The following is a 72,089-nucleotide window of genomic DNA, read 5'->3' as shown; positions in this document are numbered from 1 at the left end:
TATTTTGTATTCCCATCCTCTGTTTTCATGTATGTATCAAGAATAGAGACTAGATGGGTATAGGATAGGGATATTTTGATATCAAATGTAGAAGTTTTAATCATGTTTATGGAGACCTAAAGCAGCGAACAATGTAAATATCTTTTGTATAAGGATTGGAGCACCCTAAGTGCTCCAATATATATAGATATATATACTTTGCTGATAAAAAAAAAAAAAAAAAAACAGCTCAGTTTGCCTAATCACTGTGTACAATTTTAGAGGATGTCACTACGATGACCTCTAGTAATTAGTCATAAATATTGGTAAGATTATTTTTTCTTTTGCTGAGTATATAACATAATTTAGGCCTATAGTTTACACTCCGATTAAATCATATATTTAAACCTATTCATACCAGTTATACAGATTATTTTATACGAATTGTGACTTTTCTGTCTTCTGGATTAGTTGCTGAGAAACTAACCAAATGTATAATCTAAGCACATATTTTAGTTGAACAAATACTGATCCAACTGTCAATTCTAATCCATTAAAAAATCATTGAGTTTAATATGAAACTAAGCAAGGCAAACTATCAAACCCATCCTCACTGCTACACTAAAAAATAAAAAAAGGTTGGAAGAAAATAAAGAAGGAAAGGAAGCATCACCTGATATGGGTACCTGTGATTGACTCAATGGAAGAGCTTCTCCATTGGCAACAAGAATTTGCCATTCAACAAGATCCTGACCAACAATCATTTCTGTGACAGGATGCTCAACCTGTATCAAATTCCCCATCTTACACTTCTTGTAAGAGTTGATTCTAAGATGAAGTGAAATAAAAAAAATTGATACAAGCACCTGAAGACGTGTATTCATCTCCATGAAGTAAAACTCGTCAGAGATTGTATCAACTATAAACTCCACAGTCCCAGCACTGTAATAATTAACTGCCTTTAGCCATAAAAAAAATATGAAATCAGTGGATAATATAAAATAGACAAGAAAAATTGCCAATGAAATTCTAAATCAATCTGGTCATGAATACAAGTTATCTAAAGATTTTCATACTCAGCATAAATCAATGAACCAATTACTTCAAATCCTTGAACACTTGATGAAGCTATTGCATATGCCTGAGAAAGTACAATTTAACATTTTGAAATGAAAGGACTTTATCTTTGCTGCAGAAACAGCAGCTTGACCTAAATGTGCATTAAAGTCAGTACAAATTTGTGCAATGGATGAATGTTGTATATTTATACTATTAAGTGAATAAATTATTAATAACCATCAAACTCATCCAAAAAGCCTTGCCAATGCGTTTGTACTACAACAACACACCTTAGACCTCCAAATATAATTTTCACTTTCATTACAACATAATATGTTGCTTCCTTTACCTAGACATTTGCCACGGTGTTTATATTAACATGCTTTTGTGAGTTTAAAACGAAAGTAAAAGTATGCTTAAAGTCTTACTAAGACTGAAGCAAAAAGTAAAAGCTAACATATTAATTTTCTTTGAATACAAGTTGAGATTCTTGCATCCTTTTGGGATTTAAAATTATAAATGAAATATTAGGCTCGATGAAGAGATCTGGACCACAATAGCTGGTTTTTGCCCTGGAGGTTTGAAATCCCATCATGGGTTTCTTGGACTTCACAAGCTTGCCCGAGGTATGAAACGAGAGTGACAGGCTTTGTGCGTTTGTCTTGGCATGGATTATCCTTCCCAGGGGAAGCAACCATGTTCAGCTGCTTATGGAACAGAACATTGAGAAAGATGGATCTGAGGCGGAAGAGGAAGCAGAGGAGGATAAAGATTCTGAATGATCTAACTATTGACTGCTAACAGACATTTGTTTCTCATTTGGGTTGTTAATCATTCCTGCTGAACTCTATTTACTATATTTGCTATGTTTAGGAACTTTTGGTTGATTGTATATTTGGTCCATTTAGAAACTCTTATCTGATTGTATATTTGACAGAATGCATTTCCTGTCTGCTATGTTTTCTGTCCTATTTTATTTTCTTTTTGCTAATACCCAAAGGGAGAGAAAGTTCAATGCAGAATGCAGGAACATGGAGGTTGGCCATCATAAAAAAAGGGGTAGATTGTTGATAGGGGGAGCTAAACACTTTTTATGATGCTCCAAATCTGGTTAATTTTTTTTTTATGATGTTTAAATGTTCTTGTTAAAATTAACTAATTGCTAAAATCTATTTAAATGAATGTGCTATATAACCAGGACATTAACTGATTGATTAATCTGTTAAATATGCAAATCAAGAAGCTTGCTCTCTGTTTTAATTGCTTAAGTTATTTATCTAATCAATTAAAACTGTCTATGTTGTTAAATCTGTTGAAAATGCAAATCAGGAAGCTAAACTCTCTGAGTTATTTACCTAAACAATTAAAACTGTCAGTGTTTTTGCTATATATATGGGTTTGGTTCCTTTTCCAAGTACAAAATACATTACAAGAGCATTTAGTTATTGAGAAAGAACATCCTTCGAGCATTCTTGGAGAGCAAGAACATCAATTCAGTGAAATCAAGACCACAAGCTTGAATGAGTAGAAAGAGCTAAGGAGTGATTGTTTCCAGTTTTCTCTATAAAATCTGCACTAGAGGTATATCTATTTCTTTTATTTTTCTGTAATTTCTGATTACTACTATATCCTTTACTGTGTAGACAAGGTTTTTAGGGTGAGTGTGTGTAGCTTCACCATTAGAAACTGTTCTTGGTTGGTTAGAGATACAGAATGCATAGAAGATCTTGTAATTTTGTAACCTCAACTTTCTATAGTGGATTTCCTTTCAACTCAATTTGTTTTGAAGAATACTGGTCTTTAAGAGTTGAACCAGTATAAGATTTTGTGTCTTATTCCATTTTCTTTACTTGTTATCTTTTAAATCTTTAAAAAGTCAGAAAGTTCATTTCAAACCGATTTAAAACACCATAATTTTTCAAGAAGGGTAAAATCAGTTTTAAACCAATTCACCCTCTTAGTTGAGATATCTTGGTCTTACAATTCTAAGAGATAATAAATGATGATTGAATAAATATAAAACAATTCAAGGAAAATTTATGGAGTATGTACTACTCTGTTTTCTTTATTTATTTAGTTGGTATAATTTAAATTGAATAAATAATAAACCAAGATTATACTAAATTAATAATTATTTAAATGATATTTCAAGAATTTCTTCATCCAAAATGAGTTAGAATTAAGATCTAAGTCAAATGATTGAAAGATCATAATAGTGATCAAGAAATAAGTCAAATGATTGCAAGATCACAATACAATGATCAAATGATTGCAAGACCTAAATAAAATGTTTGCAAGATGACTAATATAAAGAAGTAAAGAAAAAATAAAAAAAAGAATAGTTTTCATTAATTGTTCATGATTTTGGTATTGTGGAAATTGTGTTTAATGTACTTTAAAGGTTATTATGTGTATAACTGTATTTAAAGTGATATATGCAAAGTATACTAAATTGAAAAGGTTATAATCTTAAATTTAGGGACACTTTACCAATTTTTATATGCAAATTTATTGACTAAAGATGCAAGACAAGACTATGATCATTTAATTTACTTACAAAAGTGTAAAAAAAATTTAATAAAAGCTGAATTTGAAAATGAATATCTAATTTTAAACTTGAATAAACCAAATTATAAACTTTCAAATTTTATTTTAGAAAATATGAATTTAAAATAGAATAACACAATCCAATTATTTATATTTAGATCTATAAAATCCAAGTTAGTTTTTCACAAAAATATAGAGTTGGATTTAATTTCATTCCATTTTTTTAAAATTTGGAATGGATTTGAATTTAATTCAATTCCAATTATTAGATAAGATTTTTCAAAATAAAATTCATACATCTCTTAACTAAATACTAAACACGAAAGTTGAAATTGCACAACATTCCGTGTTTCTATAAACCTGCTTGCATAATAATTTTAAAGAAATGTCATGATTTATTTATGTGAATATGACTTAATATCTCCCCTTTCACCTTTAAAATTGAAAGAAGTAATAAATTTATTACTTAAGAATAAATATGTAAATATGACAAGTTGCAACTTAATCTATTAAATATTTTTCCTAACAACTATTTTGATAATTTTAAATTTTCAAGTTATTTATTCAAAGTAGTACTAAAATTAAATTTGAAAACAATAATTCATATTTTAGTTCAAATTAATTTGTTATTAAAATTACACATAAAATAGAAAATATATTATAATGTAGGGACGTAACAAATCGCATTAAAAACTTAACATGATCGTAACAAAAGTGTCAATATAATTCCAAAACAAAACTACAAATTACAAACAAAACATATAACTTAAACAAAACAAAAACGTTAATACACTTCTAAAACACATAACATATAACCATCCAAAAATGTCAATATAATATTATCCTAAATAGAGACCAAATACAATAATTTATTGAAGAAAATACTCTAATACAAAAGCAAATTAAGAAATTTTAAAGTAGTTATGATGCAATTATCCTCTCCAGATACCCCAAGTCTAATTTGATGAAGTTTCCCATCCTAAATTCATCATCTACCCATAATCCTTTCCCCCCACGAAAACTTTTTTTTTTTCACAATAAAAGCAACTAACAACTATACACTTATATCCTAGATGACTAGTACGAAAATAGTATTAAAAATGATGTTTTTTAATAAAGTTTTTAATTATCTTTAAAAATACAATAAGAAAAATTAAGTTTTATTTTTCAAATTTTTATCAAAATTATTTCTTACACTATATACACCATCAATTGAAATATATTATCAATAAATTAAAATAATAATAATAATATATAAAATAAATTATAAAAACAATTTATTAATAATATAATAAAGATAACCCAAATCCTTTTTAATTTAAATTAATGAAAACACATGTTCTCGTGAGAACACATGCCTACATCTGTGTTCATTTTTTTATCATAATAAAAAACAATAAAATTATTTTTGTTAGTATTATAATTATAAAATTAAGTTAAATAATTTTATAACTTTACTATAAAAAGCTTTTATCTACTTTGTAGATAGTTTTATTATTAAAAAATAATTAATTTTAAAAAATATCAAATAAAAAAAACAGTTAAAGTTAAATATATGATCACTTAAATGGTAAAATTAATAAAATAATTTTAATTTAAAAAAATTATTCAAAAAGGTAAAATTGAAAAATAAATATGAACACAACAAAATAAGAATCCCTATATATAGAAATAGATAAAAAAAAAAACACATACACACATACAAAATAAAACGCCCTTGAGTACACACGAGTTCTAAACTAGTAAAATAGAAAAGAGAAATTGTCAATGAAATTCTAATAAATCTCATCGTGAGTAAAAGTTATCTAAAGATTTTCATACTCAGCAGACATCAATCAACCAATTATTTCAAATCCTTGAACACTTTGAAACTATTGAAAGTGGCTGAGAAAGTACAGTTTAGCATTTTGAAATAAAAGGGCTTTACCTTTGCTGCAGAAACAGCAGCTTGACCTAAGTGTGCGCGAAAGTCGGCAGAAATGTTTGGCTGCAAATTTTGTTATCACAACTTCTTAAATACAGCAAAATTTAAAAAGGAAACTAAATATCAAAGACATGAAATGGAAGCCATACTGCTGGAGCTTCTTCTATTATTTTTTGGTGTCTTCTCTGAACACTGCAATCTCGCTCATTCAAATGCAGAACATTCCCATGCTTATCCCCAAATATCTACATTAACAGAAAGTAGTCTGAAATAAAATCCAAGCAGTGAGACATCACATTTTCTATTGATGCCAGTACTTTAATGCCATTGTTCCAGTAAAATTCTGAAATAGGTAAAAACATAGTTTCAGGACTAAAGACTATCCATCACTAGGAACTTTTAATTTTCAGAAGAAATGTAAGGAACCAATGGAGCTTCAAGGAGAAACATGACAGTAGAGTGATAAAAAAATGAGCATAATACTTGGACTTCTATATGTCTTGGCCGTGTAATATACTTCTCCAGCAATATGGTGTTGACACCAAAAGAAGCTGCTGCTTCCCGTTGTGCTGCTAGGAATGATTCAACAAACTCCTCTGGAGAGTGCACAATTCTCATACCCTACAATATTCACATGCCCAAATTCAACCGAGTGAAACTGTAAGCACTCAGCAATAGATAATCTCAGAAATATCTCTCTATCATTTACTTTCCCCATAAAAGAAATCCAGAATTGTCAGAATAAACACTCAGATCTGAAACAAGTAGAAACAAACCTAAATGAGTTACCACACATCATAATTATGATCCGCATTAAATAATCACCTATCAATGAAAAGGAGATGACCAAGATCCAAACAAAAATTTAGAACCACAGCAACTTAAAACCATCACAAGGAATTTGTGACCAGAACCACATGGAATGCAAAAAACCAACACCGTTCAGACTAAATTCTGGAGGTAACAACACATCTTTCACAGTTCTATTAATAAAGATCCAACTAAGAGAGTACTTCTATGATTGACTAGAGAATAAAGAAAAGTAGCAAACCCCAGCAACTAGATTAAGGATAAGGAAACGGAATAACTTGTGAATGTCGAGATCGGAAGCACCTTTCCTCCACCACCATGGGTTGGCTTAATTAGGACTGGGTATCCAATCTTATCAGCTTCTAACTTCATTCTCTCAATATCTTGATCATCTCCGTGATATCCAGGCACAAGAGGCACCCCTGCAGTTCCCATTATTCTCTTCGATGCACTGCCATCACCAATGCAAAAAAATAAATAAACAGAATAAAATAATTAAAAAAGGATGAACAGAAAACGCACTCAACCCATCATGATGAAATTTAACTCTAGGGTACCTCTTGTCTCCCATGTCGCGAATTGCAGATGCAGGAGGCCCAATAAACGTGAGACCACTGTCCTCACAAAGCTTAGCGAAGACAGCACTCTCGGACAAGAATCCATACCCAGGGTGAATAGCCTAATCACCGAAACTAGACGTGTCATCCTTGGATTAGGGCAATTAGCCAAAGAGGAAAAGCGAAGGAAGTGAAGAGTTGACCTGTGCGCCGGAGCGAATGGCGGCGTCGACGATGGTGGTTCCGTTCAAGTAACTGAGGCGCGCCGGTGGCGGTCCGATTCGGATGGCCTCGTCGGCGGAGGCCACGTGTAGCGAGTCCCTATCGGCGTCGCTATACACGGCGACGGTTTGAATGCCAAGCCTCCGTGCGGTGCGCATGATCCTGCAAGCTATTTCGCCGCGGTTAGCTACTAGAATCTTCTCGATGCGATTGTTGTTGCTGTCAGCGTTGGAGAATGCTCGTGCGCACACGTGCCAGTGGGAGAGCGTGGTGCGGGTGATTATAATCTTTCTGCGGATTAATGCCAGAGAAGCCATGGTGGTTGGTCCGTAGGTGTGGCGAATGTAGAGAGTGGGTAGTTATAATACGAATGTGTGCCATGATCGAACACTGGTGAGGGTATTTTTGTCCAAATTGAAGTTCCGAACAGATAAGTGTGTTGCGCTGTAATGGAGTGGGACGAGGATCGGATATGGATGAAAAAGACGTCCGTCAGATCAGCAATATAAAAGTATGTTAGGATTAATTCAAATTTGTTTTATTAGGTAATGAATTCCTATTTTTATGGAACTTTATCCTTTAATTTGTAATGATAGTGGTATAGGTAATTTTTTGTGGGTGTTCAATTTTTTTTTCTAAAGTTATATAATTAATAGTTTCCAATTTAATAAGATCGATAATTTTTTTCTCTCAAATTATTATTTTTGTGTAGCTTTTCATTGCGGAACTTATTATAATATATAGATTAAATTATAACATTTGAGAGAACAAAAAATTTGATAATCATTATGATAGTTGAATGATGGTAATAGAGATTTTTCTTAACTCAGAAATATTGGAACATGATAAAAAATAAAATTTGTATTACAGCATAGATGACATTTACTAATTGAAAGCTAAAAGATTATCTATTTCAAGTATTAGATTGTTTAATTATATAGACCGTAATTAATAAATACATGTTAAAGAATTTTTGACGTGAAATAGAAATGTCAAAGATAATTCGTGTCAAATGAATTTATTTGCCAACATTGCAAAATGAATATGTAGTTCTTCACATGAAGAAAAGAAAATATGTTAATCAAGATAACACTCAAGATAGTGGAGAAGATTTTGAGTTCAATGACTCCCAACTTCAATTATGTTGTGTGTTTTATAGAAGAATCTAAAAATACAAATACATTACGAGTTGTAGTTGGCAAAGAATATGTATTGAAGGACACTCATAGAGACCAACTTGCATAATGAAGATAGAGAATTTCAAAGGTAGAGATTGAGGAAGAGGTAGACAAAATCTCAACAAAACAAAGGTAGAATGTTATTTTGGCCATGAGCTTGGCCATTTTGAACCAAAATGTACAATTAAGCAAAAAGGAGAGGATAACTATGTGAAAAGTCAAGAAGAGATTAATTTTGCAGTGAGTCAAGAACTAATGTCATGTGTTAAAGAAAATGAACTTCATAAAATAAATATGTGGTTTCTTGACTCAAGATGTAACAATTATATGTTACCAATGAGGAGCATTGGTATCTTGAAGAACTAATGTCATGTGTTAAAGAAAATGAACTTCATAAAATAAATATGTGGTTTCTTGACTTAAGATGTAACAATTATATGTTACCAATGAGGAGCATTGGTATCTTGAAGCTACTGTGAAATTTTGATGATGATAAAAGCTGAAGAATTGAAGACTCTAAATGCATCTTTGTTAAACGCATTTTGTAGAAACAAATGTATAGGATAAAATGTAATGATGTAAAAACTCTTAGAAGTTTTCGTATTTAGTGAGTCATTGCACAAATAATCGATTATCAAGAGGAATAATCGATTATCACGAGCCAATTTAGAAGAGAGTTGTTTGCGCAAATAATCGATTATTACACAGAATAATCGATTATCACTGTTTCATTTAATACTGTCCAAGTCTCTGGAATAATCGATTATTGCTCAGGATAATCGATTATCACATTTTGAAAACCCCATAACGGACACAAATAATCGATTATCACATATGATAATCGATTATCAGTGGCAGTTGGGAGATGTCTTTTCAGTTTTTGTCCCTGCACGAAACTAGGCTTATAAATAGAGGTCTTCACAGCTCTTAGAAAAAACTTTTCAATTGAGAGTATTAGAGCTTTGTGCCTAAGGGAAGCTCTCTATGAGTGAAAAGGATCTATGCCATTTTGAGAATACAGTTTGTCTGAGGAAGTTCTCAAAGTGATAGAGTGCTCTTGTCTGGTCTTGTGAATAGGAGAAGCTCACGCTTTGTGTGTCAAAGGTCGGAGTAGTTCTCTTCAAGTTGGCAGAGTTGTTGCTTCCGGTTCGTGCGTCGAAGGAAGCTCTTCCGGTTCGTTTGTCGAAGGAAGTTACTTGTTGCACTCTTCTGGTTCGTTTGTCGAAAGAAGGTGTTTTCTATTCTTTGCTCATTTCATTATCTTGTAATCTGTACAACTATATTTTTAGTGAAAAAGGTTAATCACTATTTATAGTGATTAATGACTGGACGTATTGTGACCGTAACACGCTTTCCGAATATTTTATTCCGCTGCGCGACTCTATAACGGTACCGATTGTTCCGACATTATATGTGTGACAAACGGATGTATTTTCTCAATTTTGATGACTAGTTTACAAATTCAATAAAGTTAGACATCAACTTTAATATAGTGGTCAATAAGAAAGAAAATATTATATTAGAGATAGATGGATTTATCAACATCATTACAGAAGTGTTTTATGAGTCTCAAGTAAAGAGCAATCTACTCAGTCTTGGACAATTGTAAGAGAAAGGATTCAGTATTATGTTTCAACACCAGCAATGTAAAGTATATCATCTTGAAACAGGCTTGATTATGAAAGAAAATATGTTTGTCAATCAAATATTTATTTTACATGTTGTATTCCTTCCCCAGACCCACTAGTTTCAATGCAATCATAGAAGATGCATGACAACTTTGGCATTGTTAGTTTAGGAACTTGAGCTTTAAAGGTTTGTAAACATTGCAACTAAAGCAAATGGTGGATGACTTATCATTTTTGAAATTTCCCTTAAAATTATGTAAGAATTATCTTGTAGGAAGCTACAAAGGAATCTATTTCCAATGAAAAGCACTTGGAGAACTTCAAAAATCTTGCAGCTTGTTCACTTTGGCATTTGTGGCCAATTAAGCCTACCTCCAACAACTTGTAGGACATTTGCAACTTGTTTTTGCTCTCCTTTTGTTCATATTGTTGTCATAAATAAATACATGTATGTTTGACATTCTATGTAATTTGAAATATTGTTGAAACCTCCTAACCTATTTGCACACAGAGGCAAGCAACATTATTGACATGTTGGTATTACAATTGTTGTAATCTTAATTAAGACCTAATTATTTCTAAATAATGTGCATACACACTTATTATTGTGCATATTTGTAGGCTGAAATTATAAAAAAAAGGTTTGTAAGGAGGAAATTAGTAAAAACTCAAACTTATATCATGCACTATTTTAAAAATCTTCAAAAATCAATGACAATATAAGGTATGTGAACACCCTTTACAACTTATTTTTATTGGTGCAATTATTATATAGCCTAAAAAAATTGCTAATGCTTCTATGGAAGCGTATAAATTTAAAATTATAAAAGAAATAATAACCAGAAATTATTCTATTTATTCGTTGATTGATATATATAAATTATATTTTTATTATTGTCTTAAGAAAATGTTTATTCAAACTAGTTTATTGAGTAATAATTATGATTTTTTTATTAGATATCATTTATGTCATAGACTATGTTAAAAGTAGAATGTAATTAAAAAATGTTGTTTTTTATATGATACATCTAAGATACATAATTTTTTTTAATAAATACATATTGTTTTTACTCTCAAATTAGTCTACTTGGTGTTGTCTTTTAAGAAGATATAGATCAAAGTATCATGAAGAAAAGTTCTTGTGCTTAACTAGATTTCCACCTTTTTAATTTTCTTTCATAAAAATGGCTGACAGTCCAATTTCTTTTGTATTCACCCCTTTTACTTTAGTTTTTGGGGTGTTACTCCCTCCACCACCACAACTTGCTTCCTCCACCCCCACATTCCTCTTTTACCCTTTTATTTATTTTTTTATTTCTATTTTACCCTTATTAAAATTTTAGGGTTATTTTTAGAAGAATGTTGCTAAATGTATCAAGCAATCCACATGGATGGATCTTTATGTGACCTTGATAGAAAGTGTTACTAAGGACAGGAAAAAGGTCCACACTGCAGCTTAGGAGGAGGTTTGCCAACCCAAATCTTCAGTAGGATTGGGAATTAAACTTTCACATGAAAATGAATACTTCCTTTCTTATGAAAGACAAGATGGGATATTTGTGTGAAATAGGAGTTACCCAGGGTGAATATTATTAGAAGTAAATATTTTTTCTGGAGATTCATCTTTGCTTCCGGTTAGAGAAAAGAATAATGCTTGGAATTTGCAAATGTTGGTTATTTTGAGATTAACAATACTTTGAGGTTCGTGATTGGTAAAAACATCTAGTTTGGATAGACCTGTGACTGTCAAACGAGGGAATGCTGGTAAATGATAAACATTACAATTCTGGTATGATTAGTTTCAATGCTGGTATGATTAGTTTCAATGTAAATTGTGCTGATTAGAAGGGATGTGATACCTGAATTTCATTTGTTATATCCTCCAATTAGTAGATTAAAAACTAGAGGCCAACGGATGTCGGGTATCCGTTTGGATTTGAAACGGATGTCGACATCCGTCGACGGATATCGACATCTGTTTCAGATCCAAACGGATACCCGACATTCGTTTTTTGCCTGATTATTTTTTTCCTTCCTCCCAACACACGCACACAGCAAAAAAAAACGCAAAGCACACAGAACACACAACATAGCGAAATATCATCGGGAGAATGCACCACCACATCTCACCGCCGCACTGCCGCACTGTCGCGCCGTGTATCGCCCTTACTGCCGAACTGCTGAAGGAGGAAGAAAACGAATATGAAGGGAAAATGGAAGATGAAAAACGGATGTGATGGAGTTTAAGTGAGAATCTGAGAGGGTGCGGAGGTGGGTGAGAAGGAGTAGAAAGATAGATTTTAGGGTCAAAGTAAATAATTAGGATTAAAAAGTAAAAAGGTTATTTTTGTAATTATAAAAGGTTAGTTTTGTAATTCAAAAAATATGTAATAAAATTGGGGAGGTGGAGGGAGAAAATGTGGTGGTGGAGGGAGTAACACCCTAGTTTTTGACCATCTTTTCTAAAGTTAGGCCCAATAGCCCAGTGTTTAAAATTTTCAAACTACCGTTTTGCTTTCCACTAGCCTTAAAATTTACCACTCAGAATATGCAGTGTGATTAGCCAAGGTTCACAGAAACAGTTTTCATTACTCTTCATAACTGTCTGGTAACCACCATTCGGATTTTTAAATATACAACCTCATTCACAAACAAAAAACGTTATTTGTTTATTTCTCTTAGTTCATGCACTTCCTATGTACTAACCCCCCAACCCCATGCATTTTGTTTCTTTTTGCTTCCTACACCTACACATTTCACTACACACACCTTGCATTTTGATCGGGTTATAATTTTAATTCTTCGCGGCGCTTTCACTGAACATACACTCCACTTATTTTGGGCTAGACACTGTTTTGCTTGCACCTGCGTTTTCCCATTATATACTCTCATTATTTTTTATTCCAACTTTATCCACTTTCATATTTAATTCTCACATCTTATACATGCAACCTTGTTTTCCTTTTTTCATATTTTAATAAGTGTTAGGTTTTACTTTTACTTCCACTCTACTTTTTGCATTTCACTTTTCTAAAAATAATAAAATTATTTAAATTGAAATAAAGTTTAATAAATAGTTCTTTTTAAAATATGATAAAAGTAAAAATTAACAAAATCAAATATAGTTTTCTTGGTTTTCTGTTTTGGGTATCTTTCCAACTTCTCACGTTGCACAACACCCATTTTCAAAATATTTAAAAACGTAAATGACTTTTTGGTATTTATTCGCCCTTTCGCGTTACATAACACTCATCTTCAAAAAATGTAAAATATGTAATAGAAAACTTTCAAAAGTTAACGAAATCAAATCAATATTTCAATATATTTTAACAAACAACGTAGCCCTTATATTTCAACTCAAACAATAACTGCGATTAAATACAATATTCTATCCAATTTTCTAGGAAACAAGAAAAAAAACATGTTTTATTTTCATTCCTGTTATTGTAATATTCACTGTTTTTTATATTTAACTATTTTATTTTCTAGAAAAAAAGAAGAAAGAAGAACATTTTAAGTTTATTTCTTTTATTTTTTTTTCTCACATAATTTATAGAACTAATTTACTTTTTCGTCTCGCTTTTTTCAGTCTCTTTCTTTCCTTTGAAGTGATTTATAAACCAAACATATACTAAAGTATACGCATCGTTCGTTTATTTAATTATTTGTTACATTAAAATACAAATAACTAAAAAGATAAAGCGAATGACATTTGAATTTCCTTTATTTAGACTAGTGAATTTTTTTCTTCATAAAAAATAATAATAAAATTATTATTATTATAATTATAAAAGTAAATATAGATAATTTTTACAATTTTATTGTAAATAATTTTTTAATTTAAAAAATGCTTAAATTAAAAAAGTCAAATAAATTATATTAATTTTTTAAAAAAAAATTACTTTAGAGAATAAAATTGGCAAAATAATTATTTTAATTTAAAAAATAATTATTTAACGGATAAAAATAAAAAATAAATGTATACATGAAGGACATGAAGAATTCCCTTGTAATAGTATAGACCAAATTATATTCTCAGTCCCTCCATTTGTTTATTCAACAAAATACATATTGAAATTCATTGTATTATGAAATCGACACCCTATTTTATTTAAGGACTTTCTGCTAACTTAAAGTTATTGCATGAAGTATATATGTAATGTATTTTTGAAATATAAATTTTTATGTTAACAGAAACGCTTTGTTATAAAGAATTGTAACTATAATAGTAGAGAAGTTAAAATTTAGTGGAGAGTCATATTACTTAATTATTCAAACATCATTTAAAAAAAGTTATGAATATGAAAGCGACTTCATATGAAGTATTGATCATGGAAAACTCGGACCATATTTTTAATACATATTTCTTTCTAATAATATTATTTGATCCACAAATTTTCAACTTAAAGTTATGTTTTTGAAACTTAAATCTCAACTTCGCACGTACCAACCTGATTAATCAACGGTATATATGGTAACAAAAAGAAACATTCTTAAAAAGATAAGATGAGTATCTGGAAGTGGTGCAAAGAAGAAGAAAAGAAGAAAACATTGTTGAATTTTGAAACAAGAGTTGGGTTGGGGTGACCCACATGCATATGATCATGCTTTAACTTAACGACATGATGAAAATCACAGGATTTTATGATTAGCTTTCGGCTTTGGTGTATACTTGGTTTGATGTTGACCATGCCATGGGGTCATCACATCATCCATTAATATTCTTATGTAACCCTATATGGACAAAACACACTCTGTGCAATGCTCTGGCATGACATGCCCATTGCACCGTCCATGTATCTCATTCCTAATAATAATAATAATAATAATAATAATGAATCACCAATTTAAATAGCTATCCAACTTTCTATCTATCATCTTCCTACCACTCAAGCATTAAAACAAAACCCGAATGTTGTTTCGAAAATATGTGCTACGTCGTCATCATCGTGTTACGAATAATGTAATAACACATTATTGATGTGTTTCTCTGGGAAAATATGGGTAACTGCGGTGTCGTTTTGTGGATGGAGTGAAATGCAAATTAGAATAACTGGTTAGAGGTTTCACGAGAGTGATGGATTTCTAACCTTTTTCTCTTACCCATCATCATGAATACGATCTTTTGTTTTTACTTTTCTCTTCAATCCCCAAAACCAGTCATCACAATCACAACGCTTCAACTTGTTTTCTGCTCGATAAAGTCAACACCAAAGAAAATAAATTACTTCAATTCTACGCCATTTACCAAAGCCTTTATTTTATACCAGAACTGCAATTGTGTTCATTTATTAGTTATGTTTGTAACACCAGATTAAAATAGCGTAAATATTATATTGATCTTATGTATAAAAAGTGAAACGGTGGTAATTTTATAAATAGTGTTAGATCTTAAACTAAAAACTAATATAAAAAAGTAGCATAATGACAAAGTTTTAATAAATTATAAGTTTTTTTTTATATCAGTTAGACCTAAAATTGGTATACAAAGTGAACCTAAACATGAGATTATGGGTATATCCAATTTTTCAGAGAGAACAAACTCAGATACAAATTGCAATCTTAAATTCTTTCCTTCCTCCTCAATCCCTCTTCATCCCCCACACACACATGAAACCCATCATATTTCATTTCAACACCCAACAATCAGGAAGACAAAGTGTCTCTAGTGATTGGACGAAGAGTATGAGAATGACGTTGAAGAGTTTCTACAATTTTCTTAATAAAATGGAAAAAATGTGAATAAAAAATATTTTTACCATGTGTTAATTATCTGAATGGGAGTGGCTACATATTGAGTTGATAAATGAACATCTTTTTTATGATGATTTTCTAAAGAGTTATTCAGTACAAACTTGGCATGGTGAATTTGTATACCTTTCAATCGTATCAAAATTTTAAAAGTCCAATCTACATTGTGAGGATTGCATGGAAGATGTGATTCATAATATTGGAGAAGATAATTTCCATCAAGCACACATGTATGATTCATTGAAAGATCATTCAAAAAAAGATTTATATCCCTATTGTACAAGTTTCACACGTTTGTAAGCAATATTAAGATAATTTAATGTCAAGGCACAAAATGGGTGGACCAATATAAGTTTTAATGAATTACTCGAATTGTTTCCTAAAATGCTTCCATAAGTTAATACATTATTGACTCATCACTATGAGGCGAAGAAGATATTATGTCTTATGGGTATTAAATACTAAAATACATGCATGTCCAAATGATTGTATATTGTACATAAAAGAGTTTGAAACATTGACTAAGTGTCCAAGATGTGAGGTATTACGATACAAAGTGAAAGATTATGATAGTGATGAAGATAATATGAAGAAGGGTCCTCTTACAAAATTGTTATGGTATCTTCCTCAATTTAATCATTTATTTCTCAATGTTAATGATGCAAAAAACCTTATATCGCATGCAAATGGAAGAGAGAGTGATGGATTGTTATGATAGATAGTTGATTCACCCCGATGGAAGAAAATTGATACTTTATATCCACAGTTTAGGAGTGGTCCAAGAAATTTGAGACTTTATCTTGAATTGATGGATGAATCCTTATGGTAGTTTAAGTAGGAAGCATAGTTCGTTTCTTGTTTTGCTCATCATTTAACACTTTTCATATTGGTTGTCTATGAAGAAAGAATGTATGATGTTATCTATGATGATATAAGGACCAAGATAATTAAGAAATGATATTGATGTTTATTTAGGAACATTTGTCTGATCGCCTAAACACTTAATTAAGGAAATTTCAATAAAGAAGCATATATGTTTTTCTTGATTACATTGATACACAAGGTTTAACATAAACTTCATATTTAAGTTTGTTAGTCGATTTTGCAGGACCTTAGGAAGAGACAAAACTCCCTCAATTGCATCTAATTTTAGCCATGAGCCTCAACCCCAACCTCACCAATATGTTAATCCAATTAGGAAAATGTTTAAGGTTTCACACGATTTGTTTCAAGCATCTTGTGTCATTGGGATACAACAATATTTGGAATCAATAATAATATATCATTGTATATAAACATATAAGATGTCTTTGAAATCATTTACAATAGTCAGATGTTGAACATTGCAATAATTCAACTTTGAATGATGTGAGTACAATATTATTTATTTAACTTATGTTTTCTGAAAATTAACATAAACTTTAAGTTATTAATGCACGTATCTAAATGAATTAATTGCCTACATGGGAATCCTGATATTTGTGATTTCTTTGAGCATAAAAGTATGCAAAAGTGAGAGGGAATAAAAGAATGGAATATCAAACTTACATTCAAGTGTGGATTCATGAATCCAAAAATGTTTTACACGGCCCTTTATTTTCATGCATAATTTGAATTCTCTTACTCTAGCTATTACATAACTAATTTCATACCACTAATTAAATTTGTTATTTAATAGGTCTTATTGACAATAGCTTATTATTTGTCCTATAAACCATATTGTCATGTCATTTTGTTCATTGTAGAAGAAGCTAGAGTTGAAAAGTTTAGTACAGAGATATGCATTAATTAGATAACTAATATGTTATTTATATCATGATTATGTTATAAATGACTAATGACTTCTCTTTTTAGTGAAAATATCTTAGATAGTAAATCAACTTCATTTTGGTACCTTTACGTTGAAGTTATCCAATGGCGGAGCTTACAAGACTACTTAGAGGACTAATGTTTTTATTTTTAATATATATATATATATATATATATATATATATATATTATAATATAAACATTTCTTTTTAATTTTAGTATATTTTATATAGTTGATATCTCCAAAATTTTTAAATATATATCTTGGAATCCCTAAATACTTTTGTGAAGATGTACCACACTAGATTTATTTTAAGGGATTTAATTTGCATTGAAGCTTATATATAGTAACTTTTCTTAGTTTGTCAAATATGAATAGCATAAGTTTTATATATTAGTGTAATAGACAATAAGGAAACTTTGAGTATATGATACTATATTATGCTTTTGACGTGGACCATAACATGTTAATCTTGTTGATTAATGGGAATAGATAATAAACTGCTTAAACTAATAATATGAAAAGGTTCAAATTTAACTTTCTTTCATATTTAACTTTCTTATGTTATAATATAAAAAAAGAAACTAATATATATTTCGTACTACAAGTTTCTTACAATGATGAATCATTGAGAACAACTATTTTGAAGAATTCACAATGAATGGGCAAGATATTATTTACGACGTAAAAATAATTTTATTTAGTCATTTAAAGAATTTTTTTTCTAGTTTGTAACAATTGTTTATGTTTATCTCCCAATACTAAATTAATTATGATGGAAACCAATGTGATACTTTTTGAATTAGATTGATTGTTAATCAATATTAAATCTGTTTAACTTATAATATCGTTTGGATCAACATCAATTTTGAAACCAATATAATATATTCTAAATAAAATAACTTATATAATATGTCATTTCTTAGTTTTGAAATATATATATATATATATATATATATATATATATATATATATATATATAATTTTGTTAGTTTTGTAATAATTATTAAATTACTGTTACTGCATGATGTTAAAATCTTTAAATAGTTAGTGCAGAATCTAGAATAGGATTAATTTCTTATTCCAAAAATTATTTTCATTGGATGGATGTCATCTTTAATGCTAAAGAATAAATTAATTCATACCTATCCAGACAGCACGCATAGATCAGCAGTAGCACGTGGGTAAAGAATAATAGTTTTTTAGAGGGAAGTGAAGAACATGTGAGTTATTTATATTTTTTCGTGTCTTCTTTTTATATGAACATAAATAAATTTGCATATATTAAATTCAGATATTGTGTTTGCCCCTTTTATACTATAATGATCATATTAACAGATCAAATTGATTTGTTTTCTTCAATACCAAGGACTAATTTATCAGATTAATGTTTATCTTATTTAAGAGTTTGTCTTTTATGGACATTTCATTTAATTTCTTTTAGGTCATCATTTAATTTATTTTAAAATTTGAAAATTTTGGAAAAGTAGACTAAACTAAATGAAATTATTTTACTTTAATTAATTTAAAATTATGAATAGTTTCTCTCATAACAAGGGATTGACATGCCACTGTGTGTGTATTTTATTTGTCTAACTCGTTAAATAATTAGAGCAACACGTGTCCTAAACAGGTTCTGTGGTCAAGAACGAGGCATAACTGCTGTATTATAATATCTAGTGGAAAACCAACTCATGTTTATGCTAGTCCATTTTTTATGATAATAAAAAATTAATTATTATACTATTACTAAATGAAAAATATTACTAAAGTTACTATTAAGAATGTATATATAAAAATGTCATTGTACTTTCATAATTAAATAATTAACACCAACATTTGTAATCTTAATTGTCGATAGTCTTTTTTATAGTTTACGATATAAAATAAAGCTTGCAAAAACAAATAATAGAAAAGTTAAACAGAGAAATTTACATTATTAATTATTACGAACTAGTGATTTTATATTTCACAGAAAAATAAAAAGATAATTATGTCTATAAAATTAAAAATAATATAAAGATGTAAAAACATTATAAAAGTCAATTCACATTGTAATTATTAGTGAAAATACACGTGTGTCATTTTTTTTTGTATAAAAAATGTATTAAAATATAAAATAAATTTTATTAAAATTAATTATAAAAACTACATAATTTTTATGATTTTTTATTACAAGTAATTATTAAAATGATAAAATTAGAAAAAAAAATTATTATGAATAAATATTTGAATTTAAAAAGATATTTATTAAAAGGTAGAATTAGAAAAGAAACTTTAGACACCGAAAAAGATGAATTCTATTAAAAAAAGTAATTATTAAAATGGTAATATTAAAAAATAAATTTTTTATCATGAATAATTATTTGAATTTAAAAAGATGGTTATTAAACGATAAAACTAGAAAAGAAATTGTGGACACCAAATAATGAATTCTCTTTATATAATTATAGCTTAAATAAACGCCCCGGCAACTCACAGAGAGTATCGACTCATGGAGTTCTTATGAGTCAGGCTACCGAAAAGCAAATGCATTTTGGTGATATGAGTAGTCAAATCAATTCCTTTAAGCTATCCTTCAACTGTATAGTCCCATACCTATACAGTCTCCAGATCCCTCTCATTCCGGTGTATGTTCGATTCGTCCATGTACCCCTTCCACCTGAAGCTGCCAGGAGCCGCTCCTTGTCCGTGCCCCCTGCACCATGCCTCTTGCACCGGCGTCACTCCCCGCCCTCGTCTCCGTGCCCGGGTGTCACATGCCCACCAGCTTCCGCTCTGGTTCGTCCTCGAACCACACCGTACTGGGAGAGGCTAGGCTCTGATACCATCTGTAACGCCCCGGCAACTCACAGGGACCATCGACTGCCCCCAGAAGGTCACCCATCCCAGAATTACTCCAAGCTAAGCACGCTTAACTATGGAGTTCTTATGAGTCAGGCTACCGAAAAGCAAATGCATTTTGGTGATATGAGTAGCCAAATCAATCCCTTTAAGATATCCTTCAACTGTATAGTCCCATACCTACACAGTCTCCAGATCCCTCTCATTCCGGTGTATGTCCGATTCGTCCATGTACCCCTTCCACCCGAAGCTGCCAGGAGTCGCTCCTTGTCTGTGCCCCCTGCACCATGCTTCTTGCACCGGCGTCACTCCCCGCCCTCGTCTCCGTGCCCGGGTGTCACAGTTGTTGTATATATGTATCTGTATTTTTTAGATATTTGTATTATAATATAAGTTAATAATATATATAAATTGATTAAGTTAATATATAAGAGAAATGATAGTAATAAAAAAACACATCAATGTTAATTAACATTAAACTACAAATATAACAGAAAAAAAGAAAAAAAGGTGAAAGTTTTATAATAAAAAGGGGAAGGTTGGGATGAAATTTGAGACAAGTCATTTTGAGTTGAAGGTCGATACAAATTAGTCTAGATCAAAGGTTAAAATGTGTTGGTCTAAAGATTGACTAAAGTTGAAACAAACCAAAATTCATTGAAGGTCGAAACACACATATCTTGATTAAAGATCAAGATAAGCCAAAAATCGAAATCAGTTAAGATAGCCCAAAGATCGAAATAACTAGTCTGAGTCAAAGTCTAAACAAGTCAGCATCAAAGATTCATACAAGTTAATATGAAATAACAGTCGAGATAGAGCAACCTAATAAAAAAAATCGAACTAAATTAACTTATGCCGAAAGTTAAAATTAATAAAATCAAACATCAATATAAATCAAATTGAATAAAAAAATAAAAATAGACCAACTGTTAATATAAGTCTAAATTAAGGCTGGGCATAATTAACTTAATTACAGTAAACTATAGATAATCTATACTATTTTGTACTATAAAAACTGAACTGTTTTTATAAAAACTGAATTATATTGTTTTTTAGTGCAGTTTAGAAAAACTAAACTTTTTTTATTAAGAGTATAGTTAACTGTTTTAAACTCTGAACTGTATTTTAGACTTGATTTGAAACTTTTACTTGCTTCGCTTTATTTTTCAACAACATAAAAAAATAAGAAACAAAAAAACATGTTCAAATTATCTTTTAGATTATATATATATATATATATATATATATATATATATATATATATATATATATATATAATATGAACAAATAAATAAATAACTGTTTTTAGAGTTTTTTATAAAGTTAACTATAATAATTATTATAATAAAATAATATTATTAAATTTATACTAAAATTCATTAAATATTTTAAAAGAACTAAATTTTGTTAAATTGTAATTATGAATCAATAATTATTTTGTAAATTAATAAAACTAAATATATTTGTAAAATAAAAAGATAAAAATGTGTGTATGAGAAAATAATTATAAAATATAATACAATTATATATATATTCTTCTATCAGGTGCAAGCAATAACTAGTATTTTCTCTATATTACAAATATTCAATATTATTAATATATAAGCAAGATCGGTATATGTACATAAAAATTTGTTAGATTTCAAAATAATACAACCCATAAAATAATTGCAATGAATACACAGGTTTGTGTTTCAACATGTTCTCAGTGTATATAAATAACAATATATTGATTTAGTACAGTTATTAGTTAACTATATAAATTCAATTTTTAAAAATTGAACTATAAAACAGTTCAGTTCAATTATTATCTTAAATAGTTCAGTTTCTTTTAGTTTAGTATAATATAGTTAGTTATAGTTTAGTACAATTTAGTTTGATTTGCCCCGCACTATTCTAAATAAGAAAAAATCGAAATAGATCAAACTGAATTGAAGATCAGCATGGTAAGTTCAAACTAAAATTCAATATAAAAGAACTCGAACTACCAGCCCAAAAGTCGTGCGCTTGATTTTTGACAAACAACTCTGATTCCAAATTTAGAAAACTTATAAAGTTTAGATATTCAAAAGGATGATTTATTATTTGACCTCGTAGTAATTACTATTCTTTTCTTCAATAACAACAATTACTTTATTATTTCCTGATTATTGAGTTTTGAATTATTAAAATACTAAAGTTTATTGGTCATTGTAATTTAAAAATTAATGAAGTTTCGTGAATAGAGCCATTCATTGAAAATATCTAGACAATCAATAAGTGAACGTAAATTGTCTTTTATTTTCACCAACTAGTACAACAAAAAGGTAATTGTATTAAATTGGTAGGTTAAAACGAGAGTGCTAGGCCACTCGCAGTATACTCTTTATATATTTGAATTAGTTAAATTATAAAATTACGAGTTAGATTTACTAAATATAAAAATGAGATTTGTATGCTTTTATTTTTTACAAATGTGAAGTGATTAAAATAATGTAAATGAGAAGATGTGTTTGAAAAAAAATGTGATAATGAGGAAAGCAAAGTCATATTTTGCTAACGCTCTCAATGGAATAGTTATACAGCAGTAGTCAATAATACGAGGTGTCTCATCTTCCACTATTTTTCCAGCGACAAGAACGGGACGTACTTGATTATAAACGGAATTTGTTTGGGCGGTGGCGTTTTCGTGAGTGAATGACATCACATTGGATTGCACCAATCCCTTAAACAAAACGACGCCGTGTCACATCATCCCACACACCTCTTTCTTCCCATCCTCGTCAACTATGTTCAATTCCACGCCCTCAAGCATGCGCCCTTCCTTTTCTTCACATTCATTTACTATCTTTAATTAATATACTCTGTTATTTTCTTCTTTCTATCTATTTATTTTTATTTTAGTTAAAGTTTTATTGATGCTGTAATTGGAAAAGAAAATAGTTTATTTAGAATAAAACTTAGATGAAGTTATGTCGCCAGGGCTTTAATATAGTTTATCAGTTAAAATAAAATTTTTACTTTTGATAATTGGCTAATAATTTTTGTTAAAGATCAATAGAAATTATGAAAACAATGTTTCAAGTTGGATTGATGAGCATCATTAACATTTTACTGATGTTCAATTTGTTACGTTTGAGATTGTTGTGAAGAAGACATGTTTATTGGAGCTACTTATTTAATGTGTCATCTCAATTAATTATGATAATTTGGTTAAGAAAACTTTAATACTATGAGCGTCTTTTTAAGACATACCAATAAAATTAAGGATAAAATTATTAATATTAATAAGAAGAAAACACACGTGTAGCACTTGAATAAGGAGTGTTAGTGACAGAGAATTGTATATGTTTTTAAACATAATAAAAAAGATAAACAAGTCTCTCTTGAGCAAAAATAGAAAAAAGAAGAAAAATAATGTGCATATAATAAGTACAAAGAATTCATTATTTATTGGAATATATTATCATTTAGATCTATCAAGTTGATCACGTCGATCATTAAACTGACCAGGACCATCAGGCCAATTATCAAGCTAACCATGGCGATCAGGTCGACCACCAGGGAGATCATATTGACCACCAGATCGACCAATAGGTCGATCAAGCTGACCACCAGATCGTCCACCAGGGCGATCACACCTACCATCATGGTCAGATTATCAGCGATAATGACGCATTAATCTCCTAAGGTATATTAATGTGTAATTAGGCTGTCATTAGACCAATAAAATGTAAAAACACATCACAACTATTATAAATAAAGAGCACAACTATGACTTTAGACATCATGCACACAATATGAATTTTTAGTCATCTAAATAGTCACCTTCTGACTTAAGCATCAGAGTGTCTTTTGTAGGTACCCTCCCACATGTCTGGATGAGTGGGCCAAAATCTAATCGAGCTTCCCAATAGCTTGATCAGTCTCCTTAATAGCCTATATGGTCTACTACAGTGCTCGACCAGTTTTCTTCACGTCCTACTCAGTCTGCTACAGTGTTCGGTCAGTCTCCTACATGTCCTGCCTGGTTTGCTATAGTGCTCGACTAGTTTTCTGCACGTGCTACTCAGTTTGCTACAGTGCTCAATCAATCTCCTACATGTCCTACCCAGTTTGCTATAGTGCTCCTCAACCATCTCCAACCTCGAATTCGATCTAAAACCCCTACACCCCAAAACAATAAGTCTATGTGATAGTAAACACAATGTCTCTTAACAATATTTATTTATATTTAAAAATTATGATGAAGATTTCATCTAAAGGAAAAAATAAATTCACGTGAGCTATCGTATAAAAGGGTGTTAATAAAAATAAAATAAAATTAATGAGGATGGCATAAGAAGTGTGGTCATCTTAGGTTTAAAATAGTCTCAAAAGTGTAGAAGTTCAATCATATAAGAGACTTACCCAAATGTCATTCGAAACTCCTCTTGTATGTGAGACATGGATGAAAGACTAGACCATTAAAATGTATTTTTCTCCAATAAAAATATAGTTTTTTTATTGAAAAACTCCTTTGATGCACCTCCATCTATTTATACCTATAAAAAGTGTTGAATTGATGAAAAATATATCTCAAAAAGTTTTAAATCATTTAGGACAAGAGTGTAAATGTTACTAACAATATAATGTATTTTAGTTCACAATTCCAATAACAAATACTTTATGTTTGATTTGACTTTTATTACGCTTTTGTAGTCGCATGTTGTGAGGTTTGAGTTAAATTCTTGGTTTAGAAAGTGTGAGTGTACTCGTGGTCAAAAGATGTTGATGTTCTTCATGATGAAGTATTTTTTCCCATTAAACTTATATCAAAGCTTATGTTCGATAGGATATTCTTAGTATGCTTTATGGTTGTAGCTTAGTATGATATTCCACATAAAAAAAAGATGAATTCCTTTGTTTTGGATAATCATCCTTAGTTGCTGAAGTTGCATTGACATTGGTTAGTGTTCTCAAATGTGAGATAGAGAAATTTGATGGATGGATGATTATCGGAGCTGTGTTGGCACGATAAATTTGCAATTGGGTTTGTGGAGGTCAGATGAAGTTCAAAGATAGTGAGTCACACTTGGAGATGACAATGGATTGGGTTGAGTACGAATAATGTCTACCCGTTCCTGTCAAATCTCCACTTAAAAAATACTCAGATTTTTTAAAATCAGTGGGTATCCATAGATATCCTAAGATGTTTAAAAAAATAATTTATAGATTTTTAAAATAAAATATAAATAAAATTACAAAAAAATATAAAATATAATGTAAATTAAATTAAACATATTTTAATTTAATTTTAATTAAAATTAACCTAATAAAATATAAATTAAATTTTAATTTTAATTTTTTAAGGGAAATGGATACCATCTAGTATGGGTAATATGATATTCGCACCCAACATGTTTATAAGCGAATATTAAATTATTTGTTACTCATTATTTGTAGGTACACATTTGAAATATGCACTTGCTACTTGTAGTGGACTTTTTCCATCAAAGGTTACGTTGAACATACAATGGAGCTTGTATTTTCTAGCTAATGTGCTCCTGTGTCTTTAAAGAAGGTCTCGATTGGTGCTCACATGACTTTGTGAGTGCTTGAGATGGAGATTTGATCTGTGTGAGTCGCGATTTATAACAAGTGAGTAGAGGAGGTGCTTCATAGTTTGCATATTTGCTTTGGTTGTCGCGTGATATATCTTATGAATATGGGTCTGTGTTAAGATATCGGCAGTGTACCGAATCGTATCAAGTAATAATAATTGGTAAGACCAAGTATCGTTTCTTAAGAGACTCACGACACTAGACTGTAATGTAATTACTTAACTAATTAAGACTTTGAAGAACAATTTTAAGGTTTTTTGAATGCAAAACAAGAAAGTAAATATGAATGCAAATTGATCAATTGAGGCTAAACACTACAATGAATGGATGAAGTTGAAAATATGAGATGAGTATGTTGTTGGGGTTTAGATTTCACCTAGTCTACTCTCATGCATATAAGAATTCATCTTCTTCATTCAATTGTTGACATCACTTTCTAAATTATTTAAAACCCGATGTCTCGGCGAAGAAAGCCTATCCTTAATTACTAGATCACAATGCCTTGTATCACTAGTAATTAATTATGTATTACGATTAGAAGCTTAAGATGAAAAAAACTCATATCCCTATGTCTAGGCAATACTGCTTTTGGGAGAAAATTCTCCAGATCTAGGTTTTCCCGTATGTGTTCATATCACGAAAACCAATAATCATGCCATGAATGAGTTAAACATAACAAGCATTGAGCAAAGAAGAATAACCCTAACAATTAATGAAAGAAGCATATATAAATTGGAATCAATTTAAATACATGAGAGTTTAGAGGTTACATCTTCCCCAACAACAAATTGAATTTAGTTCCCCCTTGTCATGGAGGAACTAGATGAACAATGGAATGAAAGAGATAGAAAAACCCTAGAAATTGAAGAGGAGAGCTCCCACATCCACAAATCTGCCTCCAAGGGGTGAAAAATGTGTTTCTGTGCTCAAGCCATCAAAAGATATAATCCCTAGGACGTCCAAGTCCTTAAATAGAACACAAAAATAACAGAAAACAGGTCCAAGCCCACGTCGCAACCGCTCAGCGTCCTAAGTGGGGCGCCCAGGCGTGGTGCGGGAAAAAAACTGGTGCTCAACCCCACTTAGGGGCGCTCAGCCCTGGCGGTAGCATTCTAAAACTCACTTTTTTTGCTGTTTTGCTTGCTTTTATGGCTGATTCAGCTCTATACAGCTCTATATATTGTTGAAGATTCTTCCAGGCATATTATTAGCTACAAAATAAACTGAATTTAGTGATAAAATCATAAAGTATAACCTCTACTCACTTATTCGCAAAACTAAAGCAAAAACATGAGTTCAAGCAAGTTTCTAAGTCAAAAAGGATTGATTTAATATCAAAATTAAATCACAGATAACAGTATATTTAATCGTTATCAGCCTACGATTTGCAGTTGACGCTTTTTGACGAGGTTGATTGTTCAACGGTGGTGGCTGCTATTTTGAGGCGAGGTGGGTGAGCGTCTAGGTAACTACGTCATGGATCTGTAGCTGGGTTTTGGTGACTGCGTCATGGATTTGTAGTTGGGTTTAACGTGGCTCACAGATTCTCTTCTTTGATGATGTTGCATTGTGGGCTATTGACGTGGTGGTGGCACGATTTAGCTACTCCAATGACTATGTGGAAGTCTGGTGGTGGCTAATTGTTTCCAACAAGTTGATAGGAGGAGCGATAATGCTGACTAATTGGAGAAAATTGAGATGACGTGGAAACATGTGATTGGTTAGATATGAGAGTGAAGAGTTATGACATGTGACAACTTTTGGTTGGTTAGACTTATGAGTTTTAGGATGAGTCTTTTATAATGGTAATTATACACAAGCATTGACTAATATTGATACAAGGTGTGTGGTGATTATACACAGACATTGGTTAACATTGATGCAAGGTGTGTGGTAATTATATACGAGCATTGGCTAATATTGATGGAGAATGTGTGGTGATTATACATGGACAATGATTAATGTGGATGCAAATTTACACCGAAAGGAAATTTTTTGGATGGTTTAATTCCAAGTGAGTATATTCTTTATGGTTAGGTATGATTGTCAATATAGACAACAAAGATAAAAAGGAATATGTGTTTATTTTAATCATGATGGAGATTGTTGAGTTGATGAAAATAATACATCTTGAAAAGTTTCACTTCACCTAAGATAAGTAAGGAAGTGTGTTAGTGACTATATAGTGGATTCTAAATTCACGATTCTAGTAGCCCTAGAAAAAAACACTTTAAGTTTGTATTTGACTTTTTTTATACTTTTGTAGTATATTATTGTGAGATTTTGGTTAAATTCTTATTTTAAAGAGTACAAATGTACTTAAAATCAAAAGGTATGAGAGGTTGTCTATGTGGTGGTGTAAAACTTTTTACAATGTTATTGTTGTCACTAAACAATGTGGTTTTTTTTCCAATTTAAAAATTTCTACATTATATTAATAATTTTTTTTATCTTATTTATTTATAGATAGAATAATTCTCCAAAATAAAAAAATGTTAATATTCTTCATGCATTTTTTTCATAAAAAAAGTGTCAACAAGTGATAAAATGTATTATTCGGACATAATGTAGCACAAAACACACACTACAAAAATAATTAATTTTAGGCGAGGTTGTTTACCTGCGGTTTTTAAAACCTCAACTAATTTCCGGCGATTTATAACAAAACCGTCCCTAATATTTAGTTATTTATTTATTTTAGAATAATTTTTCCCTAACCCTAGTGTCCTTTCCACTCCTTCATTCCCGCTTCTGCCTCTTGGTCTTATTTTCTCCAAAATCTATTTGTTCCCCGTGCCGTTTCTTCGTCTTCAAACCAGGTGTGGAGTTGTTTCTTCATCTTCAAACAAGGTGCGGAGCTCTTAGGCTTGATTCCACTTTGGCAATTAAACTTGCAAAGAAATCTGTCGAGAAGAGAAACAAGGAAGCCCGTTGCGGAAGAAGTTGATAGAGTCATACCTAATTCGCGGTGCGATGGCCTCTGTCCGTGGGTGTGGTGGTAGGGGAACTTTTTTCGCGACAATGGTGTTTCAGTGTCTTCACGGCGAGTTTCCGGTGACTCAGGTGCGGCGTTTTCACGACGCGAGGATCTCGTTCTCCAGCGTTTTAGCGACAACAGAGACTTGGATGGAATTCACGATTTATTTAAGGTTTGAATTCGAGTTCTATTTTTAGGGATTTGAATGGGGTTTTCTTTCGGTGTCCCATGATTTTGGGTATGGTTGTGGAGGAGAAGAAATTCCAGGTATGGAAGCTATTTTAGTGGGATTGATTGCTTGTATGTGGTACGATATGTTTTTCCCCTATTTTAATGTTCATTCCAGTATAATTGTATGTTTGGGGAATTGAAAATAGAATACTCTTCTAATCCTTGTAACTGAGGTCTCTCTGCATTTCTTTGATATTCCTTAGGTACATATTGCAGTCAAGTTGTTGTTATCAAAGTTCTGAATATGGACTCGGGTATAGTGAAAAAACGGAGGGGAGTGAATATGGGTCTGGGTATGGTCGAAGGAAGAGTAGTGGGTATGGGGAAGAACAGCAACAGGACAATGGGTATGGTTATGGAGGGAGGAGTGAGTATGATGAGAAACCTAGCTATGGGAGCCAAGGAGGTGTTGAGAATGGTTATGGGCATCCACCTCAGGAGGAGGGCTACCGAAAGCCTTGCTATGAGAAGCGTGATGATGATGATGATGAGGGCTATGGACACAAGAAATATGTAAGTACTACTGCATCATGTTTTATCTTTACAATTTTTTATAGGTTTCTAGAATAGTGGCAACTCTAAACTCTCTATATTAAAAATTATTCTCTGGTTTGACATCCTTGCGATTTCTGCTGTGACAATGGAGAAAAAATCAATCCAGCTTTCGTTCATAATGTGTATTTTGCTCTTGTGAATGTGCTGGCTACTAGTAACTTGAGAAACAGAACTTTGAAAGTGAAATGTTTTGAATTTGTGTGAAAGTGCCGAGTTTAAAACATTGGTTATGATTCAGTGATTTACAGGATAGAAATCTCAAATTAGAACATCGTAAAACCTGTTCGATGACAGCTAAGGAAATTCAATTTTTTTACTTGACAAGTCAATATAGGTGACCTGGATAGCCTACTGTCAGTTCAGTTCAAGTGGATCATAAAGAAGAACAAAGAATGAGTAGAAGACCACCTCCTGACAGTGCTAAGAGGTCATCGAGCTTCGGTCACAGACATTTCTTTTCATCCCTTTAAGCCGATATTATTCTCCGGGTATTCATTGCAATTGTTTGTCGTTTTTTGTTTTATGGGCATTACTCTGGTACACATTTTTTCCCTGGGTATGGGACATTGGAATCCAATATCTATCAAGCATTTCTTTGGCTGTTAGTTACTTTTATAATAGTTTTTAACACTAAAAGTAAAATCTGTGTTCAATAAATGATGAGTTGCCTTGGATGTCATACCCATCGGTGTGACACAAGAACTCCCTGATTTAGTTGGTTGCGTATACAATTAGTTTCACTTAATAATTAGTTGCATCATCCTCTTCTTGCTTGCAGTTCTGTTGATGGTGAAGTCTGAATTTGAGATACCCTTCAACATCGAACTGTGTCATCTGCATGGTGCTTAGTTCTATAATTTTTTTGGCATTCATATTTGTGAAGAATATCGTTGATTTTCAGAAATATGATCCATTGTACAAATTAATTTTATACTGCAGGTTACATAGTGTTGCACATGGTATTGTTGCTGTTGCTTGTGCTTCTTCCCTCGGAACCAATAAATTTGCCAGGTGCATCCTTTTCTACTTGATCTCCTCTAGTTCTGTTTTAATATCCAAGTATATTCTTGCTTTATCAATATTCATTACTCTGTATATGTGTAGCCAGGGTAGGGATGGAACTGTAAAAGTTTGGGAATTTGAGGATGCCGGTTTGTCAAGGTGTTGTAGTTCAACTTCTACAAATGTCTTATCCTTTTAGTTTTGAAATTGTTAACTTATTCTATAAAAATCCTTAATTGATTTTTTTAGCAGTAATATAAATGAAAACAAAATATACTATGCCTTTTTCCCTCATCAATCTCCTTCATGCCTCAAACGTATTTTATTCATGGCTCAAATGGGCTAAGAAAAAATTTATAGGAACATTTGGACAGGACAAAAAATATTTTTGGAATCCAATTCAAATTTTCCAATACACATTCTCATTCTTACATAAAAACACACGTATATATTAGAAAAATAAAAAAGTTTAGATTTTATAAACTTTTATACCATTTTCAATCATTAAAAACACCATAGTATAATTTTTTATTAAGTTATGACACTAAAAGTCATAATAATATTAGTGTGTTTTTTATTAGTATAGTATTATATTATCAAGTTATGTGTTAGAATGAATTTGAAAAGATGAGTTATAATTTATTTATGAACTAGTTGGTAAAAGGATTCACTTTTTTATGTAATAGTGATTATTAGAGTTTATTAACAGGAAATAATTCTTGGTGGTTAGCTTGGGTTTAAGATTGTTTGGGGAATATAACTGAATATGCATGATGAGTATATAAGGTTAATGTGTGATGATTATATATGGTTGAGATTGTTTATAAATGTTTGATGATGTGTAAAAATAATGGTATTTATATATGACTTGGATAAGGGGTTGAAATCTGATTAGTGTATGAATGCACTATGTTTATGGGCTGAAGTGTCTTGTTTGTTGATAGTTGTTTTGTTAATAGAAACTAAACCTGGCCCAGACACTCAAGGTAAAAATCATATAGAAATTCTGCTTGTGTCTATATAATAATATGTTTTGGTTATTGATGTTAATTTTTGGTGATCAATCTTCACTAAACTTTAATTATGGGCATTTGTTATATATATTATTGTTTGCTTATTATTCTCTTATAAGGTTTGAATTGTTGAATGCTTAGTTCACTCATAGATTTGTTTGTTTGTAGGTATATGATAAAGAAGCATGAAGAGAATGAAGAACAAGAGTGATAATTGTTATTGGAGAACACTTTTTAATTTGTTATGTAGAAGTTTATTTTTAATTTTTAGGACAAACATTTGTTATTTCTTAAGTTTACAAGTTAATTGTATTTCTAATTTTACAATTTATTTCATATAATAATAATTATTTTTGGTTTTATATTATTCTGGTTTAATATTAAACATATTTTATATTAATCATATTAATCAAGTCATTTGAAAAGTAAAAAAATTAAACTATTTTCATTACCGGCGGTTTTTTGATAACCCACGTAAATCCCGACGGTTTATTACAACCTCAGCAATTACCGGCGGTTTTTGTCAAAACCCCGCAAATAGCGGCGGTTACGAACAAAACCGTCGGAAATCTTTGTGACGGTAGTTTTCCCAGTGGTTTTGCCAACCGCGGGAAATGAATTTACCAGGGGTTAAAACCGCCGGTAATGCAGAAAAAAACCCCTGGTAAAATCTTTTATTTTTGTAGTGACAATATCAACATGAACTATGTTCCTTATCATAAGAATACAACATTGAAGATTTTTTTTTTTCAATTTTGTAAAAATATTTGAAATAATATTTGAAACGAAAATACTTATCTATTACTTAAATGAAAAATTGGAAGAATTCAATAGATGTTTTATTAATTTTTAAAATTGACATTAAAATTATAAAAATTGTGTATAGTTTTATTTATTTTTATAATATTATAATTACTTAATAAAAACGCTTGTAATTTTTCAGGAAGATAAATACTACTTACTTATCACCCAATATAAAATCAATAAATTAGTTAGTTGTGTTTATAAGAATAACAATGGTAAAAAAACAGGTGTGAGAAAAATAATTACACAAATGAATCTACATTGTGAATTTTTATAAATAAATATCACTTTTATGAGAAGTTAAATTTAAAATAAAATTACAAATAGAAAACTAATTAAGGTAGAAATTACAATTAAATTTGATAATACCACGATGTACACTAAATTTATTATGTTTTATTATAATAATGATCTTAAAAATATAAAAAGATTAGTGTTTTATCCATGGGATGACAGCCATTAAACTCAAATAAATGCAAGTATCATCATCGAAATCTTTTAATAACATAATAGAGAAAGGTTTTGGAAGGATGTTTTCAGTATAATCTCAACATTGCATCAAATAACGTTTTCACTTTTTATATTTTACAATTTAATTATTATCGTTTCATGACTTTTATCATTTAAACTTTTTATTATCTAAATTTCAAAATTACACACTTTATTATCCGTTAATTTCCAACATAATAATGACATTTCATGAAAAGGATTAAAACAGAAACCAAAGGCATGATAATTAAGAGCATATCCAATACACTTTCTACAAAATCTTAATTACAAATGTTGCCAAAAATATATATTCCTAAAAAAATGTATTTTAGTTTTTCTAACCAAAGTATTAAGTAAACCTAACTTATTATAAGAATCAAGGATAATTGGTGTTTAAGGTGTAGCGAATACACATGTGGAAGGACAAAACGCTGAAATCCGTAGAAATTATCCATAAATAGAAAATGTTAGAGAAGTCATAATCTAGAAAATTAGTTATACCGTAATGGCACAATACCCGGTAAAGGTAGGGCAGTGAAGACCAAATAAAAACTTACCTAATGCGTTGAAACCATTAATTTCATATTTATTAATATTAATCAATCATCTAATGGCCAATCTGTTCTCATCAATGTCTAAAGAAACGCCACCTAGCCACTAACTATTCATACATAGGGTTAAATAATAAACCAATATTTTAGCTTTTAACCGTTGCTAAAACTACAAGAAATTTCCTTTTCATACTCCAATATTTTTAAATTAAGTAAAATATTAAATATAAAAATTACTTATTTATTGATAGCGACAAAATTATGTATGGTAATATATATTTATTGCCAAAAATAAAAATTCTATGTATTAATTGAAGAAGTAGGACTTTGAAAGTAGAAGATTACAAAGTAAATTAATTAAAGTAGATATACTTTTTTGGTATGAATCACAGCACATTATTATAAGTACATATTTGGGATGAAAATTCAAAAATCAGTAAGTAAAATCATTCATTCATGTTAATTGATAGCGTTTGCTCGTTAGATATATTTTTAGATTATCACCTATCGTGAATTATTATCATAAAATTAATAAATATTAAATTTTATAGTAACAAATTTTAATTGGTTAATAATATAACACATTAATAGTATTAAAATAAAATTTAATAGTTAAATTTTTAAAACCTCTTTAATAATGAATATTTAAATGCATAATTAAAACTGTAGAATTTTTTATGCAATTAGATACAACTGCATATAAATAACTTATTTATTTATGAGTTTTAAATTTTTTAATTAATTAATTAATAATATAAGATTTTTAAATTATCAAGGTAAAATACTTGATGGATTTTTTTATTAGTTGTTTTTAGTTTGTTTTGACAATTTGGCATTTCTCTCATCCCAGGAGAGGTCAGAACAGGACAGTATGTCACCAACCCACAAAAGAAAGCTAAAACTGAAAGGCAACACTGCTTAACACCAGCAACCAGCAGGAGAGAGAGAGAGACACAAAGATAGAGAGAGAAACACAAACACATAGACAACATTGTGTGTTGTGTTTGAGCACAAAACACAGAGATCCAACCAATATGGGGTGACACACACAATTTTTAGCAAATAATAATAATAATAACATCTTGCTGAACCAGTTCATCGCCGCCACTGGAAATCAGAATCTAATACATAAAAGTTTCAATCTTTTACCGTCATTTTTGGTGAGTAGCTTGATATCTCAATTATTCGCTTTTTTTATTTTCACTCCTTCAGGGATTGATCTCTTTCCCATGCCTCTTCACAATTCAATTCAATTCTCCTTTTGTATTGATCTTCAGTTTGTTTTTTTCTCTATGTTTTAGCTTTATGTTTAATCATCGGGATTTGATTGATCAGGTAGTTTGGGTTATATGGAGGCCATCTCACGAATGATCATCATAATTCTTGTTCAAATTTGAACACGGATTCATGATAACTCATCTTCTGAAGCTTTGAAATATTTCATTTTCTTGTTAATTTGCCAAATTCTGATATATTTTTAATTATATTTTAGTTTTGGGTCTTCTGTTGTTTTAATTGTATTTTTTATTTTTGATCAGGTAGTTTGTGCTTATTCCGGCATGTCGGGAGGTATTTGTTCATTCGATTTTGGAGGTTGATTGAGTTCGAATTGATCAGGTATTTTGTTCTGTTGCAGATAATTTTTGAAAGGAGAAAAAAGACACGGCTTCGATTTGTCAGTAACTGAACGTCTGTTTTTCTTTGGTTTTGTTTGTTGTTCCAGGGAATACACAGGAAGAAACTGTGTGGACTTCTTTGACTTTGCAGTTGCTTCTTCGAAACTTTGAAGGGTTAAGTTCCTGTAACATCATAAGACAAAGTTCTGCTGTCCTTTTTCTGGAGCAATGGCGACTTTGTCACATGCAAACTCTAGGAGAATGTATTCATGGTGGTGGGACAGCCACATAAGCCCTAAAAACTCAAAATGGCTCCAGGAAAATCTGACAGGTACCTTTTATCTCTCTTCAGCTTTTGGAAGTAAGTATATTAAACATGTTAACTCTTGTTGTTCATGACTTGACACCTTCACTGAGTCACACCATTTATTGATTTGTTATATAAGGAGCAAATATATGTATGTATCTAACATGGAGTGGAAATGAAACCTATTTCCTCTTTCATTTTTGTTTTTGAAAATCTCTTTCATTTCTTTGATATCTTATATATTTGTTGAGATTGTTATGACTAGAAGGCCTTCCAAACTATAGTCCATAGATGTTGTCTATACTAAAAGCTTTATAAAGCACTGGCCAATGAAAGTATATTTCATCTTCGGTAATGTCGTCCACAACAACATAATTGGGTTTAAATCTGTTTTCAGTTTCACTCCAAAATTTACTGGCACTTGTCTGATGCACTCAATTTGAAACTTTATAAGGCATATAAGCATTTTTGTCAGACTGCAAGGGTATATGTATTGTCAAATCATATTTGTCTGTTAATATCTTCTTCAAAATAGTTTTCTTTGTATAGCTATAGATGTTGAAGCATGAAGAGATGTGATTTAGTTTTTTCACACAAAATATTAGTTCTTGTCTCTGGGGACATGTTACATGTTCTGTATATGCTAGTTTACTGACAGGTTTATTTACTTTATTATCAATTGTGTCATTCATTTGGTGCTGCTCTTTTAAGTACATTTGAACTTCATACAAGGATATTTTCTTTTGCACAGATATGGATGCCAAGGTGAAGCAAATGATTAAGCTTATTGAAGAAGATGCAGATTCTTTTGCAAGGAGAGCAGAAATGTATTATAAAAAACGCCCAGAGCTTATGAAAATGGTTGAAGAGTTTTACAGGGCATATCGAGCGTTGGCTGAGAGATACGATCATGCAACTGGAGTTATCCGCCATGCCCATAGGACCATGTCTGAGGCATTTCCAAATCAAGTTCCTATGATGCTGACAGATGATTTACCTACAGTTTCTCCTCCGGAGACAGAGCCACACACTCCAGAAATGCGCCACTCTTCACGTTCCTTTCTTGATCTAGATGAACCACAAAAGGAGGCTTCTGCTCACTTCCATGTTATAAAAAAGAATGGTGGTTATTCTGGCGAACCTGATTCTGCTTTGAACAAAACAGGTTTGAAACAGCTCAATGATCTCTACATCCCTGGAGAACCGGAAAATCTTACACAGTTTGCAGAAAGGAATGCTAGAAGGGGGCTCAATTTTTTCGAGACACAGGAGAGTAGTGAGCTAACCAATGGAAGCAACAATACTAGGTCTCACTTCTCGTCTGAGTCTGAACGTGTGACAAAAGCTGAGACAGAAATTTTGGCCTTGAAGAAAGCCATTGCAAAATTAGAGGATGAAAAGGAAGCTGGCTTGCTTCAGTATCAACAGTGTTTAGAGAAGCTGTCTAATCTCCAGTTAGAATTGTCTGGCGCACAAGAGAATTCTCAAATACTTGATCAGCGAGCAAGTAAAGCTGAAACTGAAATTCAAGCCTTGAAGGAAACCCAAATTAAATTACAGGCTGAAAGTGAAGATAGTCTTCTTCAGTATCAGGAGTGCTTGGAGAAAATAGCAAAGCTAGAGGAAAGTATTTCTTCTGCGCAAACAGAAGCTGGAGAACTTAATGAAAGAGCTAACAGAGCAGAAAATGAAGCTGAATCCCTACAGCAGGACCTTGCTAGAGTAGAAGCTGAAAAGGAAGCTATCATTGTTCAATATAAACATTGCTCGGAGACACTATCAAAATTGGAGGAGAGATTAGAAGAAGCCCAGGAAAATGCAAGAAAGACTAAGGAGCATGCCACTGTAGCTGAAAATGAAATTGGGGCCTTGAAACTACAAGTTACTAAACTTAATGAAGAAAAGGAAGAAGCTGCTCTCCGTTATCAGCAATGCTTGGAGATGATTTCTGGTCTGGAATATAAACTCTCTTGTGCAGAAGAGGAGGTGCGTAGGCTAAATTCCAAGATAGATGATGAGGTTGAAAAATTACAGAGTTCTGAAAAGAAGTGCCTTCTCCTGGAGACATCAAATCACAATCTGCAGTCTGAGTTACAATCTTTGGCGCAACAAATGGGGTCTCAAAGTGAAGAACTTAATGAGAAGCAGAAAGAATTGAGTAGACTATGGGGTTGCATACAGGAGGAGAGATTGCGCTTCATTGAGGCTGAAACCGCTTTCCAAACTCTTCAGCAGTTACATTCTGAATCTCAGGAAGAGCTTAGATCTCTTGCTGCTGAATTTCACAGTAAAGTGGATATACTAGGGAACGTGGAATCACGTAAGCAGGCTTTAGAGGATGAAATACACAGGGTCAGTGAGGAAAACAAAATTCTAAATGATGTCAAAATTTCTTCATCTTTGTCAATAAAAAATCTGCAGGATGAGATTCTGAATTTGAGGGAGACAATAGAGAAACTTGAACAGGAGGTAGAGCTGCGAATTGATGAAAGAAACGCTCTTCAGCAAGAAATTTACTGTCTTAAAGAGGAGCTTAATGATTTGAATAAAAAACATGAAGCCATGATGGAGGAAGTCAGGTCAACTGACTTAGATCCACTGTGCTTTGGACCATCTGTGAAAAAATTGCAAGATGAAAACTTAAAGCTGAAGGAAACATGTGAGTCTGACAAAGGAGAGAAAGAAGCTCTTTTGGTAAAATTAGAAACCATGGAGAAAATTCTGGAGAAAAATACTGTCTTAGAAAATTCCCTTTCAGACTTGAATGCTGAACTGGATAGCGTCAGAGGAAAGGTAAATGTGTTGGAAGAAACATGTCAGTCTCTACTAGTTGAGAAATCCAATCTTGCTGCTGAGAAGGCCACCTTGTTTTCTCAGTTACAATCCACAACTGAAAAGCTGGAGAGGCTCTCAGAAAAGAGCAACCTATTGGAAAATTCATTATTTGATGTGAATGCTGAACTTGAAGGGTTAAGGATGAAGTCCAGGGTGTTAGAAGATACATGCCAGTCACTTGACCACGAGAAGACCAATATCTTTCAAGAGAAAGAAACCTTAGTTTCACAGATGAACATCACTCATCAAACACTGAAAGATCTTGAGAAACTGCACAGTGAATTGGAGTCAAAGCATTTGGAACTGAAAGGAGAAAGAGAGTCTGCACTTCAAAAGGTAGAAGAACTTCTAGTTTCCCTATATTCTGAGAGGGAAGAGCATTCCAGAGTTTTGAAATTGAATGAAGATGAATTGGCTGAGAAGGAATTACAAATTCATATTCTACAAGAAGATACCAATTGCAAGAAAAAGGATTATGAGGAGGAACTGGACAGAACTATACACGCTCAAATTGAAATTTTCATCTTGCAGCAATGTATTGACGATCTGGAAAAAAAGAACTTCTCCATTCTGGTTGAGTGTCAGAGACTATTGGAGGCTTCCAAAATGTCAGACAGGATGATATCTAAATTGGAGACTGAGAATGTTGAAAAGCAGGTTGATGTGAGTTCTCTGTCTGAGAAAATTAAAATACTAAGGGTTGGGTTGATTCAGGTGTTGAAGACTCTTGACCATAACAGTGGGCATTTCTGTGAAGATATGCTTGAAGAAGACCAAATGCTTTTGAACAAGATATATGAAAAACTTCAGGACAGGCAGAAATCTTTTGACACAATTTTCAATGAAGGCCAAAAAATGGCCTTTGAGAATTCAATTCTGATTACATTCCTTGAGCAGTTGAAACTAAAGGTAGAAAATCTTGTGACACAAAGAGATGACCTTGATGAGCAGTTCAGTATCCAGTCTCAGCAGTTCTTGGCATTGCAAATAGAGGTTCAAGAGATACTGGAGAAGAACCAAGAGTTGAAGTTGACAATAAGCAAAGGAGAAGATAGAATGGAAGTAATGACAGCTGAAATAGGCAACCTAGAGAAGAAGCTGTCAGACATGGAAAAAAATCACAACAATTTACAGGAGGATAGTCACAAAATATTGGAAGAGAAGAAGTCCTTGATGAGAAGTTTTCTAGATCTGGGTGAAGTGAAAAGTAACTTGGAAGAAGAAATATGTTTCATGATCCATGAGACAATAGCTCAGTCTAATATTTCCCTGATTTATGAGAATATTATCTTTGAAAAACTCCTGGAACTCAAAGAGCTAGGTGAGGATCTTGATAAACATTGTTCAGCAAATAATGACCTCAAGGAGAGATTAAAAGTTATGGTGGGAAAGTTAGAGAATGCAGAAATGGATAATTCACATCTTAAAGAGTCATTTATAAAGTCAAATGTTGAACTGCATTTAGTTCAATCTATCAATGATGAATTAAGTTGTCAGATTAGGGATGAAAGGGAAATGTTGAATCTAAAGGAAAATGAGCTTTTGGAAGCAGCTGAGATGTTTCATGTTTTACATGCTGAGAAAAAAGAATTTCAAAGAATGGTGGAAGATCTGAAGATTAAGTATGATGAAGCAAGGGTGATGCTCGAAGAACAGGCTAATCAAATTTTGAAATTGTCCTCAGACAAGGACCGTCAAGATGAAGAGATAATTTGCCTGTGCAAAGTGAACCAGAAGTTGGAGTCTGAAATAGGGCACCTACGTCAAGAGCTTGGAGAAACTAAACTGAGGGAAAATAAGCTAAGTTATGAAGTACTTAAGGGAAGAAATGAGATTGAACAATGGGAAACTCAGGCTTCAACACTCTTTGCTGAGCTGCAGATTTCTGCCGTGAATGGAACATTATTTGAAGGAAAAGTCTCTGAGCTAGCGGATGCTTGTGAGAATCTTGAACACAGAAACTACTCCAAAGACATGGAAAGCGAACATCTGAAAGAAAGAGTTAGCAAGCTGGAAATTGAAAATGGAAGACTATCTGGTCAATTAGCTGCTTATGTCCCTGCTGTCAGTGCTTTGAATGATAGTATAACAGCTCTGGAGATGCAGACTCTTTCACATGAAAAACCTGATGAAGAAACAAAGGTATTAAAATATCATTTTAGTATTTGGTGGAAACATTATTATAGCTTGTCTGGGTGATTCCCTTGGGCCATAATTTGACAGTTTTGGGGTGGGTTAGATACTCATTCTTGTTTCACTCATGAGCTTTGAGGCACTTTAGTGAACTGTTGAGCTAAATTCCAAATTTCAACCAAACTATGAAGTGTCGTTTTCTTTACTTTGGAAGCTCAAATATGACTTCGTAAAGCCTTTTGTCTCGTGAAATTGGGTAGAATGGCATCTGGTTTTGCAACTACTTTTTAAATCTATTAATTAAAATAAACTAGTCTTTTTCTCCATGAATTCGTCATGCAATAATTTGCTTTACAGTATTCAATGCTAGAGAACTTTGAAAAAAGATAAGCGTTTTTTATGTCAGTGCCATATCATTGCTTTTGCTTGGTGATCGCGTAATCATGTGAAATGAATTTCTTGTCAACTTGGAACGAACTATTATTGCATTTATTTTATTGATATAATTTGATTATAATCATCATTTTCAGGTTAAAGTATTGGTGGGTAATGAATTCACTGAAGATGGTCAACAAACAGACGAAGATAAGACTGTTATTGCACCAGATGCACTCCCTGGCTTCCATGACATGCAGAGAAGGATCAATGCTATTGCAGTAGTAGTAAAGCAGTTAAATGAAAGTTTCAAACTCAAGAATGAAACTAGAGAGATTCAAGAGTTAAAATCTGGAATTACCCAAGCAAGCAAGCATGTTACTCAAGACCAAGGAAAGTCCTCGGTTACAGAGATCGAAGTTTTGCCTAAAGACATCATGCTAGATCAAATATCTGAATGTTCATCGTATGGGATAAGTAGGAGGAGAGAAATTCTTGAGGCTGATGATCAAATGCTTGAGTTGTGGGAAACAGAAGATAAGGATGGCAGTATCGGAAAGCAAATCGAAAAGACACAAAGGATGGCTTCTGAAGCTGCAGGCAATCAACAAAGAGGAACAACGAAGGAACCCAAAAATAAATATCCTTCAAAAGACTTCTTGGTGGAAAAAGAGTTGAGTGTGGACAAGTTAGAGATCTCAAGAAGATTGACAGTGCAACGGGATGAAGGGAACCAATCGAAGATTTTAGAGAGACTCGATTCTGATGCACAGAAGTTGACAAACCTTCAAATCACTGTACAAGATTTGATGAAGAAGGTAGAGGTTAATGAGAAGAACACAAAAGGAAAAGGTGTTGAGTTTGATGAAGTAAAAGGGCAACTTGAAGCATCCCAGGAGACCATCACAAAGTTGTTTGACACCAACAAGAAGTTGATGAAGAATGTGGAAGAGGGTACCTTGTCATCTGCCGGGAAGAGTGCAGGAGAGTCAGAGGAAAGTGGAAGTGTCAGCAGAAGGAGAGTCTCAGACCAGGCAAGGAGAGAATCAGAAAAGATAGGACAACTGCATTTTGAGGTGCAGAGGTTGCAGTTTCTACTGCTGAAACTTGGTGATGGAAAAGAAAGCAAAGAGAAAACGAAAACCAGTGATCGAAGTCCAAGAGTGCTTTTGCGAGATTATCTCTATGGTGGGACGAGAAGCAACAACCAAAAGAAGAAAAAGCTACCATTTTGTTCATGTATGCGACCTCCCACCAAGGGAGATTGATTGATACCATATAGTTTTAAGTGAGACGTTAGCTTTCTTGTTTGTAAAATTTTCTCTCTAAAGATGCATTGAGACCCTCTTACATATTTTGATCATTGTACATGTTGTGCCTCATTTACTCATAAGAAGAGGCAAAGGCTAGGACGGAATTTTCACAATTTTTTCTCTGTAATATGAAATTATGAATAATCACCTTTTTTTCTACCTGGTTTAGATGACAAATGAGTGTTTATTGTTGTACCCATTTCCGTGTCTAACATTGTGGTGCAGGAGTCTATTATTCCTTCATAGAACTAGGCTTACCAATTTGCTTTCATTGATTTCCTCCATCTCCATCCAGAGCTTTTAGTGTTACACGCATCACATATCCTTCTGGTCATAAAGATTAAATTAAACTTTCCATTAAATACTTTAGAAGAAGAAAAAATAAACATTTTTTTAATAAGCAATAATTAGCTTATTTATATGTTAGCAATCAAATTTTAATTTTTTATTAGAAATAAATTCATTAATTTTCTTCCTTTTTCTTCTAGAAATGTTTATGAACAAGATTTTCGTGAATTGCACCGAATAATCAGTTTTCTCTCCCACAATGGAGCAAAAATCTGAATGCAATCTATTAGTAAAACTTGTTTGTAATGATTTAAGGTATAGTCAGTCTTCAATTCTCATGTTCTAACTAAGGATAAGACTCGTGCATCTTTCATTTTCATGTGCTTCTAAAACTTCTCATGTCCACTAGTACAAAAACACTGTATAATATCGGTGTTTTTCAGCTTTTCATGTTGAATTCGAGGTCGACGTTAATCAATTTTTTTAATTAATTGTGATCTTTTTTACAACTCTATGAGACCTGAAAAGCAGAAAAATAACAAATTTCAGTTTTTTGTATTTTATAAAGTATGAACTATGAACCTGTAATGTAGTATCAACAACAAACAACAATAACAAACAACAAACAAGTTCAACCAAACAATAACAAACAAATTAAAAAAAACAACAAACAAGTTCAACAAATAAGTTCTTCAAAACGAAAACGAAAACTTACTTTCAAAAGGTGGATTCGTCGGAATAAAGTGTTGCCATAAGTGAGAGAGAAAACAGAACGCGCCTATGAAGGACAAGAATCACTAGTGCAAAATAGACTTTTTATAGCTTCTGTTTATACTTGTTGAAATTTATCAGGTATAGAAAATGATGCGGTGGCAAAATGGTAAATAAGGGAAACTTTTTTACACCGGTTACACTAAGAAAAGGTATAAAATATAAATGATAAATAATTCTACACCGGTTACACTCAGAACAGGTATAAAAAATCATTTTTTACACCGATTATACTAAAAATCGGTATGGATTCTGCCCAACATCATTTCTCACTTTCGTTTCTTACTTTTGTTTCTCACTTTTGTTTCACACTTTCGTTTTTCACATTCGTTTCTCACTTTCTCTGCCCGTCTTCTCTCTCTTTTTCTCCTTTCCTTCACGTTTTTTCTTAGTTCTCTCTGGCGCGTCTTCTTCTCCTTTGCATTGAAGGCAGAGTTCCTATTGTCAAAACCCTCGTGCTCTTGGTCGCGACTCCTCTGGAAGGGTTAGATCCTCTCTTTTGCTATGTTTGGGCGATTAGGGTTCCGCGACAACACAAGAATGAAGAAGGTGCATGATTAATATGATACTATGTTGGTGATTGTGCCGGATTAAGAGGATGAAATGTGTTTTGGAAGGGTCTTTCATCGAAACTCAGTACCGAAGCTCATCTCTTAACTCACTTTTACATTGTGTGGAGGGCCTGGAGCCCAACGGGTTCATTGTGGTTAGCTTGTTATCTGCACGTAGGGTCCATGTGTACTTGTATAAATCAACAGTGATAATAAAATAAATGATGATATTCCAGTTTCCGGTCTTTAATTCTTGCTTATTTTTCCTTTTATCGACATCTTCAATTGTTGTTTAGTTGGGAATTTTAAATGTTACTTGTGCTTTACACTCGTAATAATTTTTGTTGTAATTTGGAAGTTATGTTATTACTTGGAGTGGGATATTTATCTTATCTGTATTTTCTCTATTTCTGACTTCACATTGACAAAATCATGTTCTTTGTAGTATACATTATTTGGAATATTCGTATTACTCTTACATTTGGCCCAAGAAATGTATTTGGATAACAAGGATGAAGTTTCTTTTACACTTGAGATGCTTAGTAGATTGGTGTCCTTTAATACTGTAAGTTTACGAAGTTTAATTAACCATTTTTTTTTCAATTTGGTTCTTTATAAGGACACCGCCACTGCATGATAATTTTTGCAAATCCAACAAAGTATAATTATGCCAAAAAATTTGCTCACAACAAAGTATCACACACATATTAGTTCACACATTATATCAGATTTTTTTTAATTGACTTTAACCTATTCACAACCTTTTCATTTAATTAGGTGCCTCCCTCTATTCAATTCTTTAGCAAATATAGAAGAACCATTTACAATACAATATGCAATATGTAATTCCTAGTTCAGTCAACACTACCAACCATTTAATTTGACTATCAATATTTCTTTACCAGTAAGATGGTTACAGAGATCTTTCTTTATATTTTTTCACACACAAACAAGTATTTATAGCAAAGTTTGGATGGAAAACTAGCCAAATTTTTTGTATCCTTTAGATCTTTTCACATATAAACATGCATAGGTAACCCTGGTTTTGTTTTCTTTATATGTCTCAGTTACAAGTCAGCGACATAATTATTGACTCTGGTATGCAAAATAATGAGCAGTAAACATAGAGAATGAGATGTTACCATTAAGTTCTAAAGCATATATTAGATGTGTTAGATGATAAGAAAATAAACCCAAATCATATGAAGGTGCTTTAGTTTTTGTATCAGATATAACTTTATATGCATTATTAACTAATTAAATCATCGAAGTCTATTTTCCCTGGTAAAAGTTTAATATCTTTGCTGGACAGAAGCATGGTGACTCATTTTAGTTTCCTTGTGTTACATTTCAGGAGCTTGAACATTATATTTGCCAAGACTGTTGGAACCAGAATCAGAGCCATTAAAGGAAGCAATTGCTTCTACATTCTACATGCACCACCCTATCTTGGACATGGTCTTCACTATTTTAATTGATATTGCCGTAATGATCCCTACCCTCACTACTTATGCTTTCACACTCAAAATTAAGATAATATCATATGTTTAAGGTTCATTTCCTGATTAATTTCCATACTTTAACTATTGAATGTATTTGGTGACTTTATGCACCATTCTCATGGTATCACAATCTTTCTTTCAGGAAGTCTTTCAAAGTATCACAATCTTTCTTTCACCAAAAAAATATAATGATCCTTCTATCAGAAGAGCCATAACAAACACCATCCAAGTCAGATTCTTCTAACAGTTCTCAAATCTTTCTTACTGAAACAACAATTATCGTCTACACAACCACTTAGTTGAATTTTTCTTTGCATTGAACTATGTTAAAAAATCACAAAAGCACACAACTAACTCAAGCCATTGATTTTATTTTACAACCACTCTTCCTATGCAGTTATTTTACTTCAATACAATATATCAAAATCTCTGTCCACGTAATTTTATTCACAAACCAGATACAAACTAGGAAGTGAAGCCCGTAAGCATGAGTTGGAAAATATTTTTTTAAAAAGAAAATCAACTTTGAATTGACATAGACAGGTATTCCACACCCTTTATTTTATTTTCTTTCTTCACTCGTCATCCATGACTCTTATAAAATCAGTACTGCAATTTAATGAGATGTATTTATTTTATTTTCTTTTTTGTATCTGTTGCATTCCAAGTGTCAACCAATGCTCTGGAAAAGGAAGCATTTCATGACCTCTTTTCCTAATTGTTAAGTTTTGCTACAACCAATTAAAGGGGCAATCACTCTATTTTCCCTTTTATATCCTTATTGAAAATTTATTTTCAAACGTTTTATCCCTTGTTAATTACTATACTTCTAAAACTTTATCATTAAATAACCATTAACAAGTTCTCAATTCTGGAATTTCAGGAAAAGAGCTTTCCAAATCAGGGATAATAATAATAATCAACTTGCAGGACAAACATATATTGTCAATTTACATTTTTTTTTAATTTTCCCCTTTGATAAGAAAAAAACCCCATTTGACTGAATTTTCAATGGATCATTAACTTGTACAATTAGTTAAGTTTTAACACGGAGGAAAAAATAATTCTAATGTATAAAATATCATAACAACGAAGGCTTGACAGTGAATAAATTTCTAGAGGTTAAAATATTATAAAATGTGAATTAATTAAATTAAATAAGAACAAGATTCATTTATTTTACTTGCAGTATTTGCTGTCAAGAAGCAAAGTCCTTAGTAACAACCACATGACCAATAATCATGTACCATGAGTAAGAATTGATTTGTACATGCAATTTGTTGTGATATGCATCCCTTCTTCAATGAACAAGAACTAATGGACCAAAAATGCTAAAAAATTAATAATTAAATTAACATATATGAAAAAACTAAAGTAAAAAAATAAAACGCAGTACAAAAAGTCCTCTATTTGATTAGTTGATGTGTAACAAAATCATCAAATTGATGATACAAGTACATTAAGATAAGACAAATAATCTTTCGAACACTTCAGCTACGTGTTCCTTTTGTTTGGAACATTTTGTGTGATTATAATAGGAGTTTTGCATTCTTAAGCAATAGTTTTCATTTAGTTCATCTTTAGTTAATGTTAATAACATCCCGTGATCTTTGTTGGCAAATTTGTACTTCCACTGTTTGAGTATTGTGATTTAGTTAAAGCATAATTAATAATATTTCTTACTTTAACATTTTGTTGAAAAACGTTATATTCTTTTTAAGTGTACTTTTGGATCTGGCTTAGTTATGCAAAGATGAATGTTCCAGACAATAATGGAAGATTCTATTGCCCATGTGTTAATTGTTTGAATGAACAAAAACTACCAGCTGAAGTTATTCGAGAGCATGTTCTATGTGATGGATTCCTAAAGAACTACACAATGTGGACATGTCATGGTGAATTAATAGACATGCCAAGTGTAAGTGACTCTCAGGTAGAAGCAGAACAAGTTGATTTAGAGATGGATGATCGGTTAGAGGACATGATACACGATGTCGGACTTGATTCCTTCCAACGTGCTCATCTGTATGACAACTTGTGCACTGATGTAGAAAAACCTTTATATCCAGAATGCACTGGCTAACAACTTCTACCAGTGGCTATTCGAGAAGTATTTCCTAAGAATGTTAGATACACATTAACAAGATTGTGCTTTTTTTTCAATGCAATATGTAGTAAAGTTATCGAAATTGAGAAGTTTGATCAATTAGAAAATGAGGTTGTGGTCATATTGTGTCAGTTGGAGATGTATTTTCCTCCATCATTCTTTGATATTATGGTGCACTTGATTATTCATCTAGTAAGAGAAGTTAGAATTTGTGGTCCAATATTCTTACAATGGATGTACCCTATTGAGCGATACATGAAGATATTAAAAGGCTATGTAAAGAACCAATATTGTCCTGAAGCATCAATCGTTGAATGATATATTGCTGAGGAAGTATCGAGTTTTGTACAGACTATTTATCATATGTTGAAGCTATAGGGGAACCTAGGTCTCGTTACCATGGAAGAAGAGGTGTCGGTAAGGGTACTAGAAGTGCAAAAGTTGTCACCCTAAATAATGCTGAAATTCTACGAGCACATATGTATATATTGAATAACACTGAAGAAATCATCCCCTACTTAAGTGCTCATAAAGATAAAGTTAAGAGAAATAATCCACAAATGTCTCAAAAGTGAGTCATTAATGAGCACAACATAACCTTTGTAAAGTGGTTCAAACAACAAGTTCAAGTTGACTGATAGAACTTCTGATACATTACAGTTGATATGATGAGGGTGGTGATTGTAGACGTATGAGATGCTACAACTCGAGTCCCTATGCCCACTCAGGAGGTTCAGACAGTGGGACAGGCCCCTGGAAATTTTATCCTTTGGCCCGTTAGATTATCAAGAGCAATTGTAAAGAAGGTAATTATTTTAATTATGCACTTTGTTGTTTTTATTGGTAATACTAATCTTTTGTAAGTTTTTAAATAAGTATACCAGGTTGAAGCACAAGGGTAGGAAGATATGAATGAATCACTTCAACAACCGCCACAACAAACAATTCTACAACAACTTGGTATGTTGGCAATAAAGATCTTCCTTTCTCCTATAGAGTTGCAAATGCCTCTTGAAGTCACAAACAGGACATCTTCGCTCTCTTTCTTCATATGTCAGAGGGATATTTTTGAAATTCTCTCTGGCATTGATATGTTATGTTTATCAGTACTACAACTTTGGTTGTTGTACGTAAATTTCTACATTTATGAAGTTTAGATATATTCAATATTTTATTCTAACATTATCCATTTTCAATGTTTAAGGTATTTACATCGGTTGAGTATTGAAAGGAAGAATGATCACATTTTTGGTTTTATTGACCCTGTTGCCATTCAAGGAGTTGAGAGTAAAGGTGAAGAGGTCCAAAAGTACCTCTTAGAGGCTTTTGTAAATGGAAAAAAACAAGTATACTTAGCACCTTATTTGCAACAGTAAGTATATAATTTTTATTAATAAAATTCTATTTATGTAAATGTTATTTAACACTATTATTGTTTGAATCTGTAGGGGTCACTGACAATTGTTACTAATTCTTCCTCAACAGTTTCTTGTAGTTCTCTTTTGTTCATTGCACAAAAAACCTCGCACTTTGCCAATTAAAAGTACACTAATATCGTAAGTTTTTTAATAATTTACTTGTTGTGTACACATAACTGATTTTAGTAAGTTCCTTAGGACTCATTTCAATGTACATTTAACTTTATAAAGTTGTTGAGACATATTCAAGGTTGCAGGGAACACATATCGTCTCTAGAAAGAAGTTGTAGTTCATTGCACCAACTGTAAGTAATTAATCTTTCAAACTATAAATACAATTATAAATTTTATGATACTTTATAAATTTAACTTGTAGTGCTCACGTCAACCGGAAAGCTTTGAGTGCGGATATTATGTCATGAGGCACATGCAAAAAATTATATCCGCAAATGTTGTTGACTCATGGAATCTGGTAACGTGAACATTTTATAACTAAGATCTTAAGTCATTAATATTATAACTTGACTCAAACTATTCATTTTGTAGATATTTGATGACACGTCTCTAATGGAGCAACATATCATAAAGGATGTTCGGGAGCAGTGAGCTGCATTTTTTTTAAACATTTGTAAATGATAAGACGTTTCAATATTACATTTTGAGTTTAGGAACTATTTTATGTGTAACTATGTTAAGTAAATATATTTAGAAACTTTGTTAAGTAAATATTACATTTTGATGTGTTTAAAAAAATAATATGGATTATTTTACTTGTTATTGATTATTTAAACTATATTCTGGGATTAATTTTATGCAGGTCTGGATATGGATAGTAGCACATACAAATCCAATATTAAAAAAAATGTCACTTTTTACACCGACTAAAACCAAATCAAGTATAAAAAGTCTTGTTTTTCACACCAGTTATAACAAAATCAGGTATAAAAATGAGCTTCTTTTATACCTGTTCTAGTTTTTATAAATTTCATTCTTTAATACCTGTTAAAGACTAAATTGGTGTAAAAGGATAAACTTTTTATATCTATTCTAGAAACGGTGTAAAAAAATGAAAACTTTCTATATCCCTTACTTCTATACCAACTCAAAAACTGGTATAAAAAGTCCTTTTTAACCGGTATAAAAAACCTTTTTTTACATTGTGAACACGAAAATAATCGGTCAATTGTACTATCCATTTCATCTACATTATCTTCAGTGCGCCATTTAAAGAAATTACATCCTCGCACTTCTTCATTTCGACTCCGCTGTTCAAAATATCCAACCAAAAACATATGAGGAAAAACCAAAAAAGTGTATCCCAAATTAAAAAGACAAGGAACGAAACAAACCTTATAATTAGGACAACCCCAAAAATGTCTCTCCTCGTTCTTAACCGTTTTTGCGACTCTCAATATAATAACCTCTCCACAATAATATATTTGATTGCTAACCATTCCTCTCGATGAACCACCACGAGAGCTTCCCCATGAACAAGACGATATGATTAATTGACATTAAGGACAAAATAACGCTTCGTCCACAGGAACCAAGTATATACTTTTAAGATCGGATACTAAACTGAACAAAATCACTTAACACAGAGACCAAGTAAACATTTAAACCTAAAGTAAATAATTAAAATAAAATTATATTAAAATAAAATATTTTAAATTTCAATATTTGGCAAAACATCACACTTTAATTTATTTTTGGAATATGACTTCTGATTGAAAATTATTATTATTTATTTAAAATTGATTTAACTTTAACTTTTATTTTAAATAATTATTTTTGTTGAATTATTTTGAAAATTTTATTTTAAAAATTTACTTATTAAAGATATATAAAAAACGTATTCTGTTGTATCTATCATATCTAATATATCGTATAATCTCTCTGTTCACTTTCTACCTTCTTTTCTGTTAATCAAAATTCTTTTATTTCCTTTTCTACTTCTTCCTAATCCAAACAAATAACAAGCCACTTTCTGTTCTGTGTGGAGCCACTGCTACTCTTGGATCGCCCCAAAACGACCATGAATTCATTGGTAATTACAATTCTGTCGCAAATACTGCACACAAACTTCTTGATTTTTTTCTTTTCGTCCTTCTCAACCCTTTCTCTCTTTTGCTTCTTCTTCTGTGTTTGTATGTTGACGACTGTTTTGGGATATGGAACAGCAGAAAACTCTCTCCGGTTCCTCGCAGAGTCCTAGATCTCCTTCCTCCTCGCAACCGTTCCTCTCCGTCTCCGTCACCGATCCCGTTAAGCTCGGCAATGGCGTCCAAGCCTACATCTCCTACCGCGTCATCACCAAAGTACTTTAATCATTCACCTGATGACACTTCTTTTCTTTCACTACGCGTTATCTATTTATTATTTATTTTATTTTACTTTTCGTTATGAAATTTCTTGTTGAATCTAAGTTGAACTTTGGTTTTCGAGTTGATGGAGGTCGTAGGAGCTTTTCTTTGAACTCAACTTTGACCGCATTGTCAATTTCGAAGAGTTTATTGACGGGATTAGATTTTCAAGGAATTGTGATGATTGAAATTTGTTGAACATTGTGATTTGGAGAAATTAGTTAGAAGCTGAAATTTGTTGGATTGCTTTAGTTAATTGAGATGTGCATTGGTTTGATATTGATCATTCTCTTGTTACTGTTTAGGGTAGTTCGTAGAGTTTCTCATTTTCTCCCTATAGCTGGGTGCAGTCCTCCTGAGTGTGGTGTTGTCGGACATAATTAGCACATGGGTGGGTATTAGGAAAATACATTTTGGTCACTTAAGCTAATAGGAAGTCTCCATGGGAGGTGAGAATGAAGAATTGTGTGTCCTATTCCACCTTTAAGTGGGATCCTTCTTCCTTTTCCGTATTAACTGTGCGGGCAAGTGTCCATCCTTAAAAGCTCAAATAACGGCCTTGTTCACCTGTAAAAGGCATTCAAAATCCTGAGCGAAGGCTTGGGTGTGGGCTAAAAATGTGCGGTCTGGGTGAAACGGCCGCAACAATTGTAACTATGAATGAAGAGGGAGTGTGCTTGTTGGTTGATGATTGAGCTTGAGCTTGATTACTGCTTGTTGTATTAAGTTAGTGGAACAAAAAGCTTGATAAAAAGAATATGCCTACGGTTTTGCGGAAGCAGGGATGGTTTAATTCTTTAGGTTAATGGACAGCTTTTAATAAGATGAAATCATGTCTCAAAATCTTATTATTCTAACTGCCTTGTCTCTTTGATTCTTATTTTGCTTAAGTGTGTTAGTTTGTAAATACTAGCTGCCACTTTTTATGATCTGTATGAAATAAATTGAGCAGGTATTCATGAATTTTCAAATGCTACAGTAATTAAGGAAACAAAAAAAGATAGTTTTTTATGTGGAAATAAAACATTTATCACATGAGAACACACAAACAATGTTGACAGGGTTTTCAAACTTGCTAGTAACCATAAAATGTTAGAAGCATTAATCTGTTCAACTTGTAAGCAAACTGTTTTCTTAGAGGGCTTAAGTAAATTCATTAGTTAGAGCCTTGATTATTCCCTTATTTTAAATGGAAAAATATTCTTTTCATTATGTGTAACCTTAGTTTTTCATCATCTGAAACAATTTGGCAGACAAATTTCCCTGAGTACCAAGCACCTGAGAAGATTGTTATCAGACGTTACAGTGACTTTGTCTGGTTACGGGATCGCCTTTTTGAGAAGTACAAAGGCATTTTCATTCCCCCTCTTCCAGAGAAAAGCGCTGTAGGTAAGATCTTGTGCGCTAATGTTATTGTGAATTTAATAATAATTTGAAAGTAGCCATTGCCATTGGAATATGTATGCTAATGCTGCTACTGTCAATGCTCTATCTTCCTTTGACGTCAGCTCATGTTAATTTTTGGTAGTTGTGTTGCCCTTTTCATTTATCGTCACAAAAACAATTTGAGTGAGGAAAACTGCTGCTATTTAATACTACTTTTCACATGGTCAAACCAAAAAGATTATCATACGTTTCTTTTATGTTCAGAATTAATTTTGGAGATATCCAGTCATCTGCTTTACTTTTTTGTCTATTTCCCAGTCTCAGGTTTCTGGTGGAGCTTAGTAGCTTGAATTAGTAACTTAATTCTACTGTTTGATGTATGTTATGGTAAAATCTTTCTTTTCCGAATTTAAGTAAATCTTTCGTGTGTTGTAAGTGTGTGAGTGTGTGTGTGTGTGTGTGTGTGTATATATATATATATATATATATATATATATATATATATATATATATATATATATATATTTGGTGTGAGCTGGAATGTCTTTGACAAGATTAACCGTGCATTTAGTTGGTGATTCAACTAACATGAGACTTTCATCGCTGATATGTATTTTAAGTTGATTGAGATCCTAGAAGCCATGCATTATGCTTACAAACAATTCATTCTTGACTTGATAGTATTGCTGTTTAATGTTGATCATCATCCTAAATTCCTGTCAAAAATTTTCATTTTTTATTTTAATTTTTTCAATGGAACCTTGAAATGTTGTTGCCACTAAAGTTCTGCTTGGCTTCTCTTTTTGTTGTTATTGCAGAGAAATTTCGTTTCAGTGCTGAATTTATTGAAATGAGGCGGCAAGCGTTGGATGTATTTGTAAATAGGATAGCATCGCATCGTGAACTTCACCAAAGTGAGGACCTGAGGTTGTTTTTGCAGGCGGAAGAAGAGGTGATGGCTCACGTGCAGTAGACTTTATTTCTCTATGGAGTTTTGTCAATTTTAGATTCAATTTGCTTTGTTTCTCTTTCTACTCGCTTTTTTTACTTTCTATCATTGTGCTGCTGCAGCTCTGTATTTTTGTGCAAAGTTGAATTATACATTATTGTCACTCATTTTGTAAGTATCTTGCAACAATAGTTCATACTGGAGAGTGGAATACGCAATGTACAAGTGTTGTTACTATTGTTTCTTTTCTATAGTATTCCTTACTCTTGTCTCTATATTGTATTTTAAGTGCTCAATTTCTGTTCTTCTCATATTTGACTTTTTTTAAAGAAGGGAAATATGAACTTAGATTTTCTTCATTTCATTAAACATATTATGCAGACAATGGAACGATTAAGGTCACAAGAGACTGGCATATTCAAGAAGAAGCCAGCCGATCTAATGCAGATTTTTAAGGTAAGATATTTTTATTTCTTTGACAAATTCTAATGATATTCAACTATTTTTGTTTTAGAATCAATAGAGGATGCTATTATAATGAATTTCACAAAAAACATAAGTGAATGCTATTAGTTACTATGGCGTTTCTTCTTTTAGTATAAAATTCAGGCAAGGATAACTAGCTGACATGAAACTGTTGCTGATTGTAGTCTTTATTTTTTAACATATCAGCATATGTAGACCATAGAATAGGACAATCAACTTGTAAATTACCTGTTTTAGCCTTTTCCTTGAAACAGCTGCAGACTTGTTAGTTGCATTTTGCTAGATTATTGTGAAATTCTGCCACTTCAGGGCTTCATTCTCAGATTATTTTGCTCAGATATGAATATGTTGGTGCAAACAAGCTGTCAGATTGCCTTATTGCTATTCGATCTGGTTGAGTGTGCTGTTCATCCAGCTTGCTAAATTTGTTGTTTGTGTGAATTTTGACAGGATGTGCAGTCTAAAGTGAGTGATGTTGTCCTTGGGAAAGAGAAGCCAGTAGAAGAAACAGATCCAGAGTATGAAAAGATGAAACATTATATCTTTGAGCTTGAAAACCACTTGGCTGAAGCTCAAAAACATGCATACCGTCTTGTGAAGAGGCACAGAGGTATATGACACAATTTAAGATTCTGTTTTGGTTCATATTATTGTCTTCTCTATCTACTTTCTGTTTTATTATTTTGTGCTCGTTTTATCCACTATTCTGACAAGTTAAATTCGCAACTCATTATGTTCGTGCAGAATTGGGGCAATCACTGTCTGATTTTGGAAAAGCAGTAAAACTTCTGGGTGCTTCTGAAGGAAATGCTCTTGGGAAAGCATTCTCTGAACTTGGGATGAAATCAGAGATTTTATCAGTTAAGCTGCAAAAGGAGGTAACTCTCACGTGTTTGTTGTTGGACATCATTGTACTGGTTATTCGTATGTTTGCATGACGGTATATGCCTATTATTGACCGATCAATTTGAAACAAACTATCCTACTATGATAGGCCCATCAGCTCTTGATGAATTTTGAAGAACCATTGAAGGATTATGTCCGTGCTGTACAATCTATTAAGGTAGTCCTGGTCTTGTTTTCTTTCAGTATTTAATAACTAATTTGTCTAACTCCATTAAAATATTATGTTTGTTAAAATATTGTGTTTGTTTTGCTTGAAATATATTTCCAGTTGCCTTAGTAAAACAATTATTCAGTTATGCGAATCATATAATTTCTGCTCCTCCAACTGAGCTCCAAAAATGGATTGTTATTCCTTTTTTTTTCCAATCTAATGCTCTTGGTTCACATTCTGAAACAGGCAACGATAGCAGAGAGAGCAAATGCCTTCAGAAGACAATGTGAACTGGCTGAAACATTGAAGCTCAAGGAGATTAATCTGTATAAACCTGGTTACCTGTTTTTATTATTTGCCTAATTTAATTTTTATTGCAGAATTAATTCCTTTTTAATATAAACATCATTTTATGGCTAAGGTCCCTTTCCTGAAAGGAACTCTCTTTTCTGCATATGTGAATTCAAAATAGAAGCCTTATCTGTGTCTTGTATTCTGTGATATGAATAAAAACCTTAAAAAGTCTTGGTGCCATATATTTTGATATATATGTTTGCAATGCAGTGACAAGCTCACGCTGATTCGATCTGATAAAGTTGCAGAAGCTGAGCATGAATATAAAGAGGCAAGTTTGCTTGAATGTTAACCTCCATTAATGAGAAATATATGCAATTTCTTTTTACTGGACTGACATGATTTTACCATGCAGTTGAAGGCAGAGAGTGAACAGGCGACGCATACATTTGAGACGATTGTGAAACTAATGAATGAAGAGATGGAGCGTTTTCAGGAACAGAAAACATTAGATATGGGGATTGCTTTCCATGAATTTGCCAAAGGTCAGGCACGTCTTGCAAATGGCATTGCAGACGCGTGGCGAAGTTTTATACCGAAACTGGAATCATGTTCCTCCCTCGTGGAGAATTAATCAATTAGTTCCGCAGAGCATAGATATAGTACTCTTTGATGGGTTGTTACTGGGGTCAGGGTATGGCAGACGCAGGTCGCAGCTCTTGTTTTGTAAAAGAGCTTTCGAATTATTATTATGCTGGAAAAGGTGTGTTTTCTTTTTTGGTCGATCTTGTACTAATCTTAAACAGAGTAAAGGGGATACCTATCCGCACTTTTGTCTTCAATTTTGCTGCTGCTGATGCTGTTTCTCTATCTTACTCCGTTGTATTTAGTCACAGTGGATTTACAAGCAGAAAAGAAAATGTTTATTATTATGGACAAGCTTTTCACTTAACAAATTACATGAATCCAATTAATATTTCCCACCAATGAAAAATATTCTTATGAAGATATGGCCACTTAGTAGAGTTTTGCACTCTTAATCAATTGTTATTCATTTTCTTAACATGAAAGATTCTTTTAAATACTATTAGAATTAGTATTAAATCTAGGTAGAAAATTTGATCTTGTAAAAGTTGTTCTACTATATGATTAAAGTCAAGATGTAAGGAACGAAGGATCATCCCAATATAATATTTGTCTAATTTCTTTTTTATTTCATCCAATAATCTAATCTCTAAGAATTGTTAACTCTTCAAATACAAATTTTCATTCATGAAAGACATCATGTCATGATTAGTTTGTTTGAGAAATGCAAGTTTATTTATGATTAGTTTGTTTGAGAAATGCAAGTTTATTTGTAAAGTTGTAAAGGAATTGAATATTGTTTGAAAAAAACTTTTGAGTCTTTCTAAAAAGTCTTAAAAGATCTAAGAGAACCCAGTAACTTCGGTTCCATAGACGGCCACAATAAGACAAAGTTGAAAATAAATTTGTTAGCTTGCTTAGAAGGCACATTACTTACATCTTATGTGATCATGGTAAACTTGTCTAAGGAACAAATTCAATCGAGGAAGACCACAAGACATAATTTTTGCCATTTAGGTTTTTAGAATAATGGTAGGAATTCTATAGATAATAGGTCTAGTGGAAATTTTAGTTGTAATGAGGTGTTAGAATTTTAAATGTGAGTCTAAGTTCTACATTAGATAGAAATGAGAAAGTAGAACATCATACAAGGGTGAAGATCTATTAACTCATTGTCTTAATGCTTTGGATAAAGAGTGATGTCTATTCTTTATGTGGTTGGACTCAGATCTTATTAGTGTTGTATCTCCCAAGTGAACCTCCTCCTTTGATAAACCTAAAAAGTGGTATCAAAGCTAGGTTCATCTTGGTGATCGTCTCAGACGAGTACAATGATCCCTGAAAGTCTTCCTAGCACAAGGTTCCAAGTAAGCGTGTCCCGTTAAGATGAACAACGATACTCGTGGTTGGGAATGCTTCCGCTGGAGGAGAGTGTACCAATGTGGAAGAAACTCACCCTTGAAGAGGGATATTGTTAGGATTCTAAGTGTGAGTCTAAGTTCCACAATGGGTAGAAATGAGAAACTAGAGCACCATACAAGGATGAAGATCCATTAACTTATTGTCTTAAGGTTTTGGATAGAGAGTAGTTTCAATCCCTTATGGTTGAGCTCAGATCTTATTAGTGTTTTATCTCCCTAGTGAACCTCTTCCTCTATAGACCTAACAAGTGATATCAAAGTTGATGGTTAGTTTTGGTGACCAGCTCAAAAAAAGTACGTCTCTTCATGGTAAGGTGAAACCTTGGCAAGCGATCGGTGACAGACAGGTAGATGACTTATAGGAAGTGGAGAGCAAGAAATGCTCAGTGGTGTGATAATGGATCTTGAAAGAGAGCAAGAGATGCTCAATGCAAACCATGATGTACTTATGGATAAAAAAAGACTTTTCCTGTAGGAAAGGTAGAGAACCATAACCCTTTGTTTGAAGGAAGGATTATTAGGATACAAACAAAAGTCCCACATTGGATAAACAAGAAATGGACATGAGTTTATATACACATAAGATACCTCCATTGGTAAGAGACTTTTTGGAGTGGCACCAAAAGAAAATTTGTAAGGGTTTGGCCTAGAACGAACAATATCTTACCATTGTGAAGACTTATGTGTGTGATGACCCTCCCTACATGATGAAATTATTAAAGGCAACAAGCTAGCCAACAAGAACAGTAAAACGGAGTAGAGTGGGATCAAACCTTCGTTGTAAATTAGTTTCTATTTATTGTGAGTCTTCATTTCAAATCTTCATCTTCATAGCATTGTCTCTTCACACATGAATGTTGATGCATCAAATGTGTTTTATGCAACATTAAATGTTTATCATTTCTTTAACCACCATTCTAATAAATGGCATGCTTATCAAGCATTAGGTATAATACTTTCAACTAAATATCAAGCCTTAGATACAATATTCTCCATCTAAATATCAAGCCTTAGTTACAAACATTCAACTAAATTGAAGAAAAATAAAGAACGATATAAATCGTATAGTAGGTTTAGAATTGACATAGAACTTATTAGAATGTATGTAGTGTGAATTAACTTTATCATTTTCTTCATGATATCTCTAACATTGACTTGAGCTTTGTGAGACAAATTCTTTACAATACAAAATAAACTCATAAAAGATAATACGTGTGTTGTATCATTTGTGAGAGAAAAAATACATCATATCTTGCATTATCTATTGTATAAAACTCGTGTCTAAAAAATGAAACATGTCCATGCTTTAAACTTTATCATTTAATATAACTTAATCAAAATAAATAGAGTTTGATGAGTTTTTCTCTAATAATCTCCCATAAAAAGAGTCAACATGGTCAAAAGCATTTTTGGAAAAACACAATACAATCTTAGATATATAATTGAAGTATAAGTTTGATGGGATTTCAAAATTTTCAAAACACTACATTTCATTAGATTAGATGATATTAAAGAAATATATTATATGTTTGGATACAAATATAGTGATCGAAATAAAAATACGGAATAACAAAAATAAGAATTTATAGATCAATCTGTTACAATAATTGCTCACAGAAAAGAAAAAAAATTCTTCCTGTTCTTCATCTTCTTCGCCTGCTCGCCTTTAACATAAGCTCTCCTTTAGCTTGAGATTTCTATTATTTTATATAGGCGCTGCCTCATATAACCCTTTTTAAGCAACAACAACAAAGGAGTTATGGCTTTAATCAACTTCTTCCATCTCTTCATCATCGGAGGATAACATCAAAGGAGCATATGAAGATGTTGGAAAAAGCAAATTGGACAAAAAACCAACACGACATGTCACTTCTTAGCTTCGTACTTATCCTTTGTTGTAAGCATCACATATTTTTTAAATTATCAAGATCAAACTTTTCAATAAATACTTTAGAAGAGAAAATTAAAAAAAAAAACTATTTTTTTCATAATCTACAATCAGCTTATTTAATTATAAGACGTTTCCGAAGGATTCTTCAATTGTCATGAAAATTACTTTACATTTGAATAAATTATAAAGCATGATACATATGATTATTAGACAGCCTATGTTGTTCTAACTAAGGACAAGAGTCGTGCATCTTTCATTTTCCTATGCTTCTAAAACTTCTGGGGCACGATTTGGAAATTCTCATGCCACAAATTGGAATGGTGACATAACTGAGACGAAAATTAATGAGCTCTTGAGAATATTCTTTTGCTCATTCTCACAGTCAAACATTGTTCCAACCCTCTGATTCATCGTTCTTCATATTCGTTCTTGAATGGAGATTGAAGTTGCATGCTCCAACGGCCTCTTCAACAGTTAAATAGATCCATCTCTCTCCTAAATGATTTTGGAACTTGGATTTGTTCAGTTTCTTCATCACCTCGCTTCCCGGATTCACCAAAACAAGCTGAATGCATAGGAATGAAACATTAGAAAAAAAATATATAATTTCTGATATGATAAAAATAACAATAGATGATAACACGAAAGAAAGAATTACTTGAAGTTCTCTTCTCTCAGTATTCTTCTTGACTTCTTCAAGCATACTTATTCCACTTGTATCAATGTTTCCAACACCTGCCAATAAAATTACACTGCAACTCAGACTGAAAATTCTAAAACAAAAGGTGTTAACACATTCTTTTGTCAGTCCTGTAATTAAATTCACAACATTTAATAGGAAGCAGAGACCTTGAGATTTTGTAATTTCTAAAAAGTTTTACCAATCAGAACATCCTGTTAGAGATTATCTGTCATCAACGTTTTTTGTTTCCATCACTCACCACTCATATCCATTATAACATACTGCAAACTTGTCTCTTCAGTAGCTTTGATTCTGCTTTCTTCTTCATCAACCCACCTTGTGATCCTATGCAAAATAAAGAAGTTTTTATAAAAAGATTTAAAGAATAATTCTAATGTATTATTTCAAATATTAGTGTACTATGTATAAAAGAATGATATATGCACAAATTATAATAATATATAAATTATAATTAACAAAATATTTAACATATCTTAATAGTTTTGTGGTACTATGCGTTGTTTTGGCATTTGAGAAAAACACTCCAAATTTGAAGGTAGATTACCTTTCTCTTAAATAGCCTGCATTGGCAAAGTAAATCGGTGCATCAATGGCTAGGATGAGGATTCCAGGAACATGTTTTGCATTTGGATAGTGCTCAACATTTCTGTAAATCCCAGAATTTGGAAGGTTTCCCAAAACGAATGTCCTTGGCCTTGCAATGAAAAGCAGTACCCTAAGTAGAGAAATTGCAACCTGAAATTATATACATCCACATGAAATGAAAGCACATAATAAATTCATAAATCTTCGTATTAAAATCTTATCATGAGCAATACAAAATTCAGCACAGAACATACAGCTATGACTAAGCCAATTTCAACACTGGCAAAGACCACGCCAATGTATGCACTCATGCACACAACAAAGTCAAATTTATCAATCTTCCAGAGATGGATGGCTGCTTCATAATCTATGAGGCCAAGCATTGCAGATACAATAATGGCTGACAGCACCACCAGGGGAGTGTAATGGAACAAGGGTGTTAGGAATAGCAATGTCAACATCACTGCTATTGACATTATAATGTTGGAAGCTGCTGTTTTGCATCCAGCGTTATAGTTGACGGCTGAGCGTGAAAATGGCCCTGAAACAAATTCATTTTTTTAACCATAAGTTGATGCAGAACAGAAATAATTCATTGATTGCTCTTAATTGACACTTAACAGTTAAAATATTTACCTGTTGTGATGTAGCAAGAGGTGAAAGAACCAACTATGTTCATGGTACCCATAGCTATCATCTCTTTATTGCCATCAATATTGTAATTTTTATACATTGCAAAGCTTCTTCCCACTGCTATTCCTTCCTGAACAATATATATCATCAAACTCAACATCAAGATCTTCTTGAAATAACATGGATGGAAGTTGTAGGATTTTGTGTTGGATTATGAGATTCATTTCCCTTCAATGGGAAAATAGGTAAAGTACGAATTTATATATATTAATCTCTAGTTGGATGTGTTTTCTATATTGACTTGTAGCAAGAAAAAATAAAAATGACTTTTATAAATTAAAATTAACTAAATTCCTTTAGAAATTCTTACGAAAAATTCTTCCAAAAGTCTCAAATGGTTAAAATGTAGGGTGAAAATAAAGAATATCTTTTGGAATAAGCTATAACCTTTTAGGGTGTCTCTTGTGACTTTAATCTTTCAATAAGATTACTTACTCTTTTGCCTTAATATCAAACTCTAGAGCCGAGTTTTAGATCTAAACGGGTTAAGAGGAATTTAACGGATAAAAGCGGTCCAAATCAATATTAAAAAAATTAATCAATTTTTATTCTTTAATTTTCAGGCACTTTATGACATTTAGATCTTATGTTTCTAGATTTCTATTTTGAAAAAGAAACATAAAAAAATTCTTTGAAAATAAATAAGTTTAAAATTCAAGAGAATTCCAACCCCACCTAAAACCTTTTGTTATAAGGCAGCATAGTAGCTACTACGAAATACAATATGGATAGTAGAAGTAAAATAGTGTTATTTGTAGAAGTAAAAAATATTAATATCTCACTTACATGTTATCATCACTCTATGAACTAACAATATTTTTTCTATCCAAACAACCATATTTGAGTATCCAATTCACAGTGAAATAAAAAAGTAGCATATTCATACATACATTTTTTAAATTCATTTAATACTAGTCTTTTTTATTTTCTTTTTTTTTTTAAATAAAAAATTATATTTTTATGATCGTTTTACTTTTATATTATATATCAAATGAACGTAAGAATAAAGAATAAAAATTTATATTTTTATAATTATTTTACTTTTGTATTATGTATATCATGGTAATTGTAGCTAAAAACAGATACGTCACTGATGATGATAGTGCTTCTGCTTCTGTGGAGTTTCTTTTTCACTTTATTAGGAAAAATGTGACCTTTTTTATAGTTGTGTTTTGTCTTTTTAATGCTCATTTTGGATTGCGTGTATGAAAGGCATATTAGGCATGCATTCCGACAAAGTAATAGAGTTTGAGAGGTACTCACTGCTAGTGATATGATGCCAACAACAATGCCAGTTTTCACAGCTGTGGTCATATAAGGTGACACAAAAACCAGCTTTGATACCGATGGTGGATTTAAACCCTTCTTCAATTCTCCTATCTGATTCCATGTTCACAATCACAAACAACATTACTATATCAGATATCTATCCTTTTCTATACACCAATATTCTAGAATGCTACATGTTTCATTTATAATACTCACAGTAATAATAGTAACTTTTGTTAAGATCTACATATTTAGGTAAAATACATTATCCAATGCATCTGACAAACATGAACACTGTTAACCTTGTACTCTTGCTTATAAATGATTCCTTCACTGCTCCAACCAGAACAGAAAGTTTATGATTATGGATGGTATAGGTAGGACCCAGTGTCACTCAAAAGTATTTGGTTGTTACAGAAAAAAAAAAAAAAAAACTCTCGAAATCATGTTTTATCTGAATAATAATAAATAAGTTTAATCAGTAATTTTCAAACTCGTAACACACAAACTGTGATACAAGACGCGTTTTTGTACCTTTTTAGTAGTTTTGGAAACATAATTTTTTCTTAGTTTTGCACAACAAAAATTTAGGTTGTAATGCTTGTTCTTTACATGAAATAGATGAGACAAAAATAACACTCACCACTTCAACTCCGTTCCTCTCAGCATGAGTGAAATAAACAAACAGACTTCCCAATATAACCGATGTTAACGGCGCCATTGCTGACACCCAGAAAAACCTTGGTCGTTTTTTGCTCTGCATAACATCACAAACTGTAATCACTATCCATTTTTTTTATTAACTGATAAAACCTAACCACATTTTTTCTGCTACTCATTATCAATTCCCTAGAGTCTTGAACTAATTTAAGTAAACAATAATCTAATTACTATATATGATGTCAAACTATTGTCGTTGAAAATTTGCTAGCTTTTATTTTGGGTCAAAAGATAATAAGTTTGGGTTAGGTTAGAATTGAAAATAGGTTTCAGTTAATTATGCTTGTTTTGATATGACTGGCATACACAGAAAGAAAATAAGTGATATATAGAAGGACATATATGAACATATCATGAGACTATGTGCTTATTTTTCTTTGTTCAGAAAAGAGAATACAAGATACGCAACATGAATGACATAAATTGTATATCAAGTTAATAAAAAACTTTACATTTTTGGATAATATATTAGATATTTTGTGGAAAAGAATATGGATTAGGTGTACTTACAAAGTATCTAGTGATAAGGAGGAAGGAGATGAAGACAAATCCTAACACAGAACTTTCCCACCTCCACTGCAATAAATAAAAAAAGGAAAACAAACTTAGAATTAATTTGAGTTGGGTCAAAAAATAATTGCGTGAACGAAATATAAATGACCTTTTGAGATGTGATTATATTACTATAATTTTGAAGCTGGTAGGTGAGGTGAGGTAGCTAAATTCAGTGGAGTTTACCTCATGAGTTTGGGTGAAAACAGAGCGCATCACTGATATGATATCAGCTCCATGGGTGAAATGCACAAGGCCCAGAATCGATTTTAGTTGCTGCAGACAAACCACTGTAGCTGCTCCTCCCATGAACCCTACTATGGTTGCATGTGACAGAAAATCAACTATCAACCCCAACCTGCAATCACCATGCATGTCCTTATTAATTATTTTTAACTTCACTATTCCAGAAAAACAAAAATATTCTATGTATATTGCTGAATATTATCATATAGTAAATTCTTTATGGATTTAGTTTTATTTCTATGTAAGCAGTAATAAGTCTAATATGTTACATAAGATATTTATATTACAGATAATATAATTATTTTCATTTATACTTTTAAGTTTAACAGTTATGTTATTGACAACAACACTGTGTCTGGGATTTTTCCCATACCGTAAGAAAGAAAATGTAGGTTCTTCATACATATGTATTGAGAATAACAAATGGAATGGAAAGAGATCTGAAAAATATTTATTGTTTCTATTATAATATTTTGTTATGCTTTGTATTTTACATTATTTATTTATTTATATTTTGTATTAAAGAAAACAGAAGCATGGGGGGGTTAAAGACGGGAGATACTATTTTTATTCATTTGAATTAATATATATAATAATAATAATAATAAATATGAATTATTTCATATTTGAAAAAGGTGACTGGCATTAAATTTGAGTTTGAAAGAATTATGCTTGTACCTAAACAAACCCAAAGCAGCCTCAAAAATTCCAGCAAATAATGTAGCAGTGAAGGCAAGGTGTAGGTAAAGCTGTGGGTCTTCGTTGGGATTAACCACATCACTCAACATGGAACCCATCAGAAGCGATCCAACCGCCACCGTGCCCACCGCCAAATCCCTTGAGCTTCCCATCATGGCATAAATCAAAGGTGGTATAAAGCTTGAATCTACACACACGCAGAAAATCATGCTCCATTTAGTTTTGTTTGTTATATTACAGATACTGTAAATATTAAATTTTATAACAGTACCATATTGATTAAACAAGAGTATTTTAGTTTATAAGAAGTATATATGCAGTTATAGGTTTGAAAGAGAATGAATATACGAGAGAATGAAGAGAATGAAGAACAGACATAGTCCGAGGATAGGAGGGAGGTTGGCGAGCTTGGCATAGCTGATGCCTTGAGGAATGGCCAAGCTAGCTATGGTGATGCCAGCTATGAGGTCAGCTTTGAAGAAGTTGAAGGTGTATTTGGGTGCCCATTGGAAGATGGGGAAGAAATACTGAATAGCAAGCATGATCTTTTTGGAGGGTGGCTTGTTTTTGAACTGTCTCAAAGGGTCGTCTGGGAAGAAAGTCTCCTTCAAGGAGATCTTCAGAGACTTGAAAAAGGGTTGAGGTGGAGGAACCTCTACTTGCTGCTGCTGATGATGATGCTGCTGCTGCTGCACGCTCTCAGCTTCCAGAGGGTACTCGTGATCTACACTACCCATGATGTTGTAGTAAAAATTAATGTTTTGGTGTGTTAAGATGGGAGAAAGGTGTGTGAGAGAATGATGAATGTGATTGGTTTATATAAGAAATGGACATGATGTATGAGGTGAATTTGTCTACGTGTGGGGGAGGATTGTTGTGAGGGTTGTAGTGCGTTATGTGGACCACAAATGACGACAAAAAAGGTTATTGGAGAGACCAACCCAAACGTGGTCTTATGTTCTCAAAATGGAATTCAAAAGTCTCAACCTTCTCTCCCCTTCTGCCATTTTCATTTTCCTCTTCTTATCAAAACTACGGAAAGTTTATTGCTGTATTATTATGTGTGTGCTGCCAAACACGGTGTAAGCAAAATGAAGGAAGATCACGCAACTCCTTTCTTCCTATAACTTTTTTTAATTATTTTGTGTTTCACTCCTCAGATTATGACTATTGCAATAATTGAACCTTTTTCATCCTATTTACTGACGTGTCCTCCCTTCGGATCATATGGGTGGCTTCGTCGGTTTCAAGTCTCACTCTTTTCTTTCTTCTTCTTCTATATAATTTATATTAAAAAGTTATGAAAATGTTTTTTATTTATTTTTTAAAAAATTATGATTTATGAACTTATTTCATATAATCATAAACAATACACTATTATAATACTACACTACTGACATAATTAGAAGCAAGAGAATCGCCCAATCCTACCTACTGATCCTCAAGATTTTTGGTGAGAGGATTAAAAGTTGAAGTTTCAAAGAAACAACATAGAAGATTCATTGTACATACACTATGTATCTTTGTGCATCGTTGATGAGTTAAATTAATATTACACCCTAAGATATATATACATACATATATATATATATATATATATATATATATATATATATATATATATATATATATATATATATATATATATATATATATATATATATATATATGTGTATATAAAGTGTTCAGATTGAAAAACACGGTTCCTTTTTGTTTTTTGTTTTGAAGGTCAGCTTATGTAAAGGTCCATACCTGCATATTAGTAATGGTAATTTAAATTAAAAACACATGTGAAAATTAAGTTAATTTTAGCATGTGAATGACATAACATAACAGAGCTCAGGAGCATCTTTCCTTACTGTTAGGTATGAATGAACATATATCATTTAAGAATTTATTTATTTTTATTTTAAAGTCAAAGGATTGTTTGACCCTTATACCACAAAAGTTATCAATTAAAACCAAAGTCAAACATATTAATCTTTTAGACTTTTTTTTTCTTCTTATAAGCTAAATTATATTTATCTAAAACTTAAATTAACAAAAATATTTTCAAGCTGAGGAAGGATGCTCTTTTAAGTTTTGTCGAAAAAATTTACTACTTTCCGAGTTATCTTAGGAAAAACATTATATTTTGTATTCACGTGGGAAACATATAGAATGTCTGCTAATGATGTCTACATGATTCTTTATTCAATCATGTGTAAATAATAATTTAAACTTGATAAATAGAAGGAATCACGTGGTTGATTATATACCAACTTTATTGTAATATTTCTTTTTACTCAGCTAAATAAAAGCTATAAATGTTTATCTTATGTATTTTATTATAAAAAGAAAAATATAATTTATTTACATATATTTATATACAAATTTAAATTTGTAGGTAACGTGTATTATGAATTTTATTTATGAAGGTATAAAATTTAACTATATTATAGACAATGGTAAAAATTCCTATATAAGTAACAAAAAGAAATTATTTATTAATTTTACATACGAATTTAAAAATAATTTAATTATTAAAAATAAAAATCAAGTTTATTTTTGTCTTCACTAACTCAAAATTTTTGTTGCTTGCGTTCCTTCATTCACAAAGAACAAACCTTTCATTCTTCGTTCTTTGGCCTTTTCGTAGAGAAAAACCCTCACATCGCTCACCTCTCATTTTTCGTTTTTCTCGCATTTATATCCTTCAACCACATCGTGTCAAAATTGTGTATTCCCTCCACTACTTACAGCTACTCTGTAATGGGTCGCCCCTTACTGAACTCATTGCAGGTAGCTCGACTTCTAAAGCTCGCACCCTTACCGTTAAATCACGAAGCTTTCTGTTGAGACTTTGGCAAGTATACCAAATCGTTCAAGTAATAAAACCGGTAAGACCGGATATCGTTTCCCAAGAGACTCGTGTCCTAGACAATCGTATAATATCTAACTAATTTAGACTAAAGAATGATTCCATGTTTTTGTGGTTTTAGTGCAATTAAATTAAAGAAAAAACATGAAGTGTAAAAATGATCTTTGATAATGCAAACACTTAGGAAATGCAAGATTAGAAATGATATGGAATGGTATTGTTGGGGATATGATTTCACCTACTTCACTCTTATGTATAGAAAATCACTTCCTCTTCATTAATTAGCCAATGTCAATCTTCTAATTTACTCAAACCCAATCCCTTGGTAGAGAGAGCCTAGACTTACTTCTTAAACTCCAATCCCTTGGAAAACCTAACAAGTTCATCTGCTTTAAGAATTGAGATTCAAGACAACCAAAGGTCCTAGTTCTATCCCTAGATACAATTTCCTTTAGGTGTTTAATCCAGTTCTAGATTCACCCAATATTTCCCAATATCAAGCAAACCCTAAAATCATGAAATGGTTGAATCAATCATACAAGCTTTAAGCAAAGGAATTAAACACTAACAATTAATCAAAGAGGCATATAATCATTCAAAACAACTGTAATTTACATAAGAGATCCGTGGTTACATCAATCCCCAACAATAATGAAACTAGCTCTCCATGAATGGAGAGCTTGATCTTACAACAAAGGTGGAAATGGAAGAAGGAGGAGGACCCAAGGATGAAGAAGGGCTGTTCCCACAGCTCCTAGCTCGCCTCTGGACGCTCCAATTGAGAGAATTTGTGTCTGGGATGCCAAAGATGCAAACCCCTTCGCGTTCCAGAACTAAATAAGCTGTTTCTGCCAGATCAGCAAAAGTGGCGCCCGGCGGCCCGACAGACAGGCGCCAGGCGCGTCCTCGGTCAGCATTGTCACGCCCGGCGCCGCATAGGTCAGTAGGCGCCCGGCGTGACTCTCTCCAGCAGCCTGGGTTCTTCATCTTTTCAGCTACTCTTCTCTCTTTTCTTGGGTTTTGGCAATGTTCTTTGGTGGGTAGCTTCTCCCAGCTTCTTTGAATGGGGATTAGCCATCAAAAGGGCTAATTACAACTTATGATGTAATCACTTACAAAAAACAAGAAATTGAGTTAAACAAGACTAGAAGTAAAGGAAGAGTTGACAATTTCCATCAATTTGATGTTGGATAATGAAGTAAAATTGGTCATTATCAACTCCCCCAAACTTAGAACCTTGCTTGTCCTCAAGAAAAAGGTAAACAATCCTAAAAAACAATCATTCAAGTGCATTGGTTTCAAATTTGAGATATCCTTTAAGCTCATGAAGTAAAAATCATGTGTTTGCATCTAATGGAAAGAACAAAATGGATATATACAGCTTTCATCAATCAAGCACAACAGTGTTGTTCACCTATCAACAATTATGATCACAATGCAAAGGGTGTAAAAGAAATCAACAAACATGACAGAGTGTTTCACAAGATGTATGGAATCAATCCTCACCTGGAAAGTGTTTCGCTCTAGCGCAATGGTGTATAGGGGTGTATAAAGCTCACTCTGCAGTCATAATATCACACAATTTAACTTTGCCTTTCGTTTCAATCAAATCAAACACATCACAAGCAAGTTGATAACACAAGGACTTTGTTTGGCTTGAATTGTGATTGGGCTAAGAAAGAATCATGGTTTTTCTGGAATTCAAAGGATCTTGAGCTGAGAGATTAAGTAATTCACTCCATGCATATAAACTTCTTCTTTTGCTCCTCATGTACTATTACCAATTTCAAACTTATACCCAACTGTTTTTTCATTAAGCTCTTTTCTTATTCTCTTTTTCTTACTTTTCCATCTTTGTCTTTTTCTCAATACACCATATTTTCCCCCCAAACTTGGACTATTCTCCTGTAATGCAGATGCATGTTCTATTCAGCTCAAGGTAGAAAAGTTCAGGGAATTTTCAATAAGCTTAAGGTACAAAGAAGAAAGATCTTTTTACATTTGTGGTTGAATGGCTAATGTGTATGTAAGGTGAGAAAAGAATGCCTTGATCAAATTCAACAAGCAAGTAGATAGTTCAAATTATAGAAACTCAGGCAAAGTCAATTGTGATCTAGCATGATAGCAATCACACAGCAAAAGAATATGAGGCACTAAATCTCACCCTGTTAATTAAGATTCCATACTCTGCTAAACACAATGTCATGAATTTTGACTGCAATCGACTCCCCAAGCATTAGCATAACTCAGTGAACACATCAACAATCAATGCTCAATCAAATAAGCTATTTCCACACGTTCAATCACACACAGAAAGCATAACAACCAGATTTTCACACATCAACTCATACTGTCAAACCAAATGCATAAAAGATGTTTATGTTCAAAAATTTAAAGTACCTAAAAGTAAAATAACGACTGAAAAACAGAAGAAAAAAATAAAGAAAAAAAAAACGACTCCTGCTGTGATGGCCATCAGTCAGTCTGAGTCCTCGTCCTCGTCTACCTCGTCATCGTCATCATCCTCATCCATAGCAGCAGTGCCAGCCTGAGGTCTACCCCCCCCCCCCCCAGCAGGAAAGGACTGGTCCCCAGGCCAAGCAATGAAGGCGCTTTATTGATCCGAAGTCATGAAACCTGGATGGGATGCTGCATAAACATGTCTCATCATCTCTGCATGGGCCTGGCCAATCCGGTTCACCGCCTCCAACTTGGATTCAATCAGTGCAAGTCTCATGTCCATCATCTGGTAGGGATCGGACTGAGGTGCTGGTGGTGGTGTCTGAGGACGTCTGGGGATAGGGCGCTGTCTAGCATGTATCCTCGGCGATCTGGGTGGTGAACTGGCAGTTCCATCATCTGCATCCAGACAAAATTGGGTATAATACCCCATATCAATAGGTCTCCTAGGATGCTCGAATGGTGGAATAGTGATGTCCACTCCTTCTTGTTTGCAGAGATGGGTGATAAGAGAGGGATGTCCAAGGGGAGCTTTTGTGGAATTTGCACAGTTGCGTATCTCATTAGCTATTAGTTTCCCCAGGTTTACAGAGCGTCCAGTGAGAATGGCATATAAGATGACAGCTCTGTTAACCGTGACATCAGAGACATGTGTGCACGGGGAAATGTTGGAATGCACAAGAGGCATCCATAGACGGCTGAGAGAACTGAGGTGTACCCTCTTGATATGAAGAGGTTGTTGCTGCCTATTTCTTTGAAATGCGCCTCCTGTAATACATAAGGCTTGCTCAATCTCCTCATGGTCTAGCTCAGTCGCCATCAACTCGGCGTAGTCACATATCTCATCATCATCTTCCCACTCCGTGTTGAGGAACTCATTTATAGTGTCAGCATCGAATGAAATCCGCTGACCACGCACATAGCTCCAGAAGGGTTCTGTGTCCGGAGAGAAGGATTTGGCGTTGGCATAGAATTCCTGGACAATGGCTATATTGGCAGGTTCTGGGTATGTGGTTAAATGGCTCCATTGCCTCTCCATAATCTCATTGGAGAAGTCTGGCACATCTTGAGGTAGAAGGGTGACTTTCCTCTCCATCAAAAGTTTTCTGTTCTGGACATTGGAGAAGTGCTTCTTATGGTCCTTGGTTAAGAAGATATCAGAGTATATCTTCTCTTTCCTTTTGCTTTCCCTTAGACCAGCAGTGGTCTTAATCCTCTTGGACCCAGATGAAGAAGCCATATCTACAAAATAAGGTAGGATCAAAGAAGATAAATGTGTTTAGATTCATGAGTAAATTCATCATTAGCTTACATCATGATGTACCAAATGCTTTCAATGGTATGCACACAAACCACACAGTCAAAACATATCAAAGAAAAGCCCTGATCAACGAAGAAATGAAGCCAAAACAGTAAAACAAAAAATTTCTGGTTGCTGTCAGGGGTGGTCACGCCGGGCGCCTCACAAGTCAGTAGGCGCCGGGCGTGACAGCATTTTATGCAGATTCAAGCTTTTTGGCTTCTCAGCTGCTGGCTCAGTTTGTGTGAATGAGATTAAGCTTAGATGATGTAATGATGCATAACTCAGTGAAAACAAATCATCAATAGCCAAGGCACAAGCAAAACTCCATGAATCAACACACTTTTGCTACTTTAATATAGGTCAAACTCAGATATCATCACAGCTCAATCAAAATTTCATCAAAAACAACATTTAAACAACAAACAAAAGCTGCCGGACACACCACAACAAAGTTCCAAACATGGGCAGAGGAAGTCGCGCCCGGCGCCGCATCAGCCAGCAGGCGCCTGGCGCGACATGTAGAATTGGGGCAAACCCAGATTCTGCATTCCAACCACTGTGATTGTGTGTGTGTGTTCGAATCTGTCTATGAAAGCAAGAATTTGAGTCCTAACCAGCAGCTATCACATACAACACTCTAATTGAACCGAAATTAAATTACCCTAGGTCAAAATCAAAGCTTCTAAATGCTAAACAACCAAGATCAGGCATTGTGAAAATTATGGCCATAGTAAAGAGTGAACAACCTACTTGATATGCAGAGAAGATGATTAGCTAGATTTTGAGACTTTTGAATTTGGAGAGTGCTTGGATTGAGATGGCCCGAGAGTGGTTA

At 32.4% G+C, this 72,089-nt stretch overlaps 4 protein-coding genes and 1 long non-coding RNA gene across 10 annotated transcripts in view; 3 read left to right on the top strand and 2 right to left on the bottom strand.

Annotated features, from left to right (window-relative positions):
• LOC108326162 (methylcrotonoyl-CoA carboxylase subunit alpha, mitochondrial) overlaps positions 1–7,448 on the bottom strand; it is a 10,408-nt gene extending 2,960 nt beyond the window's left edge. For 3 of the 5 annotated variants that reach the window (XM_017559480.2, XM_017559481.2, XM_052874103.1), the window contains exons 1-8: positions 7,080–7,447; positions 6,877–6,998; positions 6,623–6,770; positions 5,993–6,130; positions 5,659–5,754; positions 5,513–5,572; positions 846–938; positions 653–764 (exon numbers count right to left, since the gene is read on the bottom strand). In XM_017559480.2, the coding sequence (XP_017414969.1) occupies positions 653–764; positions 846–938; positions 5,513–5,572; positions 5,659–5,754; positions 5,993–6,130; positions 6,623–6,770; positions 6,877–6,998; positions 7,080–7,415 (1,105 nt within the window). In that variant the 5' untranslated portion in view covers positions 7,416–7,447. Of the gene's footprint in view, positions 1–652; positions 765–845; positions 939–5,512; positions 5,573–5,658; positions 5,755–5,992; positions 6,131–6,622; positions 6,771–6,876; positions 6,999–7,079 lie in introns of all 5 variants that reach the window. The other 2 variants (XR_008247535.1, XR_008247534.1) reach the window with 1 other exon arrangement.
• Positions 7,449–34,373: 26,925 nt separating this feature from the next.
• Positions 34,374–42,254, top strand: LOC108325960 (protein NETWORKED 1D). Its single transcript, XM_017559131.2, has 5 exons — positions 34,374–34,676; positions 35,055–35,133; positions 35,240–35,463; positions 36,191–40,416; positions 40,938–42,254. The coding sequence occupies exons 3-5, from the start codon at positions 35,361–35,363 to the stop codon at positions 42,048–42,050; spliced, it is 5,442 nt and encodes a 1,813-aa protein (XP_017414620.1). The 5' UTR covers positions 34,374–34,676; positions 35,055–35,133; positions 35,240–35,360; the 3' UTR covers positions 42,051–42,254.
• A 2,811-nt stretch (positions 42,255–45,065) lies between these two features.
• On the top strand, positions 45,066–46,755 carry LOC128195731 (uncharacterized). Its single transcript, XR_008247533.1, has 3 exons — positions 45,066–45,190; positions 45,350–45,436; positions 46,397–46,755. It is a non-coding gene; the product is annotated as an uncharacterized LOC128195731 (long non-coding RNA).
• A 3,870-nt stretch (positions 46,756–50,625) lies between these two features.
• Positions 50,626–56,109, top strand: LOC108324146 (sorting nexin 1). 2 transcript variants are annotated; one of them, XM_017556992.2, is made up of 11 exons: positions 50,626–50,779; positions 50,913–51,050; positions 52,349–52,484; positions 53,300–53,433; positions 53,812–53,886; positions 54,367–54,526; positions 54,661–54,794; positions 54,911–54,979; positions 55,220–55,299; positions 55,538–55,598; positions 55,683–56,109. In XM_017556992.2, the coding sequence occupies exons 1-11, from the start codon at positions 50,768–50,770 to the stop codon at positions 55,899–55,901; spliced, it is 1,218 nt and encodes a 405-aa protein (XP_017412481.1). In that variant the 5' UTR covers positions 50,626–50,767; the 3' UTR covers positions 55,902–56,109. The 2 variants fall into 2 exon arrangements, with proteins under 2 accessions (XP_017412481.1, XP_017412482.1); XM_017556993.2 differs by having other exon boundaries at positions 50,639–50,779; positions 50,916–51,050.
• A 3,157-nt stretch (positions 56,110–59,266) lies between these two features.
• Positions 59,267–65,553, bottom strand: LOC108324941 (sulfate transporter 3.1). The gene is made up of 12 exons (XM_017557895.2): positions 65,008–65,553; positions 64,611–64,818; positions 63,873–64,044; positions 63,645–63,710; positions 63,058–63,171; positions 62,409–62,525; positions 61,089–61,215; positions 60,707–60,993; positions 60,412–60,602; positions 60,106–60,191; positions 59,823–59,899; positions 59,267–59,729 (listed from the first exon to the last, which is right to left on the bottom strand). The coding sequence occupies exons 1-12, from the start codon at positions 65,366–65,368 to the stop codon at positions 59,547–59,549; spliced, it is 1,989 nt and encodes a 662-aa protein (XP_017413384.1). The 5' UTR covers positions 65,369–65,553; the 3' UTR covers positions 59,267–59,546.
• Positions 65,554–72,089: the final 6,536 nt, after the last annotated feature.

Source organism: Vigna angularis, chromosome 3 (assembly GCF_016808095.1).
Source record: "Vigna angularis cultivar LongXiaoDou No.4 chromosome 3, ASM1680809v1, whole genome shotgun sequence".
NCBI lineage: Eukaryota > Viridiplantae > Streptophyta > Magnoliopsida > Fabales > Fabaceae > Vigna > Vigna angularis.
The sequence above is the reverse complement of the archived record's forward strand: the minus strand, read 5'-3'. Positions and strand labels throughout refer to the sequence as shown.

Bases quoted from the DNA above. Each gene is read 5' to 3' on its own strand.
- LOC108324146 (XM_017556992.2), top strand. The intron at 52,485-53,299 runs GTAAGATCTTGT...TTGTTATTGCAG, and splicing joins TCCAGAGAAAAGCGCTGTAG to AGAAATTTCGTTTCAGTGCT. The intron at 54,527-54,660 runs GTATATGACACA...ATGTTCGTGCAG, and splicing joins TCTTGTGAAGAGGCACAGAG to AATTGGGGCAATCACTGTCT.
- LOC108324941 (XM_017557895.2), bottom strand. From the start codon at position 65,368: ATGGGTAGTGTAGATCACGAGTACCCTCTGGAAGCTGAGAGCGTGCAG. The intron at 63,711-63,872 runs GTAAACTCCACT...TATTTATTGCAG, and splicing joins TTTTCACCCAAACTCATGAG to TGGAGGTGGGAAAGTTCTGT. The intron at 59,730-59,822 runs GTAATTCTTTCT...CTATGCATTCAG, and splicing joins CTGAGAGAAGAGAACTTCAA to CTTGTTTTGGTGAATCCGGG.
- LOC108325960 (XM_017559131.2), top strand. From the start codon at position 35,361: ATGGCGACTTTGTCACATGCAAACTCTAGGAGAATGTATTCATGGTGG. The intron at 35,464-36,190 runs GTACCTTTTATC...TCTTTTGCACAG, and splicing joins GCTCCAGGAAAATCTGACAG to ATATGGATGCCAAGGTGAAG. The intron at 40,417-40,937 runs GTATTAAAATAT...CATCATTTTCAG, and splicing joins AACCTGATGAAGAAACAAAG to GTTAAAGTATTGGTGGGTAA.